This window comes from Herpailurus yagouaroundi, unplaced genomic scaffold (genome assembly GCF_014898765.1).
Source record: "Herpailurus yagouaroundi ecotype Mexico unplaced genomic scaffold, PumYag 139, whole genome shotgun sequence".
NCBI lineage: Eukaryota > Metazoa > Chordata > Mammalia > Carnivora > Felidae > Herpailurus > Herpailurus yagouaroundi.
Window position 1 is genome coordinate 45,702,688 of NW_024412394.1, and position 72,089 is coordinate 45,774,776.

At 38.3% G+C, this 72,089-nt stretch overlaps 1 long non-coding RNA gene and 2 other non-coding genes across 8 annotated transcripts; all 3 read right to left on the reverse strand.

Annotated features, from left to right (window-relative positions):
* Positions 1-6,506: 6,506 nt before the first annotated feature.
* Positions 6,507-13,505, reverse strand: LOC121029747 (uncharacterized). 6 transcript variants are annotated; one of them, XR_005789873.1, is made up of 6 exons: positions 13,426-13,501; positions 12,836-12,885; positions 12,662-12,740; positions 12,497-12,562; positions 12,120-12,189; positions 10,980-11,904 (listed from the first exon to the last, which is right to left on the reverse strand). It is a non-coding gene; the product is annotated as an uncharacterized LOC121029747 (long non-coding RNA). The 6 variants fall into 6 exon arrangements; XR_005789874.1 differs by lacking the exon at positions 13,426-13,501 and adding an exon at positions 13,372-13,386; XR_005789870.1 differs by lacking the exon at positions 13,426-13,501 and adding an exon at positions 6,507-6,918 and having other exon boundaries at positions 10,841-11,904; positions 12,662-13,351.
* Positions 11,997-12,066, reverse strand: LOC121030130 (small nucleolar RNA SNORD50). Its single transcript, XR_005790073.1, has one exon. It is a non-coding gene; the product is annotated as a small nucleolar RNA SNORD50 (small nucleolar RNA).
* LOC121030131 (small nucleolar RNA SNORD50) lies at positions 12,313-12,380 on the reverse strand. The gene has a single exon (XR_005790074.1). It is a non-coding gene; the product is annotated as a small nucleolar RNA SNORD50 (small nucleolar RNA).
* Positions 13,506-72,089: the final 58,584 nt, after the last annotated feature.

A 72,089-nucleotide genomic window follows, 5' to 3' on the forward strand; every position in this document is an offset into this window, starting at 1 on the left:
TGAGTAGAAGAATTTTTAGAGGCACTGAAAATTGTCACTATAGGGGCGCCTGGGTGGCTCAGTCGGTTAAGCGTCCGACTTCGGCTCAGGTCACGATCTCACTGTCCTTGAGTTTGAGCCCCGCGTCGGGCTCTGTGCTGACTGCTCAGAGCCTGGAGCCTGTTTCAGATTCTGTGTCTTCCTCTCTCTCTGACCCTCCCCTGTTCATGCTCTGTCTCTCTCTGTCTCAAAAATAAATAAAACGTTAAAAAAAAAAAGAAAAAAAAAGAAAATTGTCACTATAGAATATTAAGTAAAAAAAAAAATTAGGGGGACCCCTGGGTGGCTCAGTCTGTTGAGCGTCCGACTTCGGCTCAGGTCATGATGTCATGGCTTGTGAGTTCAAGCCCCGTGTCAGGCTCTGTGCTGACAGCTCAGAGCCTGGAGCTTCTTCAGATTCTGTGTCTTTCTCTCTCTCTCTCTGCCCCTTCCCCACTCACACTCTGTCTCTCTCTGTCTCTCAAAAACAAACAAACATTAAAAAATTTTTTTTAAATTAGGATAACAAACCATATACAGCATAATTCAAATTTTATTAAAATTTATATCTGCATACAGAAATAAATAAAACATTTTTTACAGTGGTTATCTCGGATTTGTGGAATTATTAGTTATTTTCATTTTACTCTTAATACCTTCCTTCTTTTTACATTTTTATATATTTTATAATTTTTTCTTTTTATAATTTCTTAATAGGTAAAAAAGAAAAAAATATAACTTTTAGGAAATTAGATACATTTAAATACTCCAGAACCTGTGCCTAAAGTTGAAAATGTATATTTTACTTACTCTGGAAGTTCGTGTTCTGTACATCATTCTTTTTTTTTCTTCTTCTTTTTTTAGAGAGAGCAAGTGGCATGAGAGCACATACAGGGGAGAAGGGGGAGAGAGGACAGAGAGGGAGAGAGAGAGAGAGAGAGAGAGAGAGAGAAAGAAAGAACCCCAAGGAGGGTCCTCGCTCAGTGCAGAGCCCAATGTGGTGCTTGATCTCACGACCCTGGGATCATGACCTGAGCCAAAATCCAGAGTCAGACGCTCAACCAACTGAGCCACCCAGGCACCTCCATTCTTCATTCAAGTTAAAAATTGGTAAGTAATTTAAATTTCTAGTAAATGGCAAACAGAAAATTGCATAGGAGACAGTTTATTTTTTTTCATTTTTAGATATTTATTTATTTTAATTTTTGAAAGAGAGAATCTTAAGCAGGTTCCATGCTCAGTGCAGAGCCCAATGTGGGGCTCAGTTCCATGACTCCAGGATCATGAACTGAGCTGAAATCAAGTGTCAGATGCTCAAGTGACTGAGCCACCCAGGTGCCCCAGGAGATGGTTTCTTATATTTGGATTTCACTGGATCTAAATTTAAGAGGTTGTATTTATTCTATATTAAGAAGAATGTTCAAAGAAATTTGGGGTACTATAATATGAATCATCTATGAAACATTTATCTAGAGTAAACATTACCATGATATTGAGCATATTTCCCTTCCTGAGATATGGCTGTTTATTGAGGTAGACAATGATACTATAGTCAGGACTGTTATCACTAGTTGACAGAAGAGTTTAAAGTGTATGAAACAAACTCATCTCCCCAAGATGCAACTGAAGCTGAAGTGATAAATCTCATGCTATTTTATTCATGTTAATAACTAGTTTTCTAGAGTTTTGTTAGACTCATTCAAGGAACTCTTTTTGGGGAGACTGGTGAGACATCTTGCAGATGTGTGACATTATTGCAAAGAATGGAGAGTGCTAATATCTTAGGGTAAATATATCACTTTTAATGGAAAAAAATATTTAAAGCATATTTCCTGTGGAAAGTGGCTCTTTAAGTATCAGTATATCATTGACATGCCTCAAAACATCCAATCAACTACTTATATTCAGTTTGCTTCTCTTTTTCTTGATGTTAGCAGCCATTGACGATCATCGCTTAGATACATTAACTCATTAGATGTTTGCAAAGTGGTGACATTCTAACTATGTCAATCTTTTTCATTTATTAACTAGAAGACATCAATAAAGAGAAACTTTCTTACCTTCTATTTGATTATCTGTTACTAGAGTTGGTGTTGGAAAGTCTCTTGATTTGCCAGTTCTGAAATTGATAAATTGGTTTACCAACATCCTCTAACAGCATCAAAATCAGTTTTGTTTTGTTTTGGTATCATTATGAATTCATAGATTTGAACATATTTTATGTGTTTCTATCTATTGTAGTTATTATCCTTTGTAATAGTCTACATTACATCTTCGGATGGTAGGAGATACTCCAGGTTGGCTCCTTAGTTCTTTTAATACAATCTTAGCAGTCTTTGACAGCTTTCATGCTCTCTGCTATAGCAAAGGTGTACCAGGTTCATCTTGTACATTTCTTGCCTCAGATCTGCAATCAGTCATTTCTCCAATGCGCCTTGTTTCCTTTTAATGGTAAATGATAGAGACTACAATCTGGGCCCTAGGGGGTAGGGTTCACATGTTTTGATGCTATGAATCACCCTTTGAGTTTCTGTTTCCTTTTTTTTTTTTTCTTCTTTATTTTAGAGAGAGAGAGTGTGGGGGGGAGGGGAAGGGGTGGAGGGAGAGAGAGAATCTCAAGCAGGCTGCAGGCTCCATGCTCATCACAGGGCTTGATCCCACAACCCTGGATCATAATCTGAGCTGAAATCAAGAGTCAGATGCTTAATTGACTGAGCCACCCAGGCACCCCTCTGTTTTCTTTTGCAGTCGTTCCCAATTTACTCAGAGTAAAATCTTTTCTTTTTTTTTTTTTTTTCTGAAATTTTTAACGTTTATTTATTATTGAGAGACAGAGCATGAGCATGGGAGGGGCAGAGAGAGGAGGAGATACAGAATCCGAAGCAGGCTCCAGGCTCTGAGCTGTCAGCACAGAGCCTGATGCGGGGCTCGAACTCACAAACTGCGAGATCGTGACCTGAGTCAAAGTCAGACACTTAACCGACTGAGCCACCCAGGCACCCCTAGAGTAAAATCTTTTCAATGATCCATAAGATTCTCCATGAGAGGCAGGTCCATTGATTTCAAAACTAGCCTAACATTTCTGGGTATATGATCAGACTCTGAGCAATGTTATTGCATTCATTTTTGAAAAAGAAATGTAATATAAGCTGAAAGTCTTCATCAGTGATGAAACTAAAAGATGAGAATTGAGATGTACCAAAGAATATAGCTTACTATTGCCTCAGAGAAGTTTAGTGAGCTTAATGTCTATGTTCTAATGTAATTAAATTGATCAACTATTGGCAACATTTTTGTAAAAATGGTTTATTAAAGTGACTTGGGGGTGCCTGGATGGCTCAGTTGGTGGAGCATGTCTCTTGATCTCAGGGTCTTAAGTTTGAGCCCGACAATGGGTATAGAGTTTACTTCAAAAGTAAATAAAATCTTTAAAAAAATATGGATTTCAAGGGCGCCTGGGTGGCTCAGTTGTTTAAGTATCTGACTTCAGTGCAGGTCATGATCATGTGGTTTGTGGGTTCGAGCTCCGCATCAGGCTCTGTGCTGACAGCTCACAGCCTGGAGCCTGCTTCGGATTCTGTATCTCCCCCTCTCTGCCTCTCACACTCTTTCTCTTTCTTTCTTTCTCAAAACTAAATTAACATTAAATTTAAAAAAAAAACAATATGGATTTCAGGCTACTATTGATATAGCAGGGTTAAGCTTAATCTGAGATTCAGATTTGTCTGGACTCATGAGGCTGAACCTACCAGATTCTTAGGATGAATTGCAGGGTGAGAGTCTGCTAAGAAGAGATTAGAGATGTGGCAGAGAAAGATAGGGAAGTTCTAAACCCAAGCCTGACTACAGGCACCAGGTCTTAGTGCCATGGAAAAACATCTAGGATACATTTTTATTTTTTATTTTGTTTTTTAAAGTAGGCTCTACTACCAATGTGGGGCTTAAACTCATGACCTCGTGACCAAGAGTTGCATGCTCTACAGACTGAGCCAGCCAGGTGCCCCTCATGGAAAAACATCTATGAAAAAATGCTGAAGGGACTGTTTTTTGAGGGGCTTTGTGAGAGAGAAGGAACAAGAAGAACTGCAGAGATTTCTCTTTTATGAGGCATAGCAGTAGGAGAAGGATATGAGAATACAACACCTCTCTGGACCATGATAGTGTCAGCAAGAAAGGAGACTTTGATGCTTAGTGGGAGGCACTGGATGTATGGGTACCCAATAAAGGGGCCATAGTAATAGGCAGAATATCAGGAAGAGCATTGGGAGACTTATTTGTGAATACATGTGAGATACTCTAATGGGCCTCTCTGAAGGAATTTTATACGGGCTAGAGGTCCTGTGTTAACAGATGGGCAGTGAGCCAGTACAACATAATGTGATTTTACCCACTCTCATGGATTAATGAATTTTGAGGAAATTTATATTACCACTGGAAAAAACTGGGACATTACACTTATTGGACTGAATACTGGACTGAAAAAGGGATAGAAGATATTGGTTGTCATTTTGGACATTAAGTAGCTGGGTTACCTTGGGCAAATCAAAAATCTGAACTTAGACTTAGAAGGGTCTTCAAAGTTGATTAGGGCCAGCCTCCTTCCTCCAACTCACACTGACAAGAGACTATGATATGGAGGCTGCACATTCTCATATTGGGAACTCATTTTTAGGCTCATTTGTGGATGGTCTCTTTTTATTTATTTCATTGATCTCCTTTATGCCTTCTAGAGAAACATTTAACTACTCCTTTGGGGAAGGAATTTAGTGGGGGTAAGAACACCATCTCTAGACTTACAGTGCCAGATTTTAAATTCCAATTCCTTCACTTCCTATGCGACCTTCATTAGGTTACCTTTCTAAGTTTCAATTTCCTCATCTGTAAAATGTGCATACTAATAGTACCTACTGATGCCTGGATGGCTCAGTTGGTTAAGCGTCCGACCCTTCATTTCAGCTCAGGTCACAATCTCACAGTTTGTGAGTCTGAGCCCCATATTGGGCTCTGTGCTGATGGCATGGAGCCTGCTTAGGATTCTTTCTCTTCTCTCTCTGCCCCAACTCTGCTCATGTTCTTGTGTGCTCTCCCTCAAAATAAGTAAATAAACTTAAAAAAATTAATAGTACCTATCACATCGGATTATTATTATTACTATTACCCCATCTGATACACTTTCAAATATCTAAAACTAGTCACTGTGTTTTTCATTTTTTTGATGTTTAATTATTTGGGGGGGGGTGCAGAGCTCAAGCAGTGGAGAGGCAGAGAGAGATGGACACAGAATCTGAAGCAGGCTTCAGGCTCTGAGCTGTCTGCACAGAGCCTGATGCAGGGCTCAAACCCACAAGCCATGAGATCATGATCTGAGCCAAAGTCAGATTCTTAACTGACTGAGTCACCCAGGCACCCCTAAAATAGTTATCATGTTTTCCCTTGACTTTCATTTCTTCAGGTTAAATATTTCCAAGATCTTAAAAGATCACCCAAAATGACATGGTTTCTAGAACCTTTGTCTTCTTTTTTTTGATACTTCCTAGTTTGTCACTGTTTTCTTAAATGTGGCACCAAAACTAAAAAACAATACAAAATACATTAGATGATGAAATCATTCCTTCCACTGACCTGGAACTCAACCAGCTTATATTTTAAATATCTCAATCTTAGTTTATCACATATAAAATAAATGAATACTAAATAATGCCTACCTTATCTACCTTCCAGGGTTTCTCTGGGGGAGAACCCAAGATAATATATGTCAAAGTATTGTGAAAAATAAAAAGAGCTATGAAAGTGTAATTATTTTATATTAAGCATCTTTCATTAAATAGGGAACAATATCATGATAGGTGTGACCTATCAGTTATAAAAAATGTTAAGTTAAAACTTATTGTAATCTTTTTTTTTAAGTTTATTTCATTTATTTTGAGAGCGGGAGGGGAAGGGAGAGACAGCGTGAGCAGGGAGGTGCAGAGAGAGGGAGAGAAAATCCTAAGTAGGCTCTGCTCTGTCAGCACAGAGACCTACATGGGGCTTGATCCCACAAACTATGAATCATTGCCTGAGCCAAAACCAAGAGTCAGATGCTTAGCCAACTGAGCCACCCAGGTACCCCAAAACTTACTGCAATCTTAATGTTTCTATAGAAAAAGGAAATTTTAGACTGAAATATTTAGTAAGCCTAAATAATTTGTTATATGAGGTGATTATGAAAGAAGTAATTTCATTTATATTAAAAAGTTTTTCCTGTGAAGCATAAGACCTCAGACAACATTCACTTTCTATCCAAGATAGTTTCATTTCAATTTCTGGTTTCTTTACTGATTTATTTTTATTTTTATTTTTTAAGTAAGCTCTATGCCCAACATGGGGCTTGAACTCATGACCCCATGATCAAGGGTCACATGCTCTACTGACTGAGCCAGCCAGGTGTCCCTCTTCTCTAGTATTTTTTATTGAGAAATTACCTATTTCTCAAATAATTGAACTTGATGATGAAACAAGTGGAGAGAGGAAGCTTTGTGACTAGCAGCTGTGTTTGCTAATATTCAATAAGAAAGTACATTGTAGATTTAGTTCCAGTGTAATAAATAGAAACCTAAAGGGAAAATGTATAAAGCCAGAGAGATTACATTGCATGGGCTTTTTTCATAGTTATTACTCATAATTCTTTAGCTAAATATAAACTCCCAAAATTATAGCAGTGGCCATTTATCCTCTGCTTCTTAGTCTGTTAGAGCTGCCATAACAAAATATCACAGACTGGGTGGCTTAAACAATAGAAATGAATTTTCTCTCACAGTTCTGGAGGCTGGAAGTTCAACATTCTGAGGCCTCTTGTCTTGGCTTGTGGGTGGTCACCATCACACTGTGTGCTCATGTGACCTCTTCTTTGTGGGTGTGCTAGGGGAGAGGGAGAGAGTGAGTTCTCTGGTGTCTTTTTTTATAAGGACACTCCTCCTCCCAGATCAGAGCCTTACCCTTATGAGCTTATTTAAACTCCGTTAACTTCTTTTGAGCTCTGTCTACAAATATAGCCACACTAGGGTTAGGGCTTCAACATATGGATTTGGGGGAACACAAGTATTTGTCCAAAACACCTTCCAACTTTTATTTCTTTTACCCCTTTTGGAGAGGTTAAATCACATCATTGTTGCCCACCTTAGATACACAAATTGAATTCCATTTAGACAATTTCTTATGGGAGTCATTACATTGTTCTAGGCAAAATTTGAGATTAAATGGCACAGTTTATTTTTGTAAAGGATTCACATTCTAGGGCCAGAGAGAGAGAAACCAACAATCAGAATACAACACACTATGGGTCATTTTATGGTATAACTGGAGAGGGCCTTATTTTACCTAATTTTCAACAGTAAGTTTTCATGGTACATATGATCTTTGTCTCACTTGTGACCCTCACTTGTTTTGTGTTTTTCCCTAATCAGACTGGATCTCAAGGTTAATAATTTTAACACTTTTACCAAATCAATTCTCTTGGCGTGTTATTGTTTTGCTCTTCCTGGCCACTTTATTCCTAATTTTGGATGAATCCACTGATCTGCTTCCTGCTCCCAGGCAGATAAGTCCCATAGAACAGTGAATAATTATGCTGATTAACTATTAAAATCGGTAGTTTTTAGCCTCAGCAGGCACTTTGGCTCTGTAAGACAAACCTCTAACTTGTCTGTAGCTAACTCCACTTCTCTAAGTCTGCAGTGTCTGATGAAAACCCTTATCATACTTCCTAAATTCCTTATCTTATTCTTTCCTGAAGACTACTTTGCCCGATAATTTACAAAGTCTTTCTCAGATATTAACTCCTTCAATTTCTATGCTAAGGCTCTGCATTAAATCAAGGCTATCTTCAGCCCTATAGCCCAATTATTTGCTTAGTTTTCACCCTTGCTTTTATTCCAAAACTCCTTGATTTTCCATCTAGTTCCTTTTCTTGATATAGCAGTTGGACTTGACAATAGATTTCTGCTTCTCAATTTTTGTCCCAGGCACAAAATAATCTCCAGGATTTTAACTAAACCCAGAATCCCCTACTCTTAGAATGTTCCAGGACTCAACTCTTGGACCACTCCTTTTATCTATATTCATTCCTTTGGTGATCTCATGTAATCTTATGGCTTTAAATACACCATCCACATGTGGATGATTCCCAATTTTATTTTTCCAGCTCAGATCTCTCAACTCTGTACTTCTCTAAAACTTATGTTTTCACGGGTGTGTATCAAAGGAAAAACTCATCAAACTGTACATTTAAAAATGTACATGGGGTGCCTGGGTGGTGCAGTCGGTTAAACGTCCGACTTCAGCCAGGTCACGATCTCGCGGTCCGTGAGTTCAAGCCCCGCGTCAGGCTCTGGGCTGATGGCTCAGAGCCTGGAGCCTGTTTCCGATTCTGTGTCTCCCTCTCTCTCTGCCCCTCCCCCATTCATGCTCTGTCTCTCTCTGTCCCAAAAATAAATAAACGTTGAAAAAAAAAATTAAAAAAATGTACAATTATGCTTTATATAGTTAGGAGGCAAGGATATGTCAAAAGTTTACTGACCTAAGTAACACATTATATGTGTAAATGTTATTTTCCTCAAATGCTAATTTCTGAATATTCTTAAATGCTTTTTACATTATTACTATTTTGAAAAGAATTAGAATCAACTGAATGGGCATAATTAAGTTCCCAAAAAGGTTCGATTATAGTGTACTCAGGCGTCTCACTTAAATGACATTAACTCATTTTGTTGTAACTCAGCCACATGGCATGACAGGACTCTAGCAGTGGACTAGTAATAAGGGGAAGAGGCCAGGTCTTGTAAGAATGAGACCAAGGAGTTCGATTGTCATTTTGAAAAGATACCCTCTCCTCCACCCCAAGATGGTCCATAAACCTTCCAGCACCTCATGGCAAACTTGTGCTTTGATCTGATCTTCATACATATCCAAATAAGTAGAATCAGTGAGGTGCAGCAAGGCCAGAGGCAGTGGCAATATTCAGTCAGGCAATTGTAATTACTATACTATGCTGTGAGTGCTACTTGGATCCAGAACCAAGCTTTTGGGAGGAAAGATAAGAGAGTCCCCACCTAAAGGGAGGAAGCACCAGCAAAAGATAAGCAGACTATCCTAGAAGACTGGAATTCAAATAAATATTCTAACTGGGAAATTGGGTGTTAAAAACCTGAGCACAACCAAGATTCCACACAGGATGGGTAAACAGTTAAGGATTTATGAAGTGTATTATCAATTCAGAGAGCACTTGATTGGGAAGTGCAGTTGATACTAGATTTCTGGCAACAGAATTTTAGAAAGCACCAAATGGTAGGTTTGAGCCTACTGTATTTGAAGATAACCTGGAAGCGTGATGGAAGGCATAAAGCATTCCTATTGGTTAAAGCCACTAAAGCCAGACACATGTAGGTTTTGCTTTCAACTTCTGGTATCAGTCCTAATGAAGCAGATCCCAGTCTATTATAGCCGTAGTCGTTTATTCCTCAGGTCTTGAAGGCTTTGTCTCCATTAAGTTCTCTATTAAATTGCACATATGCTCAGAGGGTTAAGTCCCTTAGCCAGGGACTTGAAAGGAATACCTGGTATGTTAACATTCATAAAACAGAAGGCTAGTAGAATGACAGTCCACACCACGTTGTATGAATGAAAAATACCATTTAGGTATATTACAGGTTTGAAACAATTAGTAATTTTAATGGCAGCTGACGTCAATTATAACACGTTGAGCTTTCAAGCTTAATTCCACTAAAGCGTACCTTTTTGGACCTGACTTACTTGTTCAAGTGTACACTGTATAGAGTCAAAGGGACTAAATGTGATTTTCTGCTATGTGCCTTCCCCCTGAAAAAAATGTTTTAGGGAATTCAAATAGCCATAGGTTTTTACTGTCACCCCAAAACATTTCAGCCTATCTTCTACCTTGTTTGTCCTACATCTAACCACACAATTGATACCTGAATTTCAAATTCATTATTCTGAGGTCCTGGAGCATATAATCTTTGCTCCAAGTGTTTATGCCAAAAATGTTCTTTCTCACATCTCATCTGAGATGGTTTTGACTCAAATCCACTTGTTCAATCTCAAGACATTTTTTTCTCACTTTCTTTATAGCCTGCCTTTGGTTTTCTTGGCATTTCATGTCACTATTAACAAAATGAGGACATAGTAAGTGTTTTACTTCTAACCTCCTTAGCAGAGCCCAGTAACACTGCAATCCATAAAATGCACATTATAATTAAGACATGTGACATATTACCAGATCAATTGAGAGGGTAAGGAGCAACAATAGAAATTGCAGGAAGAGGTCAGAGTGCTTCAAAGCAAATTTTATCTATTTCACAACTTGTTTTGAAGTGAGGTGCCAGCTTTGTCAAAAAGGGTAGACAGTTTCTTGAAAAGGCTGTACAGACCCCAATCACTTTTCTTTTGTTAATATAGCAAAATCTCATTACATATGTAATCTGTTATACCAAGTGGCTTTTCCCTTTGCTGGATTTTAGCAAGCCTTAAGGCCTTTGCATTAAGGGGAGCACACCTTGGTGTCTCAGTTTAGGGAGCTCTTGCTTCCTATGAATAATCCATGTAAAGCATGGTTATTTCCTGCAGACTTACAGTAGTTCATTCTACACGTTCTCATGACTTATGGCCACTGTGGAATTCCTTGCACCTACCATATAAGTGTGTGGAGACCCAGATTATTTGAAGTCTGACAGCATTAATACCTATTTTAATATGGCTTCAATATACATTTTCCAAGGTGCATTTTGTATACCATTGCAATACGTGAGCAAATCTACTATGTACCTACCCACTAAATGGCAAGGTTGTCACTGAGCCTCTTAAACTACATGGGTCCAACGTTGCATTTTCACTAAGAAAACATTTTAGGAAAAAAGGTAGTTCATAATCATAAGCTGACAAGAATATTCTTTTGACTAACACTGAAGTATAGGCTTAGCAACAATTTATTCATGTAGCTATTTAGGGAAAATGATCATGCATGGGGCCAAACCATCTTGGTTAGATCAGATGCTATTACTGTCTACACTAAATCCATTCTATGCAATGTTTGGTTTTATCAGTGAACTTCCCCCATGACCCGTTGTCATGCTGTGCTCTTCATTTTCAGCATTCCACATTTTCCCATCTTTTTTTTTTAAAGTAGGTTTCATGCCCAGCATGGAGGAGCTGAGATGTTTTACTGAGCCACCAAGGTGTCCCTCACATTTTCCATCTTAAGCATCCTTTCAAACTATAATTTATTAGGACCAAACATTCCAGAATTCAGTAATTAGAACCAGTAATACCTGGTATTTTCCCCTCTCCCAGTAATAGACTCAGTCTTTCTGTTTTGCTCACCACTAATCCAGTAATATTCAGTACGCTACAAAACCCAGCATGATCTGTACCGTGTGTTACTGCCAAAATGAATCATCTCTCCATAAAAATCTAAGGACTTTTCTACAATATTCAGTGTAAATTTTCACTCAGCTTTAATTACAATCGTAGATTTTAAATTCAAACAGGTGGCCAAAGGTGAAACATTCACAATAAGCTGATTACAAGTCTGGTTAACTGAAATCAAAGACTTCTCCATTAAAAATATGTACCTTCCTTTGCATGCCTGTATTTAAAATAGAAATAGATCTACAAAGTAATCTGCTTAACAGGTTAGGATTCTCTAGGGCAGTATGACATAAAAAGTAATGGCTTAAATCTTACAAATACATTAATCTGAATCTGATGCGGTTTCATAACCTGTTTACAGAAATAAAAAAATATTGTCTTGATTTGTAGATTTTCTTCCCATGTCAGCTAAATGAAGAGCTTTTCCTTATCGATTTTTCACAAGTAAATCTGGTGGTATTAACCCTAGAAAAGGAAAAACATTTGAGATTTACAAGACTACCAACATCAAAAAAGCCAAAGAATTTTTAAAAATATCATTGTCCTTATAATGGTCTATCTCAGAAGCCAGATCCGTATAAGTTTTCTCAACAGATATTCAGGTTCGGGATAAGATCATCATGGATTAAGACCAAGGACAAAGTACTGATGAACTGTTAAGGGAAAAAATCTCTACTCACAGAAACGGGTTACATCTTAGGAAGGTCACAGCAAACTGGCCTCTTTCAATGGAAAGACAGCGACCCCTCACTGTTGGCAGAGAAAAAAAAAAACCCACAACACATTTTGAAGTAGCAGTTCTCCCCCTACAAGATTTATAACCTAACAGAACCTTCTCAGTTATAAAATCCAGACTATAAAAACTTCAGTCTTATCTCAGAAGCCGAATCCGTATGTTTTTCTTCAGGTGGTCAGCTTCGGGATAGATTTCATCATTGATAAGACCATAATCCACTAAATTATGTTACGGTGAAATTTACCGTAAGCCAAAGCAACTTTAAGAGGTAAGCACTATATTAGAAACACTACAGTTGATCTTGTAAGTCACACAACTTACTTTAAAAATTACATTGCTAGCCAGTGACATTTGTAGGTCTGTTAGTATTCATCAACTCCCAGGATGCTGTTCAAGGACAAAAAAAATTTTCATTTTAATCTACATATGGACTAATCGCACTGAATCAAAGTAGCCCAACAATCAAATTATTAGCCCAACACATACCTGGGTAAAATGGTCAGGTTCCAACCAAATAATTTCCCAGGAAATATTCCCTCACGTATTTTCTAGTTTTCCTTTGTATCTAGTAGGAAGCAAATTTCAAATGATGCACCATCTTTTCCTGTAAATCAACAGGTTTACTTCTTCAGTTTAAAAACTAAGCTCAACAGTACTTACGTGAACATCTCCAGGTAACAGCTCCGTTATGCCACTGAGAGCCATTGTTCCTGAAGGGGACCAAAATATTTAAAACTAAGCATTCTTACAGAATGACAGTTGAAGGTTTTCAGTACTAAAATCTTCCCAATCACTAATCTGGTTTGCACACAGCGCCACCTGGGCACAATACAACTCAATCTCAGGCAACGTCAGGGCTGCCCATTTTCAAATGACCTTTTGATGCGCGACAAAACGACACTCTCCTTATTAAAGGCCTCTTGCTCAACGTAAAACTCCCTGCCCCAAATACCGGGAATATGGTTTTCCCGCCGCCGCTCAGGCTTGGCCAGCCGGATGTCGGCGTTTAGCAAGCAGGCCGCGCACAGCGCTCGTGGCCATGAGCACCAGCCTCCACACGCCTAAGCTCGAAGCCTGCCGCCACCACTACCACTCAGGACACGTGGCGGCCCGGCTGCGTGTTTTCCACGTGCAAGTTTTCTACACACAGCACTCTAAACTCAAATCTCTAATCTTCCCACAATACTGCAGCGAACCTCAGTCTATTCCAATACGGCCCGCGCGGGTCCTCGCCCACAGCGCCCACTCACCGAAAACGACACAACGCCTCCCAAATCCAGTCGTAAAAGACCGAGCTGAGCTGCCAGCAGTTCCCTTTATAGCCTCCCCTGAGTCAGACCGAGGCCGCCCCACCCTCTCGCTTCTATTGGACTCGGGAGATGACGGGGGCGTGGCCATTTCCTGAGGGGAGAGAGCGGGAGCGCGCGCGGCGGCTCTTTTCTTTCGGGGGCTGCTTCCGGGGCGTGGTGCGCGCGTCGCCCGCCCGCTGCACGCCCGCCCAGTCCCCGGTGCGCGCCCGCTGCGCTCGAAGATCCGTCGCTTCCGAGTATAGCTCTACGTGGCGTGGGAGTGGCGCCAGAATTCAAACTAACAGCCGCAGTTGGAGGCGAGTCTACCGCCTGCCCCGGGCCAAATGTGCCCTGAACAGATTGGCCGGCTTGGGGCCGGGAGTGGGCTTGAGTTTTGTAGCGCAGGACGGCCTCAGCATTTGAGCATCTCGAAAAGTCGGGCTGACTCGGCGCGGCGGGAGTTGACGCCCAGCGGGCGCCGCAGGAGCTGGCGGGCACTGGTCTCCGCACTCACAGAAAGATAAATTGGCGTGCAGAAGTGCTTAGATGAAAAAAGTATGTGAAAGCACCGCCTTTCTCCTGCGGTCCATGGCGAGAATACCGCGCCTCTGCGGGACAGCCGGCCCGCCGCGCCGCGCGCGGCCCAGTTGCGCCCCAGTGCGGGCGTCCGCGCCCTACCCGCCCCACCCCATCCCTGTTCTTCATTGTGCCAGGCGCTGCTGTTGCGTTACGTGGTCTGCGCTTAGAGTTCTCCCCGACGCAGCCAACCCGAGAGGTAAATACCCCGTTTGGTGGAGGAGAAAATTGAGTCCTAAAGCAGCTAAGTAATTTGTCTAAATTGACACAACTGAAAAGCTTTGCTATTTTTAATTTGTTTGGCCGAGTTCGTTATAATGAATGCAAGAGAAAATTTAGTTTGAGAAATATCCCAGAATACTATATACAAACGACTCTTAAAAAATTCAGTAGCCAAGATTGTATTAATATGTGTAAGTGAATACATGTGTATACACACACAAGCACACATGACATTTGAACATTCTGGCATTTGAAAACTCAGGCCTTCATGGCACTCATTACTAATTATTATTTATGTCTGGGTTTGTTTATTGTCCTCCCCATGTCTAAGGAATACATGGTTTTGTGTCCACTTTGTATTATTCGGCCTTAGAACAGTGTTCTGTCCAGCATAAAGTAGGTTGTCTGTAACTATTGGTTGAATGAATAAATGAATATATGTGGTGGCCTTTTAGAAAATTAAAATGAAGACCAAATTGCAGCTTAAAGGATAATAGTGTAAATCAAATTTCTGTAACAGGAACCTAAGTGATGAAATATTTACTTGGCTAGGTATTACATAGATATTTTAACAGTATTTTGTAATGTAAATGTAAATTTACATGTTGGTCATAGTAAAAAAAACTAAAACAGTACAAAAGGATATAAAAAGCAAAAAGATCCTTTCCATATCACTGGGAATCTCCTCACTGTTAGCAGTAACCACTATTAACAGTTTTTGAAACTTTTGAATTGTATATGCATATACAAATATTTCTATGCAAATAAAAATACATATTTTTTAATATTTTATATGTACAGGTAAGATCTGCATACTTCTCTGCAACTTTCTTGCCCCCTCATAAATCTAAACATTTTTTCATACCAGTACTTATAAATGAACTTATTCTTGTTTATAGCCTGCATAGTATTCAGTTGGATATATCATAATTTATTTCCTCAGTTTCCGGTTTTTCACTATTTCAAATTGTGCTGAAGCGAATTACAGATATATTATAAGGATCTTGTTGGAAGATCTGCAAGATCAATTTCTAAAGGTGAGTCAAAGGTTATGTGCACTTAAGTTTGTGATAGACACTGCTTAATTGTTTGTACCATCCTTCCACTACCACAAAACAGTCATGTTGTGATGATATATTGAAGAGTTTTGCTAATTGAAAAACATGCATATTACTTTATGGGATGGCAGTTATTACACAATCAAAATTGAAAACTATTTCTCCGTGTTATCTTTGAATCACTGCTGTGTTGAAGACCATCAAAAGCAGTACAAAACAATAATTCCCTACCATGACTTATCAATTGAATTACTTGGAGAGCTAAAAAATATCAGATTTTTGGGCCCTAATGTGCAACAACCAAAGCAGAATCTCTAAAAATGGGACCGAGGGAACTTTTTTTTTTTTAATGAGAGAGACCACGGACAAGTGGGGGAGAGGGAGAGAAGAGGGAGAATCTTAAGCAGTCTCCATGCGGAGCATGAGCTTGATGTGGGGCTGAGTGCAGGGTCTCCATCCCGTCCCTGGAATCATGACCTGAGCCAAAATCAAGAGTTGGATGCTCAACTGACTGAGCCACCCAAGCACCCCAACCCAGGAAACATTTTTAAACAACCATATGAGCCAATGCTGTTCAACAGGAATATAACATGAACCACAAATGAGAATTGCATATGTAACTTTGAATATTATAGTAGCCACATTGTAAAAAATAAAAAGATTTGGATATAATTAATTCTAATGCATTTTATTTAACCCAATATAACTAAAATATTTTCATTTCAACATCTGATCAACACAAGTTATTGAGACATTTTCCATTCCTTTTTTGTACTCAGTCCTTGCAATCCAGTGTGTATTTTACAGTCACAGCATATCTCGGTTTGACTGTCCACATTTCAAGTACCCCATTGCCATATGGTTAGTGGGTACTTTATTGGATGGCACAGGTCAATGGTGATTCATATACATATAGAAGTTTGAGAATCACTGTTTTAGGGTAAGTGTGGTACAGCATACCTGAAACATATTCCAGTCTTTAAAGAAAAAAAATTTTTTTCCATATTAGCTTTTGACTCCAACTAATAACTAACACATGCAATGCAAAATAAAATGAATCCAGAACTTGCTTATTGACAGCACTGCCCTCCAGTGAACATGAGCGATGACTGAAGCTGTTACACAACTCCTTCAAGGTGTTTATCTCTTCAAGAAACAGAAAAACAGTGAGGGATGAAGCCATCAGTCATTGCTCCTACACCTAAAACAGTCAAGAAAATTGCTACCAAATATTTGAAATGATTAAAGAAAGACCATATAAAGGTCAGAACTGAAATTTAAGTGTCCTTGAAGAAGGGATACAGGTGTGCTCTTTCAAAGGGGCACATGTACCCCAATGTTTATAGCAGTACTATCATCAATAGCCAAAGTATGGAAAGAGCCCAAATGTCCATCGATGGATGAATGGATAAAGAAGATGTGGTATATATATACAATGGAGTATTACTCAACAGTCATAAAGAATGAAATCTTGCCATTTGCAACTACATGGATGGAACTAGAGGGTATTATGCTAAGTGAAATTAGTCAGAGAAAGACAAATATATGACTTCACTCATGAGGACTTTCAGATACAAAACAGATGAACATAAAGGAAGGGTAGCAAAAATAATATAAAAACAAGGAGGGGGACAAAACATGAGACTCTTAAATACAGAGAACAAACTGAGGGTTGCTGGATGGATTGTGGGTCGGGGGATTGGCTAAATGGGTAAGAGGCATTAAGGAAGACACTTGTTGGGATGAGCACTGGGTGTTATACAAAGGGGATGAATCACTGGAATCTACTGAAATCATTACTGCATTATATGCTAACTAACTTGGATATAAATTTAAAAATTAAATAAATAAATAAATAAAAGTATCCTTGAAGAACTTAACATGCTAAAAATAGTTCTCATATTCTTAACATACTTTTAGATGAGATCATCATTTTAATAATTTTTTGGAGGAAATATTCATTGAGCTTCTGGTGCATGCCGTGTGCTTCAAGGAAAGCTAATACAAATACACAGAAGTCCTTGTCCTTCCTGAAAGAGTTTATAGTTTAATAAGAAGTCTGTAAACTTAATTTTAGATATCTCTGCTTTAAAAATTAAAATCATTAAAGTCTTTTTGATGAGATCATAATGTGAACCAAATAGTGTTTTAGGAAGTGTTTGGAGGAAAGATTAAAAGCACAGTTTAGAAATTAGTGCAGTCATTTAGATGAGATATTGTGAAGGACACCACTATAATGTTGGCAATGGAAATGGAAGGCAGGGAAGAGAAGAACACAGAACTTATGTGGTGTCAAGTTCTTATGTGTATTAGATCATGTAATCTTCAAAACAATCCTGGTATGTATTTTTAACCTTGTATTAGAGGTAAAAAAAAAAAAAAAAAAAGGCATAGAGATCTCAGTGAACTCACATTCTCAAGTCTTTCCCCGAATTCATAATGTCATGAGGGCATGATATTGCTGTGTTAAAGGAAGAAAAAGTAGGATGTGATGATGAAATGTGGGAGAAGAGAGAAAACAATGGAGCCCAGGCAGCCAAGAGAATGACAGCTCCATTGAGAGGAAGAGGTGAGTCAGAAGTTACTGATTTGGGAGAAGTGAAAAGAAGATTCATTTTTGCTTGTGCTAAATATGGGGTAGAACATTGAGTTCCATTTGTCCAGTGGATAATCAGAAATGTAGAAATGAAGCCCAAGAGAAAAGTCAGGGCTGGAGAAGGCTCATTGAGCAAATGAATGTAAAGAGGATGATTGAAGTTTTGTGCACAGACAAGTGTGGGAAGAAAAGAAAAAAAACACCAACAACAGTAGCCTAGAACTAGTACCATAGTGTAATCAGATATACTGCAGTAGACAGCTTTTGAAAACATTTCAATACACACAAAGATCTGGGTAGATAATTCATGAGAATAAAGTTCACTATTATAACTTTTTCTTAAATCATGGTAGAAGTATATATACCATATTAAATAGCGTAAGCATAATTATTCCAAAGCAGAAAAAAAAAATCAGACTTCCAATATTAGAATTAAAGAATCTTCTCTTAGTACAATGTTCTTTTGTTTTCCTAGTTTCTAAACTGAACTCGTCAGTAAATTCTAGGTTTGGTGGCAGAACAGACAAATGTAATTTGAAGAAAATCTTGTGAAAACTCTGAAATAGTAAAGTGTTAAGTTCATGGAATAAAATTAAAGAACTTAAATTAGAGGAAAAGCCTTGTATATGTGGCAACATCAAGGACAGTTTGATACTTGAGTCCGAAGTTCAGAGTAGAGGTCAAGGCTTGAGTGTCTTTGGCATGAGTAAGATATTTAAAACATGACACTGAGGTCATCAGGGAAAGAGTATAAATAAAGAGGAGAAAGCCCAGGACAGAGCAGAGCCTTGGTGCCCTGCTAACTTTAGGGTTTTAGTAGAGAAGGAAGTGACAGCAAAGGAAACCTGCCTAAGGGGAAAACGAAAGTGTGATATCTCTGAAAGAGGTAAACAGGGAGAGAGATTCATTTATTCATTTGGGATGCTCCTGAAAGGACAAGTACGATAACAGAAATAACCTTTGGGTTTGGCAACATGAAGATTAGTGGTGATCTTGTAAACATGGTCTCAGTGAAATAGTGATGATGAAGAGATGAAGATGAAGATAATGCCTTGGGCCTGGAACATTTGCTTTCACAAAGATAAGGAGTCCTGATAGCCTGCTGGGCATATGGACTTATCTGGGATTATCTTTCCTGATTCAGGATTTCATATGTCCCTCTTTGTTCTGCTTAAAGCATGTGCATCATAAGGCACCACACCAGCCCTACTGCAATATCTGTTTCTGGTGGGAAGGGAAGAGTGTTCTTCACCTGCTACATAAGAGGATTGAGTAGAGACTATCTCCCTGTGCCAACTTTGGGGCAAGATGCGCTGGCCATGATGGACTGATACTCAGTATTGAAGCTGATCTTGCTCTATCTCTGTGAATAAAGTATTATTCCATCCAGTGCCTGTGTGAGTCTTGTCTTTCTTGGCAGTGCCAATACCTGAAAACTCTTGTAGTAGGTTGACATCTTGCCACTGCTTTTCCTGGTGTTTGGTAACAGGTGTCAATTGCTCAACAGTTTAGTGCAGTGATCAAGGTCACCAACCATGTTAGTACATGATGCAGATGCATGGCGTTCCTCAGTCCAGCCATCCTAGAGTGATGTCAGCTTCCTGGGGGGAGGAGGGCCTGACTGAGATACTGTGCTGTCTCTGGATGAGTGGGAATAAGTGAAACGTAGGCAGTCTCCCTGTCATCAAGGATAAACTGGTGTGATGGATGAGGGCAGAAATGCAAGAGGTGGGCCCTAAAAATATTGGGAAGTTAACCTGGCTTCTGGCCATCTTCATACTTCTACACTGTCCTCTAACTTCCACATGCCAGGAGCTGCAGATGACACCCAAGGGGGGGTCAAAGGCCCCTGTGTAGGAAGCTCTGTTTGATCCGAGTTGCTTAAGAGCCCCAAGTAAGACTTGTTTTCACTAAATGCAAACCACCAATGATGTTGCTGAACATGAAACTGATCAAATGAGATCCTTTTTGGAGAGTGAAATACAAAAACTGAAAGATAGATTTGGGCAGAGGCCAGGGAATTCTCATGCAGCTTGGTTGGTGCCCCTGTTTGACGAGAAGGCCTTGCAGACCCAAATGTCCCAGGCTGGTGCAGTCGAAGCTAACCACTGACCTTTTGCTGCAATGCATTTTAAAAATCTACATTGAGTAGGGCAACCAACAGGACGAAGTGTGCATGTCACTCTTTTTTTTTTTTTAATGTTTATTATTTTTGAGAGAGAGAGAGAGAGAGAGCGAGTAGGAGAGGGTGAGAGAGAGAGAGGGAGGCAGGATCTAAAGCGGGCCCTGTGCTGACAGCAGAGAGCTCAATGCAGGGCTTGATCTCACAAACTGTGAGATCATGACCTGAGCTGAAGTTGGACATTCAACTGGCTGAACCACCTAGGTTCCCTTCAGTCCATGTCACTCTTGATCTAGATTGCAAGGAGTATGAGAACAATATTCTTAACTGTGAGGACTTCCCTAGGACTAAGACCCCCTGGAAAGCCATTCATAAAGCCACAACTGCATTTCAGGTAAAAGCCATACCTGATTATGTGACCCTGTGGCTGGGTACATGGATGATGTATTGGAGGCCTTCATGCAACAGGACCATTCCCAGTGGAAGACCCTGCTATCACTGCTGTTGACCCTGAAATGACTGTGAGGGAAGCAATGGAAAAGCTCCACTGAAAAGTCTTGCTTGGGATAAAAACAAAATGATTTCAATGGTTTCCAACAACTTGGGCTGAACAGATAGAAAACAAACAAGGGGAAGCCATGCCCAGAGGGCCAAAAGGTGAATTCAAGAGATTACAAAGGGGGAAAAAGGAGAATAGGGTTGATCCGCAGAGCAATATGGCTTTGATTGGTAAAACTGGATAGATAAACGAAAGTAATGAGATTCCTACAGAAGAATTCCACCCATGCTATGTGGTAGAGAGAAGTCCCTCTAAATTGGGGGTTAAGGCCCTACTCCCATATTCCCATGTGATAGCCTGAGTGGTACAGGTCTCACTCAGACTTCCAAGCCATCCAAAACCAACAAGACTCAACAAACTCACTAGCTAAGGTGGTGATGAATAATTGAATAGCCTTGATTATCTGTTGGCAGAACAGTGAGGCATTTGTATTATTGCCAACTGTTGTAGACTCTGGGTCTGGAGTTCTGTCTTGTCCAGCAAGAAAATGGGATGCAGGATTTAAAAATGCGAGAGGCTAATGTCTGGGAGGAGACAAGAGCCCAGAGTAAGGGTCCTTGCTCCATTTTTATTAGGATAAGAGGGCTTAGACACATGGTAATGGATGTGCACAAAGAGACAATGAAATCGTGAACATTAATTAACTCATGGGCATGAGGCAAAGGGGGTTTTGAAGATGTGTGGTGTTAGGGGTTTGGGTCAGTACAAAACAAAATCCTGGTTCCTGGTGAAGGTTGTTTACAGAGGACGTGAGGCCCCATGTCTGTTTACCTAAACTGGCCTAGGGGACAAGAAAGACAGCATGCTACCTCAGGGTCAACAAGGCTCCGCTCTGGGCAACCTCCCCCACCGCCCTATTTACGTGTTTACCTAATTTGGTCCTTCCTTCCTGTGAAACCAGCTTTCTGCTGTTGTACTAAGTTGGGGGGCATTTCTGCCCTGAATACCTAATCTTGTTTACCTCATTTTGGATGTTTTCATCCTGAGATACCCTATTCTTATACATTTGTCCTATACTGGGGGTCTTTGCACCATTTACCTAATCTTATTTACCTAGTCTTGTTTACCCAAACTTGGGGGTGTACATCCTGTGGCTTTCTAATTCTTTATGCCTTGTTACCCCATCTGGTGCAAGCTCAGGGAATTCCTAAGCTTATTCCCCACAGCCAACAACTCTTGTGTATATATCAAGAGTTCAGATAAGGCAAAAACTAAAGAACATCCATGCTCAGATGGGATGATTATTGACTATCTACCTGCAGTACCCCACCAGACTCCTTAGTTGGTTTATTCTAAGCCCTTGGGTCTCCTAATTAGAGACTGTCCTCAAGCGTAGGTTTGATCATCATCCTGGGTCTGGTTCTCCTAATGATCCTGATGAAGTGCTATCTCAAAATGATAGGTCTCTGCAGGCAAACTGCATCTATATACATTGTTCAAGGGCCCCATTAGACCCAGCTCTATCTCTAAATTTGGGGCAAACAGTGGTCCTACCAGATTTTATGCACTTTATCTGCTATTTAAGCAGCTGAACAACGGTTGGTGGACTGTTGAACAATGGTGGACTGTTGGGAAAGGCAGTCATGCACAGTCTGTTGACCCTTGTGTGGCTGCATAACAGTTCTTTGGACCTGGTTCATTTCCTCACATGGAGATAAGGAGCCATCATACCCTGTGTTGGCATATAAAATTGTTTGGAAGTATCTTTCCTTATTCCAGATTTGATATGTACTTCTTTCCTGTGCTTAAAATGTGTGCATCATAGGGCACCTGGATAACCCCACTATTATATCTGTTCCTGGCAGGGAGAGATGGGGATCCTGCACTTGTATCACAGGAGGGGTATAGGTAGATCATCTCCTGGCTATAGTGATTGGTCTGCAGGTAGAAACAATCCAATTTGAGCTAGTGAGAGTCAGATTTGTCTCATCCAATTGTGGAGAAAAAGTCCTATTACATTTGAACATAGAGGATGTGAAATCTGGGAGTGCTACAACCATCTCTCTTATTTTTTAAAAAGTTTATATATTTATTTTTTTTGAGATAGAGAACCAGCATGGGAGGGAAAGGGAGAGGGGTTGCAGAAGATCAGAAATGGACTCTGTGTTGACAGCAGTCTGATGTGGGGCTCAAATCCACGAGCCATGAGATCATGACCTGAGTCTAAGTCTGACACTTAACTGAATGAGCCACCCAGGAGCCCTGATGATCTCTCTTAAAAAAAAAAAAAAAATTGAAGTATAGCTGACACACAATGTTACATTAATTTGTGTGTACAACATAGTGATTCAACAAGTCTATACATTATACTATGCTCACTACAAATGTAGCTACCATCTGTCATCATACACTATTATAGTAACATTGACTGTAGCCCCTGTGCTGTTACCTTTCATCCTCATGACTTATTCATTCCATAACTGGAAGCCTGTACTTCCCATTCCACCCATTTGCCCGTCTCCCAACTTCCTCCCCTCTGGCAACTGTCACTTTATTCTCTGTATTTATGGTTCTGTTTCTGCTTTTTGTTTGTTCATTTATTTTGTTTTTTAGATTCCATATTATGAGTGAAATTGTGTGGTATTTGTCTTTCTCTGTCTGACTTATTTTCCTTAACATAATACCCTGTAGGTCCATCCGTGTTGTCACAAATAGGAAGACCTTATTCTTTTTAACGGTTGAGTAATATTCCATTGTGTGTGTGTGTGTGTGTGTGTGTGTGTGTGTGTGTGTGTATCATATTTTCTTTATCCATTCATCTATTGATGGACACTTGGTTTGCTTCCATATCTTGACTATTGTAAATAATGCTGCAATAAACTGGAGTGCATATATTTTTTTTGATTTAGAGTTTTTGTTTTCTTTGGGTAAATACCTAGTAGTGGAATTACAGGACCGTATAGTATTTCTATTTTTAATTTTTTGAGGATCCGCCACACTGTTTTCCACAGTGGCTGCACCAATTTACATTCTCACTAACAGTGCATGAGTGCTCATTTTTCTCCACATCCTGCCGCAACCATCTTTTTGACCACAAGAGGAGAACCTCTCTGAGAATTAAGTCAACACACAGAAGGGAAAAGAGTAGAGCTGAATTGAGAGGCAGAGAGAATTGGGTTGTAGGAATATCATTTGAACGTGATTGATTTCTGTAGCACTGGAGGTTAGCCATTCCTCAGTCAAATCAGGTTGTGTTCATTTATCTATTGCTGCATAATAAACCACCCCAAACTCAGTGCTTACAACAAAAACAATTACTATTTCTCATGATTCTGTGGGTTGACTGGGGAGTTTTTCTGAATGGGCTTACTCATGCTGAGGTGATCTGCTGAGGGCAAGGCTCAGCTGGGACATCCAAGACAGCTGGGCATCTCTTCCCACATGGTATTTCATTCTGGGCATCTTCATGGCCTAGACATATCAGGGCAGTATTCCAAGAATTTGCCTATTAACTTTTTGCTTGTATTATGTATGCTGATGTTTCTCTTGTTCATATCAAGTCATATGGCCAAGCCCAAGGTCAATATGGAAGGGGTGGTGAACAAGCATGTGGATACTGAGAGATGTGAATACTGAGAGGTGTGATTTGCCGGGGCCATTACTGTAACAATCCATGACAACCTACTTCTAATTCTTAAATTCCTTGAAGCTCCTTCATGGACCAAAGAAGATTTTTTTTTATCTCATTAAAAAAAAAAAAATCTGGGGGCGCCTGGGTGGCTCAGTCGGTTGAGCGTCCGACTTCGGCTCAGGTCGTGATGTCACAGTCCGTGAGTTTGAGCCCCGCGTCGGGCTCTGTGCTGACAGCTCAGAGCCTGGAGCCTATTTCAGATTCTGTGTCTCCCTCTCTCTGACCCTCCCCGTTCATGCTCTGTCTCTCTCTGTCCCAAAAATAAACTTAAAAAAAAAAAATCTGCCAAAAAAATTTTTTTTTGTTATGCAAACTATCTTACATTTCTCACTCTAGAGCCACGCTTCAACCTTCTCCACCTACTTTATGCTCTGGGAAGCTGACCTAAATTGATTGCATCAATGAATCCCGTGTCCTCTGGTTTCCTATTGGTTTGGGCCAATAGGGAACGTGAGCAGGAGATCAGAGGGAAGAGAGAGTAGCTGTTAGCCTCCACTAAAGGGATAGCTTCTTTTAAAGTGTCCCACTTCACCATTCTCTTTCTTCCCTTGTCCCTTCAGACCTAAGGGTAATAAAGCTCAACTAGGCCCAGGATACTGTTCTTTTTGGTTTTCCTACATCTTGCCATCTTGTTAAACTTACTGAACTTTTCTTAGATTTTCCATATGTTTTCTGTTGGGACCCTGAATAATATTTACGTGTAAAATCTTGGTTTAATTAAGTAGGATTAAGTATATTTAAATGTATACATGTACTCATGTGTATAATAAAAGATATTCTAGTCTTGTCAACTTTGCCAGAGTGAATTAATATTTTGGTTTCTGCATACTAGCTTGACTTGGTGGCTAGTCTCTCTCTCTCTCTCTCTCTCTCTCTCTCTCTCTCTCTCTCTTTTACCTTATTCTCCGAGATAATGTAACACTGTTTAAATGAAAGCTGTCTGACAATGCATCTGTGAGAAGCACATTACAACTGCCATTCTACTATAGTTCCTCACAAATACATTATAGTTAGTATTAAATAAGATGTTCAGATAATTCTTAAGCCCTGTTTATAATGGCTGCAAACAAATGATTGCCTGGAAACTGATTGGAAAATCTTATAATAACTGAATTTCATACCTTGTCAGTAAATGTATACAATTGCTCTTAGTTATCATTTTAGGATAACTTCAGGGACATAAAGTCCTAGAATCATAAATTTTCTAAGTCAGGTTTGTAAGATGTTATATCAACCCTTTTACCCTTTAGTTTTATAATCATAACATGTGTTATGTATTTTAAACTCTGGTTTTAGAGAATTTAATGATTCTTTAAATGATAAATAGCTAGGTGGCAAAAAACTAGTATAGATTTCTTAAAGATATATCAAAAGGATGTAATCATAGCTGTGTTTTGTATCCTGTTAAAGTAATTTCTCAGCACATTACTAAGTTTTGCCAATTGTCTTTTATCATATAACCAATGTGATGATTGACTATATTTTGTAAGTACTTAAACTATTAAATATTAAATATCATGAATATCATAAATGGTTGAGCAATTAGAGTTGGGAATTGGTTACATCATGTGATGTACATGTTTACTTTGCTATCCTCACACTGTTACTTTCCTGTGATGTTCTGAATGTTCTGTGATCTGTATTTCAGGTGTATGGAGGAACATGAAATGCATGTACTATTGCAGGGCAAGGCCATGGATCAAAAACCTTTATCTTAAAAACCTTATTTTTTATTTTATTTTTTCATTTAAAAATTTTTAAAAATGTTTTATTTGTTTTTGAGAGAGGGGGGGGGAATGGATGAGGGAGGGGCAGAGAGAGAAGGAGACAGAATCTGAAGCAGGCGCCAAGCTCTAGCTGTCAGCACAGAACCTGACACAGAGCTCAATCAAACTCAGGAACCGAGATATCATGACCTGAGCTTAACCATTGAGCCACCCAGGTGCCCCTCGGAAATCTTATTTAATGGACTGTCAGAGAAGGAATTTTCCTAACTCATATTGTGTAGGTAATTAGAACTTGTCAACTTTGTAAAATGATTATACAATGAGGGTATTGAATTGGAAGGATACTCAGAGTTTATTTCTGAGAGATATTTATGTATAAGAATGGAAAATGAAAGATAACCTTTGGGAAAGACACTTTGAAAATCAACTTGAAAGAGTTCGATTAAATTCAAAGATTCATTAACCATGATATACATTATGAATAGACTATGTATATATTGCATGCTCTGAAGATAAAGATCTTCAACGCATACCTATCATTCTGATTAAGAATTAGCAGATATGCTTGAGCAATCTGAAATCTGGATTGAAAAACTGAAGAACAATAATATAAGCTATAACTTTTTGGCAGTTCAAGGAAGCCATGTGGAGACAAATCTGATGGAGATATTTCTTAGAGTATTTCACACAATAAGAGCCAGTTTACTGGCTCAGTCTACAGTCATTCAGTAGAACAAAGATGTGTGATAATGCCAGTGAAGGTCACACTATATTTTTTAATATGTCAAATTTTTGCCATATTTCAAGACCTGCACTTGTTGGGGACTTAGTTGAGAGTACTTTGGCTCATGATACCCAACAGAGAATATTTCTAAGGCCCTTGTCAAATATCAGTTGGGGGGCCGCCTTGGTAAAGTACAATGAATTAGTTTCATTTCCTCTGACTCTTAGATTCTAGATGCTGAGAAGGAGAAGAGAGGGCCAAGTTAGCTTTTGGTGAAAGAGTGAGTTGGGAGAGAAATACCTCTATTGTGCTGGTCCCTTGACTCCATTCTTGCCCCTTGTTCTCAGTTTTAGGAAGAATTGAATAATTCACACAAGCTCTTTATATGATACATCCTTTTAAAATCAGCTTTCAGATTTTTCCACTATTTGAAAGTTTTTCATTTTTCATCCTTTAAATTTTTGCATTAGAAACTTAAGTATAGATGTATCTATTGCTTCAAAATATTTGCAATAATCTAACATCTTCTCTTCTGTTTTACATAGCAAGTGATCTCTAAAGTAGATTCTCAAGTATTTACAACTGAAGGTCTCTTACACAGATAAATGGAAATTGCCCTGGCATTCAGGGGATATAATGGTTAATTTTATGTGTCAACTTGGCTGGGCCATAGTGGCGATATGTTTCATCAAACATTCTTCTGGATGTTTCTTTGAAAGTGTTTTTTGGATGAGATTAACATTTACATCAGTGGACTTTGAGTAAAGCAGATTACACTCTATAATGTGGATAAATCTTACCCAATCAGTTGAATGCCTTAATAGAACAAAAACTGACCTCTTCAGAACAAGAATGAATTCTGCTAATTCTGCCAGAAGAACTGCCTTTGGGCTAGAACTACCACTCCCCTGAGTCTCCAACCTATTCGCCCACTCTATAGATCTCTCTCTCCCTCTGTGTGTGTGTGTGTGTGTGTGTGTGTGTGTGTGTGTGTGTGTGTGTAGATAGATATACATATAGATATAGATATAGACATAGATATCTATCTATCTAATCTATCTATATCCTATATTTCATATCTATCCATCTAATCTATCTATATCCTATATTTCCTATTGGTTTGGTTTTTCTGGAGGACCCTAATGCATATGATTTGTCTTATTTCTATTTGTTATTCTTTCTTTTCCATTGCTACTAGTATATTTGCCTTTTATTCTTCTTCTTTCAAAACTATCTCTTGTGCTGTGTTCATAGGAATTCCTCCAGCTTCTTTATTTTTTATTAAAGTTTATTTATTTTGAAAGAGAAGAAGAGCATGAGCGGGGGGGGGGGGCGCAGAGAGAGAGGAGAGAGAGAGAATCCCAAGCAGGCTCTGTGCTGTCAGTGCAGAACCCGACATGGGGCTCAGTCCCACAAACCGTGAGATCATGACCTGAGCTGAAATCAAGAGTCATTTACTTACCAACTGAGCCACCCAGGCATTCCTAACTTCTTTTTATCTAAATGTGTGTGATGCTTATGAATTTTAGTCCAAAATATTGGCACACAAAGAATGTCACATTCCATAATTTCTCTAAAACTCAAATCTGCTTTAAGCCTCCACCTGTAGCATGGCACTCACCTCTGGGATCTTCTTCCCATTCCTTTAGGTTAGACAATGATGCCAGTCTTATCATCACACTAGGGGATTGATTGATTAATCCAAAGTGGTTGGCAGTGTCACTGGAATTTCTTCTACTCAATGAAGCTTTTCTTTTTTCTTTTTTCTTTTTAAATTTTTTAAATGTTTATTTTTTTTGAGAGAGAGAGAGCGAGACAGAGTGCAAGCTGGGGAGGGGCAGAGAGAGAGGGAGACACAGAATTTGAAGTAGGATCCAGGCTCTGAGCTGTCAGCACAGAGCCCGATGTGGGGCTCAAACCCATGAGCTGGGAGATCATGACCTGAGCCGAAGTTGGACGCTCAACCGACTGAGCCACCCAGGCGCCCCTCAATGAAGCTTTTCTAAAGGTGGTCCTCTAATTTAAGTCAAGCATTTTTTGAGATGCATCTCTCAAAAAATGAGAGTCACCTCTCAAAAAGTGAGAGTCACCTCTCACAGTGACCATAGAGCTTCTTGAAAAGAACTTTACGTTTGCTCTCAACTTTGTGGTGTTTGGTGTTTATTTTCTTCTGTAAGTGTATCATTGGAACAATTTCACATGCAGTCTTTTATCCTTCATCCTTGTGGGACTGACTCTCTTCCATGTTTAATCCTACTTCCAAACCTTATCCCTCCCCTTTGTCTTAGAGAATCTCCTCCAGGCCTTTGGTTTGCCTAATATTGCTTCACTCATTTAAAGGATTTGTCTCCATGTCTCACTCTTAGAGATGACTTAGCTTTTTGGAAAAGTTGGAGTTGAGATGGTTTCCTAGAGGCAAACGCCATAGTTTTTATGGCTACCTGACTAGAATAGAGGAGAGAAAAATACTTTCAGCTGAGAGAGCAAATTAATATACCAATAGATTATGTTGTTATGTGTCTGAACAATATTATGTTTCCTCATCGTTTCTGTTTTTGCTTTTGTATAGATCTCTTTGTCATTATTTTCCATGATTTCTTCCTTAGAATCCTATTTCTTCCCTATTGAAGTACATATTTTTGTTAAGTATGAAATTTGACAACTATGACAGTTTGAGGACATGATGCTTCTGATCTTATCTATTACTCATTTCAGTTTCTGTTTGATACTTAGCATTTCTAATTCTTCAGCAAACTTAAATTGTCACTTCCAATTTCTTCTTTGAGTTCTTTCTATGTGTGCAATACTTTTTCCAACTCTTATCTTTGGTCTTTCCCCTTGGTGATAATAATTATGGAGACATCTGAGAAATTGTTTCTGTGTCATTTACCATACAATTTGATTGTATTTAGTCCATATTCCTGAGGTGCCTCTGGCAGGAATTCCAGGCTCAGAGGGTTGGGTTGGATGAGCTTTTCCTAGAGCAGTTGGGAGCTTCTCAATTCAAGAGGTAAATGGAGCAAGGGGAGACCTAAAGTCAGTACCAGCTGAAGAATATCAAGCCATCAGGTCCAAGGAGCAAGTTCTAAACTATAAGCAGTAAATGATGTAAGGATTCAAGAACCAAATTGACCAGGACACTTTCCTGTCTGGCTTCTGGGACACTTCTTTTCCTTTGTTCAGAAGATTTCTTCACTGCTTTCTCTTTCCCTACTTGTTTCTTAAATGTAGGTGCTCCCCATGGTTTTGTCTTTGGTTTTCTTCTCTTCTCATACTATTTATTCATTCTTTCTAAGTGATTTAATTTATTGAGTATCTGCTATGTGCCAGGCACCATTCTAGGAGCAGGGGCTGTGGCAGTCACCAAGTCAGACAAGTTCTTCCTCTCAAAGAGCTTTTGTTCTAATGGAAGACACAGTCAGAAAAAGGAAATTAAGCAAGGTAATTTCAGATAATGGTAATTACTATAAAGAATATAAAACAAGATGATTTTTGTTTTATGGATTCTACAGAGCAGAAGCACCCTTCATTCAAAATGTAGGGGGAAATTGCTCTAAACAAAGGAAACAGTTGGTGTGAAGTCCCAAGACAGAGGGAAGAGTTAATGTAAAATTGCATTCTCCACACCCAGCATAGAGCACAATGCAGTGCTTGATCTCATGACCAAGAGATCATGACCTTAGCTGAAATCAAGAATTGGACACTCAGCCGACTGAGCCACCCAGGTGCTCCTATAATTATAGTCACCATGCTGTACATTAGATCGCCAGAACTTATTCATCCTGTAACTGGAAATTTGTATTCTTTGACTATCATCTTCCTATGGTCCCCCACTCCCCAGATCCTGGTAACCACTGTTCTAGTCTTTGTTATACGAATTCATTTTTTTTTTCAGATTACACATATAAATGCTATCATACAGTGCTTGTCATTCTCTGCCATATTTTACCTAGCTTAATGCCCCCAAGGTCAACTCATATTGTCTCAAATGGCAGGATTTCCTTTTTTATCATTGCTGAATAATAGTCTATTGCATATATATACCACATCTTTATCCATTTATCTGTTGATGAACACTTAGGTTGTTTCCACATGTTGGCTTTTGTGGGTAATGCTGCAATGAACATGGAAATGCAGAATATCCTGTTTTCATTTCCTTTGAATATGTACCCAGGAATATATAAATATTTTTGGATCATATGGCATGGTTCCCTTTTCTCCACATCCATGCCAACACTTGTTATATCTTGTCTTTTGATTATATCCTGTCAGAATGTCATCATTCTGACAAATGGGAAGTAATATGGTTTTGATTTGCATCTCTCTGATAATTAGTGATGCTGAGCTGTTTGCCACGTGTATATCTTCTTTGGAAAAATATCTATTCAGATTCTCTGCCCATTTTTTCATCAGATTTTTTTGTTGCTGAGTGGTTCCAGTTCTTTATATTATTATTAGATATATGATTTGCAAATATTTTCTCCCATCAAGCTGCCTTTTCATTTTTCTGGTGGTTTCCTTTGCTATACAAAATCTTTTTAGTTTGATGTGGTTGCACTTTTCATTTTTGCTTTTGTTACCTTTGTTTTTGGTGTCAAATCCCAAAAGTCACTGTCAAGATGAATGTCAAGGAGCTTACCCACTATGTTTTCTTCTAGGAGTTTTACAGTCTCAGGTCTTATGTTCAAATATTTAATCCAATTTGAGCTGGTTTGTGTGTATGATGTGAGATAATGGTCCAGTTTCATTCTTTTGCATGTGTCTATCCAGTTTTCTCAGCATCATTAATGAAGGGACTGTCTTTTCCTATTGTATATTCATGTAACCTTCATTATAAGTTAATTGACCATACGTGTGTAGTTTATTTTTGGGCTCTCTGTTCAATTCCATTTATCTATATGTCTGTTTTTATGCCAATACTGTACTATTTTGATTATTGTAGCTTTGTAATATAGCTGGAAATCAGGAAGTGTGATACTTCATCTTTGTTCTTATTTTTCAAGATTTCTTTGGCTATTCAGTGTCTTTTGGTTCTATACAAATTTTAGGATTGTTTATTTTGATTTCTGTGAATAATACCATTGGAATTTTGATAGGCATCGCATTGAATCTCCATAGGTGCACATTTTAACAACATTAGTTCTTCCAATCTATGAGCATAGAGTATCTTTCTATTTATTTGGGTCTTCTTCAATTTCTTTCATTAACATATTACAGTTTTCAGTATACAGATCTTTTACCTCCTTGGTTAAATTTGTTATGAAATATTTTATTCTTTTTTGATATAGTTGTAAATGGAGTTATTTTATTGATTTCTCTTTCTGATATTTTGTTGTTAATGCATAGAAATGCAACTGATTTTTACATATTATTTTATATTCTGAAACTTTACTGAATTCTTTTATTAGTTCTAAGTTTTCTTTGCAGAGTCTTTATGGTTTTTTATATGTAATATCATTACAAATAGAGACAATTCTACTTTTTCTTTTCTAATTTAGATGGCTTTTATTTGTTGTTCTTGACTAATTGCTGTGGCTAGGACTTCCAGTACTGTGTTAAATAGAAGTGGCAAGAGTGGGCATACTTGTCTTGTTCCCATTCCCAGAGGAAAAGCTTTAGCTTTTCAACCCTGAGTTCAGTGATGTTAGCTGTGGGCTTGTCATATATGCCCTTTATTATGTTGAGGTACATTCCCTCTATACCCAGTTTGTTGAGAGTTTTTTTTTTTTTTAAATCATGAGTGCATGTTGAATGTTGTCAAAAGCTTTTCTGCATTTATTGAGATCATATAATTTTTAATTTTCATTTTGTGTGTGTATCACATCGATTGATTTGTGGATGTTGAAACATACTTGGATCTCTGTAATAAATCCCACTTGGTCATGGTGTATGATTCTTTCAATGTATTGCCAAATTTGGTTTGCTAACTTTTTTTTTTTTAATTTTTTTTTCAACTTTTATTTATTTTTGGGACAGAGAGAGACAGAGCATGAACGGGGGAGGGGCAGAGAGAGAGGGAGACACAGAATCGGAAATAGGCTCCAGGCTCTGAGCCATCAGCCCAGAGCCTGACGTGGGGCTCGAACCCACGGACCGCGAGATCGTGACCTGGCTGAAGTCGGACGCTTAACTGACTGCGCCACCCAGGCGCCCCAATGGTTTGCTAACTTTTTAAATAATCTCTGTGCCCAGTGTGGGGTTTGAACTCACAACCCCAAGATTAAGAGTGGCATATTCTACTGACTGAGCCAGCCAAGTGCCCCTGGTTTGCTAATATTTTGTTGAGAATTTTTGCATCTGTTTTCATCAAGGATATTGGTCTGTAATTATCTTTTCTGGTAGTGTCCTCATCTTGCTTTGGTATCAGGATTATGCTGGCTTCATAAAGTGAGTTTGGAAGTATTCCTTTTTCTCCCATTTTTTGGAAGAGTTTGAGAAGGATTAGTAGAATCCTTAAATGCGGTAGAATTCACTAATGAAGCCATCTGGTCCTGGGCTTTTTTAGGAGGTTTTTGATTACTGATTCAGACTCCCTACTAATAATAAGCCTGTTCAAATTTCCTGTTTCTTCCTGATTTAGTCTTGGTAGGTTGTTTGTTTCTAGGAATTCATCCACTTTTTTCCTAGGTAGTCATATTTGTTGACCTTTAATTGTTCATGGTAGTCTCTTATGATCATTTGTATTTCTGTGGTATCAATTATAATGTCTCTATTTTCAGTTTTACTTGTTTGAATCCTCTTTTTTTTTGCCCCCTGGTATGTCCAATTAAATGTTTATTTTTTATTTTTTTAATCTTTTCAGAAAAACTAGCTCTTAGTTCCATTGATTGTCTATTGTCTTTTTTAGTCACGATTTTAATTATTTCTGCTCTGATTTTTTTTTGTTGTTGTTATTTCCTTTCTTCCTCTTTAACTTAATTGTTCTTTTTCTAGTTCCTCTAGGTATAACTTTAGGTTGTTTATTTGAAGTCTATATTTTTTTCTTAATGTAGTTTTAGTGCTATAAACTTTCCTATTAGAAATAATTTTGTCGCATCCCTTAAGTTTTGGTATGTAGTAATTTCATCTTCATTTTTCATTTTTAGATATTTTTAAATGTTTATTTATTTTTGAGAGAGAGAGAGCATGAGCAGGGGTGGGTGGGGAAGAGAGGGACAGAGAGAGAATCCAAAGCAGGCTCCCCACTGCAGAGCCAGATGTGGAGCTTGAACCCACGAACCATGAGATCATGACCTGAGTTGAAATCAAGAGTTGGATGCTTAACAGACTGAATCACCCAGGCACCCCATATTTTCATTTTTATTTCTCTTAAAACATTTTCTGATTTCTCTTTTGATTTATTTTTTGACTCATTGGTTGTTCAGGGGACTGCTTTTTAATCTTCACATATTTGTGAATGTTTTACTTTTCTTCTTGTAATTAATTTTTAGTTGCAAAACATTTAAGTTGGAAAAGATGCTTGATATGATTCCAGCCTTTTTAAATTTATTATGGCTTGTTTTGTATCCTAACATATGATCTATCCTAGAGGATGTTCTGTGGGCTCTTGAGTAGAATTCTGCTGCTTTTGGATTGAATGTTTTGTAAATGTCTGTTAAGTCCATCTGGTCTAATGTGTAGTTTTCTTGTTGATATTCTGTATTATCTATCCATTTTTGAAAATGTGGTATTGCAGTCCCATACTATTGTTGTGTTGCTGTCTATTTTTCCCTTCAGATCTGTCAGCATTTGCTTTATATATTTGGATAAATTCATGTTGGGTGCATAAACACTTACCATTATTATATCCCTCTTGTTGGATTGACCCCTTTATCATTATATAATGAACTTCTTTGTGTCTTCTTACAGTCTTTGGCTTGAAGTGTATTTTATCTGATATAAGTATCGTCAATCCTGCTTTCTTTTGGTTTCCATTAGAATATCTTTTCCATCCCTTTAACTTTGGTCTAAGTGTGTCTTTAAAATTGAAGTGAGTGTCTTATAGGCAGCCTATAGTTGGGTCTTTTTTTTTTTTTTTTTCTTCAACCATATCTTTTGATTGGAGAATTCAATCCATTTACATGGAAAGTAATTATTATTATTAATTTTATTTTACTTTAAAGAGAGAGAGAGCACGCAAGTGGAGGAGAGGGGGAGAGGGAAAGAGCGAGAAAGAGAATCCCAAGCAGACTCCACATGCAGTGTGGAGCCTGACGTGAGGCTTGTTTCCACAACCCTGGGATCATGACTTGAGTGAAAATCAAAAGCTGGGCACTCAACCGAATGAGCCACCCAGGTTCCCTAAAAGTAATTATTGATAGTTATAGACTTACTATTGTTATTTTATTAATTGATTTCTAGGGTTTTTTTTTTGTTTGTGTTTTATTTTTATTTTTTTAAATTAATTAATTTTTTTTTTTTTTTTTTTACTAATTCCTTTGGTCCCTTCTTCCTCTTGCACTACTTTTTTGTGATTTGATGATTTTCAGTAGTGATGTGATTTGATTCCTTTCTTTTCATCTTCTGTGTTTCTATTGTAGGTGTTTGCTTTTTGGTTACCATGGAGCTTACATAAAACATCTTAAATTTACAGGAACTTATTTTAAACTGATAACAAGTTAACTTTGAGCTACACTAAAGTTCTCTATTTTTACATTCCTGCCCCCCCACTCATTTTATGCTTTTTGTGTCACAATTTACATCTTTTACACTATATATTCATTAACAAACTGTTGTAGTCATAGTTATTTTTAATTAATTAATTTAATTAAAAATGTCTATTTATTTATTTTGAGATAGAGAGAGAGTTTGAGTGGGAGAGGGGCAGAGAGAGAGATCTCTGACCTGAGCTGAGATCAAGAGTCGGATGCTTAACTGACTGAACCACCCAAGCGCCCCATTTCTTTTTCTTTTAACCTTCATACTGGGGTTATAAATGATTTACCTATCACGATTACAACATTAGGGTATTCTAAATTTAAAGTATATATTTACCTTTACCTGTGAATTTTATAGTTTAACATGTTTTCTTGCTACTTATTACCATCCTTTTGTTTCAGTTTGACAAAGTCCCTTTAACATTTCACTTAAGGCTGATCTAATGGTTGGGGCACTTGTGTGGCTCAGCTGGATAAGTGTCTGACTTCAGCTCAGGTCATGATCTCATGGCTCATGAGATCAAGCCCCACACTGGGCTCTGTGCTGACAGCTTGGAGCCTGCTTGGGATTCTCTCTCTTCCTCTCTTTTCCCCTCTCCCACTCTTTCTTTCTCTTTCTCAAAATAAATAAATAAAAACTTAAAGAAAAAGACTGATCTAATGGTGATGAACTCCTTTAGCCTTTGTCTGGAAACTCTATCTCTTCTTGAATTTTGAAGGACCCCTGGTTGGGTAGAGTAATTTTGATTGGCAGGTTTTTTCAACTCCTTGAGTATTTCATCTTACTCACTTCTGTGAAGTTTCTGTTGAAAAATATGCTGATAGTCTTACAGGGGTTGCCTTGTATGTAACAAGTTGTTTTGCTCTTGCTACTTCTAAGATTTTCTTCTCATCTTAAACTTTTGACAACTTAATTACAATGTGGCTTACTATGGGTCTCTTTAGATTATTTTATTTGATACTGTCTGGACTTCCTGGATCTGGATATCTGTTTTTCCTCCCAGGTTTCACCATTATTTCACCATTGTTTTCACCAATAAGCTTTCTACCCTTTTCTCTCTCTTCTCCCGGAACCCCTATAATGTATACATTGGCTTGATTAATGGTATCCCATAAATCCCTTAAACTGTCCTCACTCATTAACATTCTTTTTTCTTTTTGCCCCTCTCATTGGATGAATTTCACTTCCACTTGCTATAGTTTGTTGTTGAAACTTTATATTGAATTTTTCAAATCAGTTATAATTTTCAGCTCTTTGAATTCTGTTTGATAATTTTTTCTTCAAGATTTTATTTAAATTATAATTAACATACAATATAATATTAGTTTCAGGTATAGAATTTAGGGATTCATCACTTACATACAACACCCAGTGATCATCACAAGTATACTACTTAATACCCATCATGTATTTAACCCATCCCCCTGCCTGCCTCCCTACAGGAACTCTCAGTTTGTTCTCTATAGTTTATTTATTTATTTATTTATTTTTAATATATGAAATTTATTGTCAAATTGGTTTCCATACAACACCCAGTGCTCATCCCAAAAGGTGCCCTCCTCAATACCCATCACCCACCCTCTCCTCCCTCCCACCTCCCATCAACCCTCAGTTTTTTCTCAGTTTTCAACAGTCTCTTATGTTTTGGCTCTCTCCCACTCTAACCTCTTTTTTTTTTTTTCCTTCCCTTCCCCCATGGGTTTCTGTTAAGTTTCTTAGGATCCACATAAGAGTGAAACCATATGGTATCTGTCTTTCTCTGTATGGCTTATTTCACTTAGGATCACACTCTCCAGTTCCATCCACGTTGCTACAAAAGGCCATATTTCATTCTTTCTCATTGCCACATAGTATTCCATTGTGTATATAAACCACAATTTCTTTATCCATTCATCAGGTGATGGACATTTAGGCTCTTTCCATAATTTGGCGATTGTTGAGAGTGCTGCTATAAACATTGGGGTACAAGTGCCCCTATGCATCAGCACTCCTGTATCCCTTGGGTAAATTCCTAGCAGTGCTATTGCTGGGTCATAGGGTAGGTCTATTTTTAGTTTTCTGAGGAACCTCCACACTGCTTTCCAGAGCGGCTGCACCAGTTTGCATTCCCACCAACAGTGCAAGAGGGTTCCCGTTTCTCCACATCCTCTCCAGCATTTATAGTCTCCTGATTTGTTCATTTTGGCCACTCTGACTGGCGTGAGGTGATACCTGAGTGTGGTTTTGATTTGTATTTCCCTGATAAGGAGCGACGCTGAACATCTTTTCATGTGCCTGTTGGCCATCCGGATGTCTTCTTTAGAGAAGTGTCTATTCATGTTTTCTGCCCATTTCTTCACTGGCTTATTTGTTTTTCAGGTGTGGAGTTTGGTGAGCTCTTTATAGATTTTGGATACTAGTCCTTTGTCCGATATGTCATTTGCAAATATCTTTTCCCATTCCATTGGTTGCCTTTTAGTTTTGTTGGTTGTTTCCTTTGCTGTGCAGAAGCTTTTTATCTTCATGAGGTCCCAGTAATTCACTTTTGCTTTTAATTCCCTTGCCTTTGGGGATGTGTCGAGTAAGAGATTGCTACGGCTGAGGTCAGAGAGGTCTTTTCCTGCTTTCTCCTCTAAGGTTTTGATGGTTTCCTGTCTCACATTCAGGTCCTTTATCCATTTTGAGTTTATTTTTGTGAATGGTGTGAGAAAGTGGTCTAGTTTCAACCTTCTGCATGTTGCTGTCCAGTTCTCCCAGCACCATTTGTTAAAGAGACTGTCTTTTTTCCATTGGATGTTCTTTCCTGCTTTGTCAAAGATGAGTTGGCCATACGTTTGTGGGTCTAGTTCTGGGGTTTCTATTCTCTTCCATTGGTCTATGTGTCTGTTTTGGTGCCAATACCATGCTGTCTTGAGCATGGTAGTAGAGGCTAAAGTCTGGGATTGTGATGCCTCCTGCTTTGGTCTTCTTCTTCAACATTACTTTGGCTATTCGGGGCCTTTTGTGGTTCCATATGAATTTTAGGATTGCTTGTTCTAGTTTCGAGAAGAATGCTGGTGCAATTTTGATTGGGATTGCATTGAATGTGTAGATAGCTTTGGGTAGTATTGACATTTTGACAATATTTATTCTTCCAATCCATGAGCAGGGAATGTCTTTCCATTTCTTTATATCTTCTTCAATTACCTTCATAAGCTTTCTATAGTTTTCAGCATACAGATCTTTTACATCTTTGGTTAGATTTATTCCTAGGTATTTTATACTTCTTGGTGCAATTATGAATGGTATCAGTTTCTTTATTTGTCTTTCTGTTGCTTCATTGTTAGTGTATAAGAATGCAACTGATTTCTGTACATTGATTTTGTATCCTGCAACTTTGCTGAATTCATGTATCAGTTCTAGCAGACTTTTGGTGGAGTCTGTCGGATTTTCCATGTATAATATCATGTCATCTGCAAAAAGCGAAAGCTTGACTTCATCTTTGCCAATTTGGATGCCTTTGATTTCCTTTTGTTGTCTGATTGCTGATGCTAGAACTTCCAGCACTATGTTAAACAACAGCGGTGAGAGTGGGCATCCCTGTCGTGTTCCTGATCTCAGGGAAAAAAGCTCTCAGTTTTTCCCCGTTGAGGATGATGTTAGCTGTGGGCTTTTCATAAATGGCTTTTATGATCTTTAAGTATGTTCCTTCTATCCCGACTTTCTCAAGGGTTTTTATTAAGAAAGGGTGCTGGATTTTGTCAAAGGCCTTTTCTGCATCGATTGACACGATCATATGGTTCTTCTCTTGTTTTTTGTTAATGTGATGTATCACGTTGATTGATTTGCGAATGTTGAACCAGCCATGCATCCCAGGAATGAATCCCACTTGATCATGGTGAATAATTCTTTTTATATGCCATTGAATTCGATTTGCTAGTATCTTATTGAGAATTTTTGCATCCATATTCATCAGGGATATTGGCCTGTAGTTCTCTTTTTTTACTGGGTCTCTGTCTGGTTTAGGAATCAAAGTAATACTGGCTTCATAGAATGAGTCTGGAAGTTTTCCTTCCCTTTCTATTTCTTGGAATAGCTTGAGAAGGATAGGTATTATCTCTGCTTTAAACGTCTGGTAGAACTCCCCTGGGAAGCCATCTGGTCCTGGACTCTTATTTGTTGGGAGATTTTTGATAACCGATTCAATTTCTTTGCTGGTTATGGGTCTGTTCAAGCTTTCTATTTCCTCCTGATTGAGTTTTGGAAGAGTGTGGGTGTTTAGGAATTTTTCCATTTCTTCCAGGTTGTCCAATTTGTTGGCATACAATTTTTCATAATATTCCCTGATAATTGTTTGTATCTCTGAGGGATTGGTTGTAATAATTCCATTTTCATTCATGATTTTATCTATTTGGGTCATCTCCCTTTTTTTTTTTTTTTTTGAGAAGCCTGGCTAGAGGTTTGTCAATTTTGTTTATTTTTTCAAAAAACCAACTCTTGGTTTCGTTGATCCGCTCTACAGTTGTTTTAGATTCTATATTGTTTATTTCTGCTCTGATCTTTATTATTTCTCTTCTTCTGCTGGGTTTAGGCTGCCTTTGCTGTTCTGCTTCTATTTCCTTTAGGTGTGCTGTTAGATTTTGTATTTGGGATTTTTCTTGTTTCTTGAGATAAGCCTGGATTGCAATGTATTTTCTTCTCGGGACTGCCTTCGCTGCGTCCCAAAGCGTTTGGATTGTTGTATTTTCATTTTCGTTTGTTTCCATATATTTTTTAATTTCTTCTCTAATTGCCTGTTGACCCACTCATTCTTTAGTAGGGTGTTCTTTAACCTCCATGCTTTTGGAGGTTTTCCAGACTTTTTCCTGTGGTTGATTTCAAGCTTCATAGCATTGTGGTCTGAAAGTATGCATGGTATAATTTCAATTCTTGTAAACTTATGAAGGGCTGTTTTGTGACCCAGTATATGATCTATCTTGGAGAATGTTCCATGTGCACTCGAGAAGAAAGTATATTCTGTTGCTTTGGGATGCAGAGTTCTAAATATATCTGTCAAGTCCATCTGATCCAATGTCTCATTCAGGGCCCTTGTTTCTTTATTGACTGTGTGTCTAGATGATCTATCCATTTCTGTAAGTGGGGTGTTAAAGTCCCCTGCAATTACCACATTGTTATCAAATAGGTTGCTTATGTTTGTGATTAATTGTTTTATATATTTGGGGGCTCCGGTAGTCGGCGCATAGACATTTATAATTGTTAGCTCTCCCTGATGGATAGAGCCTGTAACTATTATATAATGTCCTTCTTCATCTCTTGTTGCAGCCTTTAATTTAAAGTCTAGTTTCTCTGATATAAGTATGGCTACTCCAGCTTTCTTTTGGCTTCCAGTAGCATGATAAATAGTTCTCCATCCCCTCACTCTCAATCTGAAGGTGTCCTCAGGTCTAAAATGAGTCTCTTGTAGACAGCAAATAGATGGGTCTTGTTTTTTTATCCATTCTGATACCCTCTGTCTTTTGGTTGGCGCATTTAATCCATTTACATTCAGTGTTATTATAGAAAGATATGGGTTTAGAGTCATTGTGATGTCTGTATGTTTTATGCTTGTAGTGATGTCTCTGGTACTTTGTCTCACAGGGTCCCCCTTAGGATCTCTTGTAGGGCTGGCTTAGTGGTGACAAATTCCTTCAGTTTTTGTTTGTTTGGGAAGACCTTTATCTCTCCTTCTATTCTAAATGACAGACTTGCTGGATAAAGGATTCTCTGCTCATATTTTTCCTGTTTAGCACACTGAAAATATCGTGCCAATTCTTTCTGGACTGCCAAGTTTCAAAAGAGAGATCAGTCACGAGTCTTATAGGTCTCCCTTTATATGTGAGGGCACGTTTATCCCTTGCTGCTTTCAGAATTTTCTCTTTATCCTTGTATTGTGCCAGTTTCACTTTGATATGGCGTGCTGAAGATCAATTCAAGTTACGTCTGAAGGGAGTTCTCTGTGCCTTTTGGATTTCAATGCCTTTTTCCTTCCCCAGTTCAGGGAAGTTCTCAGCTATAATTTCTTCACGTACCCCTTCAGCACCTTTCCCTCTCTCTTCCTCCTCTGGGTTACCAATTATGCGTATATTATTTCTTTTTTTGTGTATCACTTAGTTCTCTAATTTTCCCCTCATACTCCTGGATTTTTTTAATGTCTCTTTCTCTCAGCTTCCTCTTTTTCCATAACTTTATCTTCTAGTTCACCTATTCTCTCCTCTGTCTCTTCATTCTGAGCTGTCGTCATTTCCATTTTGTTTTGCATTTTGTTTAAAGCGCTTTTCAGCTCCTCGTGACTGTTCCTTAGTCCCTTGATCTCTGTAGCAAGAGATTCTCTGCTGTCAGCTATACTGTTTTCAAGCCCAGCGATTAATTTTATGACTATTTTTCTAAATTCACTTTCTGTTATATTATTTAAATCCTTTTTGATCAGTTCATTAGCTGTAGTTATTTCCTGGAGATTCTTCTGAGGGGAATTCTTTCGCTTGGTCATTTTGGATAGTCCCTGGCTATCCTGCAGGGGTATCTGCAGGGCTATCCTGCAGAGGACCTGCAGGGCACTTCCCTGTGCTGTGGTGTATAACTGGAGTTGGTGGGCGGAGCCGCAGTCAGACCTGATGTCTGCCCCCAGCCCACCGCTGGGGCCACTGTCAGACTGGTGCGTGCCTTCTCTTCCCCTCTCCTAGGGGCGGGATTCACTGTGGGGTAGTGTGGCCCGTCTGGGCTACTTGCACACTGCCAGGCTTGTGATGCTGGGGATCTGGCGTATTAGCTGGGGTGGGTAGGCAAGGTGCACAGGGGCAGGAGGGGCAGGCTTAGCTCGCTTCTCCTTAGGTGATCCACTTCAGGAGGGGCCCTGTGGCAGCGGGAGGGAGTCATATCCACTGCCGGAGGTTTGGCTCCGCAGAAGCACAGAGTTGGGTGTTTGTGCGGAGCGAGCAAGTTCTCTGGCAGGAACTGGTTCCCTTTGGGATTTTGGCTGGGGGATGGGCGGGGGAGATGGCGCTGGTGAGCGCCTTTGTTCCCCACCAAACTGAGCTCTGTCGTCCGGGGGTGCTCAGCAGCTCTCCTCCCTTTGTCCTCCAGCTTTCCCGCTTTCTGAGCAGAGCTGTTAACTTATGACCTCTCAGACGCTAAGTCGCGCTTACTGTCGGAACACACTCCGTCCATCCGGCCCCTCCGCTTTTGCAAGCCAGACTCAGGGGCTCTGCTTGGCCGGCGGGCCGCCCCTCCGCCCCAGCTCCCTCCCGTCAGTCCGTGGAGCGCGCACCGCCTCGCCGCCCGTCCGCGCTTGGCTCCGGAGACTCTGTTCTGCTAATCCTCTGGCGGTTTTCTGGGTTATTTAGGCAGGTGTAGGTGGAATCTAAGTGATCAGCAGGACGCGCGGTGAGCCCAGCGTCCTCCTACACTGCCATATTCTTCCCTCCTTCTCTATAGTTTAGAGTCCGTTTTGTTGTTTGCCTCTCTCTCCACCCCCATCATGTTAATTTGTTTTGTTTCTTAAATTTAACATATGAATGAAATCATATGGTATTTGTCTTTCTCTGACTGACTTATTTTGCTTAGCATATAATACATTTTAGCTCCATCCACATCATTGTAAATGGCAAGATTTCATTGTTTTTGCTGGCATATATATGTATGTACATATATATATGTATGTACATATACATATATGTATGTATATATATGTACATATATACATATATATGTGTGTGTATATATATATATATATATATATATATATATATATATATACATATGCCACATCTTTTTTATCCATTCAATAGTCAATGGACATTTGGCCTCTTTCCATAGTGTGGTTCTCATTGATAATGCTGCTGTAAACATTGAAGTGCATGTATCCCTTTGAATCAGTGTATTTGTATCTACTACTTTGGATAAATACCTAGTAGTGCAACTGCTGTGTTGTAGGATAGTTCTATTTTCAACTTTTTGAGAAGCCTCTGTACTGTTTTCCAGAGTGGCTGCACCAGTTTGCATTCCCACCAACACTGTAAGAGTATTCCTATTTATCTGCATCCTTGCCAACCTTTATTGTTTCCTGTGTTGTTAATTTTAGACATTCTGACAGGTGTGAGGTGGTGTCATTGTAGTTTTGATTTGTAGTTTCCTGATAATGACTGTTGTTGAGAATCTTTTCATGTGTCTGTTAGCCATCTGGATGTCTTCTTTGGCAAATTGTCTACTCATGTCTTCTGCCCATTTTTAAACTGGGTTATTTGTTTTTTGGGTGTTTAGTTTGATAAGTTCTTTTTAGATTTTGGATGTTAACTCCTATTATAATATATGTCATTTGCAAATATCTTCTCCCATTCTGAAGGTTGTCTTTTGTTTTTGTTGATTGTTTCCTTTGTTGTACAGCAGTTTTATCTTGATGAAGTCCCAATAGTTCATGCTTTTGTTTCACTTGCCCAAGGAGATATATCTAGTAATTGCTGCAGCTGATATCAAAGAGGTTATTACTTGTGTTCTTCTGTTGGATTTTGATAGTTTCCTGTCTCACACTAAGGTCTTTAATTCATTTGCAATTTATTTTTGTGTATGGTGTAAGACACTGGTCCAGTTTCATTTTTCTGATGTTCAGTTTTCCCAAAAGCATTTGTTGAAGAGACTGTCTTTTTTGTTATTCTTTCCTGCTTTGTAGAAAATTTAGTTGACCATATAGTTGTGGGTCCATTTCTCAGTTTCCTTTTCTATTCCATTGATCTATGTATCTATTTTTGTGCCAGTAACATAATGTCTTGCTAACTACAGCTTTGTAATATAGCTTGAAGCCCAGAATTGTGATGCCTCTAGCTTTTTTTTCTTTTTCAGGATTGCTTTGGCTATTTGGGTGCCATACAAATTTTAGGATTATTCTAGCTCTGTGGAGAATGCTGGTGTTATTTTGAAAGGGATTGCATTAAACGTGTAGATTGCTTTGCGTAATAGAGACATTTTAACAATATCTGTTCTTCCAATCCATGAGCATGGAATGTTTTCCCATTTCTTTGTGTCCACTTTAATTTATTTTCATAAGTGTTCTATGCTTTTCAGAGTACAGATCTTTTACATCTTTGGTTAGGTTTATTCCTAGGTATCTTATGGCTTTTGGTGCAATTGTAAATGGGATCAGTTCCTTGATTACTCTTTCGGCTGCTTCGTTAATGGTGTATAGAAATGCAATCGATATCTGTAGATTCATTTTTGTATCCTGCAACTTTGCTGTATTCATGTATTAGTTCTAGCAGTTTTTGGTGGAGTCTTTGGGTTTTCTACATAGAGTATCATGTTATTTGAAAATAGGGAAAGTTTGACTTTTTTTTTCCATTTTGGATGCCTTTTATTTATTTTTGTTGTCTGATTGCCAAGGCTATGAATTCCAGTATTATGTTAAATAACAGTGGTAAGAGTGGACACCCCTGTCTTGTTCTGACTGTGGAAGATAAGCTCTCAGTTTTTCCCCATTAAGGCTAACGTTAGCTGTGGGTCTTTCATATATCACCTTTATGATGTTGAGGTTGTTACATCTATCTTACTTTGTTGAGGACTTTCATCAAGAATAGATGCTGTATTTTGTCAAATGCTTTTTCTGCATCTATTGAGAGGATCAGATGTTTATCCTTTCATTTATTGATGTGGTATATCACATTGATTGATTTGCAAATAGCAAACCAGCTCTGCAGCCCAGGAATAAATCCCACTTGATCATGGTTTAATCTAGTGTTGGATTTGAGGCTAATATATCTTGTTGAGAATTTTGCATCCATGTTTATCAGGGATACTGGCTTGTAATTCTCTTTTTTAGTGGTGTCTTTGTCTAGTTTTGGAATCAAGGTAATGCTGGCTTCATAGAATGAGTTTGGAAGTTTTCCTTCCATTTTTATCTTTTAGAACAGTTTGAGAAGAATAGTATTAACTCCCCTTTAATTTTTTTTTTTTTTTTACATTTCATTTATTTTGGATAGAGACAGAGCACAATTGGGGTAGGGGCAGAAAGAGAGGGAGACACAGAATCCGAAGCAGGCTCCAGGCTCTGAGCTGTCAGCACAGAGCCTGACGCGGGGCTCAACCTCAGAAACCACAAGATCACGACCTGAGCCGAAGTCGGACGCTTAACCGACTGAGCCACCCAGGCACCCTTAACTCCCCTTTAAATGTCTAGTAGAATTTCCCTGGGAAGCCATCTGGCCTGGACTTTTGTTTGTTGGGAGATTTTTGATTAGTGACTCAATTTCTTTATTGGTTATGGTTCTGTTCAAATTTTCTATTTCTTCCTGTATGAGTTTTGGTATTTTGTGTATTTCTAAGAATTTATCCATTTATTCCATATTGCCCAGTTTGTTGGCATATAATTTTTCATAATATTCTTTTATAATTGTTTGTATTTCTGTGGTGTTGGTTGTGATCTCTCTTCATTCATTCATGATTTTATTCATGTGGGTCCTTTCTCTTTCCCTTTGATTAGTCTGGCTAGGGATTTATCAATTTTATTAAGTCTTTCAATGAACAAACTCTTAGTTTTGTTGATCTGTTCTGCTGGTTTTCTATCTGTTTGTTTCTATAGCATTTATTTCTGTTCTAATATTTATTATTTCCCCTTTGTCCTGCCTTTAGGCTTTATTTGCTGTTCCTTTTCTAGTTCCTCTAGGTGTAAAGTTAGGTAGTGTATTGGAGACTTTTCTTGCTTCTTGAGGGAAGGTTGTGTTGTATATACTCCCTCTGAGGACTGCCTTTGCTGTATCCCTAAAGTTTTAGACTGTCATGTTTTCATTGTACTTTTTTTATTTCTTCTTTAATTTCCTGCCCATTCATTCTTTAGTAGGATGTTCCTTAACCTCCATGAATTTGTGGTCTTTCCAAAATTTTTCTTGTGGTTTATTTCAAGTTTCATAGCATTGTGGTCTGAAAATCTGCATTGTATGATATTGATCGTTTTGAACTTGTTAAGGCCTGATTTGTGACCCATTGTTTGATCTATTCTGGAGAATGCTCCATGTATACTTGAAAATAATGTGTATTCTGTTGCTTTAGAATGAAATGTTCTGTGTAGATGTGTTAAGTATATCTGGTCCAGTGTGTTATTCAAAGCCATTTTTTCCTTGTTGATTTTTGGCTTAGTTGATCTGGCCATTGGTGTAAGTTGGGTGTTAAAGTCACCTGCTGTTATTGTATTATTATCAATAGTTTCTTTATGTTTGTGATTAATTGGTTTTATATATTCTGGGTGCCTCCAAGTTGGAGGCATAAATATGTATAATTGTTAGATATTCTTGGTGGATAGACTCCTTAATTGGGATACAGTGGCCTTCTTCATCTTTTCTTATAGTCTTTGTTTTATGTGTTTTTTTTTTAAGTTTATGTATTTATTTTTGAGAGAGAGAGAGAGAGAGTGAGAGCACATAAATGGGGTTGGGGGTGCGGAGAGAGAGACAAAGAGAGGGAGAGAGAAACCCAATCAGTGCAGAGACCAATGCAGGGCTCGAACCCATGGTATGTGAGATCATGACCTGAGCTGAAGTCAGATGCTTAACCAACTGAACCACCCAGGTGCCCCTACAGTCTTTGTTTTAAAATCTAGTTTGTCTGATAAGAATATGGCTACTCTAACTTTCTTTCAACATCCATTAGCATGATAGATGGTTCTCTATTCCCTCACTTTCAATCGCAGGTGTCTTTAGGTCTAAAATGAGGGTCTTATAGGCAGCATATAGATGGGTCTTTTTTTTTTTTTAAATCCATTCCGAGATCCTGTGTCTTTTGATGGGAGCATTTAGTCCATTTACATTCAGAGTGATTTTTGATAGATATGAATTTAGTGCCATTGTGTTACCTGTAAACTTGGTTGGTGTGTTTGTGATGTTCTGTTCCTTTCTAGTCATTGTTGCTTTTGGTCTTTCTTTCCCATTCAAACAGTCATCTTTAATATTTCTTGCAGGGCTGTTTTAGTGGTCACAAACACCTTTTTGTCTGGGGAACTATCTCTCCTATTCTGATTGACAGCTGTTCTGGATAAAGGATTGTTGGCTGCATTTTTTTTTTTTTTTTCATTCAGCACGTTGACTATATCATGCCACTCCCTTCTGGCCCGCCAAGTTTCTGTGGACAAGTATGCTGCAAACCTGATTCTGTTTTCCTTTATAGGTTAGGGATTTTTTTCCCTTGCTGTTTTCAGAATTCTTTCTTTGTTTGTGTATTTTGCAAATTTTACTATATATATTGGTGTTGGCTGGCTTTTGTTCATTTTGACGGGCATTCTCTGTGCCTTTTGGATTTTGAAGTCTGTTTCGTTCCCCAGATTAGGGAAGTTTTCAGCTGTAGTTTGCTTAAATAAACCTTCTGCCCCCCCTTTCCCTCTCTTCCTCTGGGAATCCTATGATACAAATGTTATGCTTTATGGAATCACTGAATTCCTAAGTCTATATTTGTAATCCAAAACTTTTCTTTCCCTCTTCTTTTCACTTCATTTTTTCCCATAATTCTATCTTCTATATCACTGATTCTTTCCACTGCTTTATCCATCCTTGTCAGTGCATCCAGTCAGTTTTGAATCTCGATTATAGCATTTCTTATTTCAGCTTGAGTAGTTTTCAGTTCTCTTATCTCTGCAGTAAGGGGTGCTCTAGTGCCTTCTATTCTTTTTTTTTTAATTTTTAATTTTTTAAAATTTACATCGAAATTAGTTAGCATATAGTACAACAATGATTTCAGGAGTAGACTCCTTACCCATTTAGCCCATCCCCCCTCCCACAACCCTTCCAGTAACCCTCAGTTTGTTCTCTATTTATGAGTCTCGTCTGTTTTGTCCCCCTCCCTGTTTTAATATTATTTTTGTTTCCCTTCCTTTATGTTCATCCATTTTGTGTCTTAAAGTCCTCATATGAGTGAAGTCATATCATTTTTTTCTGGCTGACTAATTTCACTAAGCATAATACCCTCCAGTTCCATGCACGTAGTTGCAAATGGCAAGATTTCATTCTTTTTGATTGCCAAAGAATACTCCATTGTATATATATACCACATCTTCCTTATCCATTAATCCATCGATGGAAATTTGGGCTCTTTCCATACTTTAGCTATTGTTGATAGTGCTGCTATAAACATGGGGGTGCATGTTTGTACATGCACCTGTATCGAACTGCACACCTCTATCCCGTAGACAAATAACTAGTAGTGCAACTGCTGGGTCGTAGGGTAGTTCTATTTTTAGTTTTTTGAGGAACCTCCATACTGTTTCCAGAGTAGCTGCACCAGCTTGCATTCCACCAACAATGCAAAAGAGATCCTTTCTCCTCATCCCCGCCAGTATCTATTGTCGCCTGAGTTGTTAATGTTAGCCACTCTGACAGGTGTAAAGTGGTATCTCATTGTGGTTTTGATTTCTGTTTCCCTAATGATGAGTGATGTTGAGCATTTTTTCATGTGTCAGTTGGCCATCTGGATGTTTTCTTTGGAGAAGTGTCTATTCATGTCTTTTGCCCCTTTCTTCACTGATTATTTGTTTTTTTCGGTGTTGAGTTTGATAAGTTCCTTATAGATTTTGGATACTAACCCTTTTTCTGATATGTCATTTGAAAATATCTTCTCCCATTCTGTCGGTTGCCTTTTAGTTTTGCTGATTGTTTCCTTCACTGTGCAGAATATTTTTAGTTTGGTGAGGTCCCAGTAGTTCATTTTTGTTTTTTGTTTCCCTTGTCTCTTGAGTAAGAAGTTGCTGCAGTCAAGATAAAAGAGGTTTTTGCCTGCTTTTTCCTTGAGGATTTTGATGACTTCCTGTCTTACATCGAGGCCTTTCATCCATTTTGAGTTTATTTTTGTGTATGGTGTAAGAAAGTGGTCCAGGATCATTCTTATGCATGTCGTTGTCCAGTTTTCCCAACACCATTTGTTGAAGAGACTGTCTTTATTCCATTGGATATTCGTTCCTGCTTTGTCAAAGATTAGTTGGCCATACATTTGTGGGTCCATTTCTGGGCTCTCTATTCTGTTCCATTGATCTGAGTGTCTGTTCTTGTGCCAGTACCATACAGTCTTGAAGATTACAGCTTTTTAATATAGCTTGAAGTCTGGGATTGTGATGACTCCTGCTTCGGTTTTCTTTTTCAAGATCGCTTTGGCTATTTGGGGTCTTTTCTGGTTCCAAACAAATTTTAGGATTATGTGTTCTAGCTCTGTGAAGAATGCTGGTGTTATTTTGATAGGGATTGCATTAAATATGTAGATTGCTTTAGGTAGTATTGACATTTTAACAATATTTGTTCTTTCTATCGAGGAGCATGGAATCTTTTTCCATTTTTTTGTGTCTTCTTCAATTTCATTCATCAGCTTTCTATAGTTTTCAGTGTATAGATTTTCACCTCTTTGGTTAGATTTATTCCTAGGTATTTTATAGTTTTTGGTGCAATTGTAAATGGGATTGATTCCTTGATTTCTCTTTCTGTTGCTTCATTGTTCATGTATAGAAATGCAACTGATTTCTGTGCATTGATTTTATATCCTGCAACTTTGCTGAATTCATGAATCAATTCTAGCAGTTTTTTGGTGGAATCTTTTGGGTTTTCCATATAGAGTATCATATTATCTACAAAGAGTGAAAGTTTGACCTCATCCTGGCTGATTTGGATGCCTTTTATTTCTTTGTGTTGTCTGATTGCAGAGGCTAGGACTTCCAATACTACGTTGAGTAACAGTGGTGAGAGTGGACATCCCTGCCTTGTTCCTGACCTTAGGGGGAAAGCTGTCAGTTTTCCCCATTGAGGATAATATTAGCATTGGGTCGCTCATATATGGCTTTTATCATCTTATGGTATGATCCTTCTATCTCTACTTCCTTGAGGGTTTGTATCAAGAAAGGATGCTGTATTTTGTCAAATGCTTTCTCTGCATCTGTTGAGAGGATCATATGGTTTTTGTTCTTTCTTTTAATGATGTGATGAATCATGTTAATTGTTTTATGGATATTGGACCAGCCCTGCATCCCAGGTATAAATCCCACTTGGTCGTGATGAATAATTTTTTTAATGTATTGTTGGAGCCGTTTGGCTAGTAACTTGTTGAGGATTTTTGCATCCATGTTCATCAGGGAAATTGGTCTATAGTTCTCATTTTTAGTGGGGTCTCTGGCTGGTTTTGGAATCAAGGTAATGCTGCTTCATAGAAAGAGTTTGGAAGTTTTTGTTCCATTTCTATTTTTTGGAAAGTTTGAAGAGAATAGGGGTTAAATCTTCCTTAAATGTTTGGTAGAATTCGCCTGGAAAGCGATCTGGCCCTGGACTCTTGCTTTTTGGCAGATTTTTGATTACTAATTTGATTTCCTTACTGGTTATTGGTCTGTTCAAATTTTCTATTTCTTCCTGTTTCAGTTTTGGTAATGTATATGTTTCTAGGAATTTGTCTGTTTCTTCCAGATTGCCCATTTTATTGGCATATAATTGCTCATAATATTCTCTTATTATTGTTTTTATTTCTGCTGTGTTGGTTGTGATTTCTCCTCTTTCATTCTTGATTTTATTTATTTGGGTCCTTTCCTTTTTTCATCAAACTGGCTAGTGGTTTATCAATTTTGTTAATTCTTCCAAAGAACGAGCTTTTGGTTTCATTGATCTGTTCTACTGTTTTGTTTTGTTTTTTCATTTCAATAGTATTAATTTGTGCTCTAATCTTTATTATTTCCTGTCTTCTGCTGGTTTGGGTTTTGTTTTTTGTTTTGTTTTGTTTTTTGTTTTTGTTGTCATTGTTTTTTCCAGCTCCTTAAAGTATAAGGTTAGGTTGTGTATCTGAGATCTTTTGTCCTTCTTTAGGAAGGCCTGGATTGCCATATACTTTCCTCTTATGACCACCTTTGCTGTGTCCCAGAGGTTTTGGATTGTGGTGTTATCATTTTCATTGACTTCCATACACTTTTTAATTTCCTCTTTAACTGCTGGGTTCGCTCATTCATTCTTTAGTAGGATGTGCTTCAGTCTCCAAGTACTTGTTACCTTTCCAAATTTTTTCATGTGGTTGATTTTGAGTTTCATAGCGATGTGGTCTGAAAATATGCACAGGATGATCTCTATCTTTTTGTACTTACTTAGGGCTGATTTGTGTCCCAGTATATGGTCTATTCTGGAGAGCATTCCATGTGCACTGGAGAAGAATGTATATTCTGCTGCTTTAAGATGAAATGTTCTGAATATAGCTGTTAAGTCCATCTGCTCCAGTGTGCCATTCAAAGCCATTGTTTCCTTGTTGATTTTTTGATTAGATGACCTTTCCATTGCTGCGAGTGGGGTGTTGAAGTCTCGTACTATTATGGTATTACTATGGATGAGTTTCTTTATGTTTGTGATTAATTGATTTATATATTTGGGTGCTTGCACATTTGGCGCATAAATGTTTACAAGTGTTAGGTCTTCTTGGTCTATAGACCCCTTGATTATGATATAATGCCCTTCTGCATCTCTTGTTACAGTCTTTATATTAAAGTGTAGATTGTGTGATATAAGTATGGCTACTCGGGCTTTCTTTTGTTGACCATTAGTATGATAGATGGTTTTCCATCCCCTTATTTTCAATCTGAAGGTGTCTTTAGGTCTAAAGTGGGTCTCTTGTAAACAGCATATAGATGGGTCTTGTTTTCTTATCCATTCTGTTACCCTATGTTTTTTGATTGGAGCATTGATTCCATTGACGTTTAGAGTGAGTCCTGAAAGATATGAATTTATTGCCATTATGCTGCTTGAAGAGTTGGAGTTTCTGGTGGTGTTCTCTGGTCCTTTCTAATCTTTTGTTGTTTTTTGTACTTATTTATTTATATATATGTATTTTCATCTTTTCTCCCCTCAGAAAGTCCCCCTTAAAATTTCTTGCAGGGCTGGTTTAGTGGTTACAAACTCCTTTAATTTTTGTTTGTCTGGGAAACTTTTGATGTCTCTTTCTATTTTGAATGACAGCTTTGCTGGATAAAGAATTCTTGGCTGCATATTTTTCTGATACAGCACACTGAATATATCCTGCCGCTCCTTTCTGGCCTGCCAAGTTTCTGTGGGTAGGTCTGCTGCAAACTTGATCTGTCTTCCCTTGTAGGTTAGGGGCTTTTTTTTCCCCTTGCTGCTTTGATGATTCTCTCCTTGCCTGAGTATTTTGTGAATTTGACTATGATATGCCTTGTTGATGGTCGGTTTTTGTTGAATGTAATGGGGGTCCTCTGTGCTTTTGGATTTTGATGTCTGTGTCTTTCCCCGGGTTAGAAAAATTTTCCACTTAGATTTGCTCACATAACCCTCCTACCTCTATTTCTCTCTTTTCCTGTTCTGGGACCCCTATGATTCTGGTGTTGTTCCTTTTTAATGAGTCACTGATTTCTCTAATTCTTAAAATCGTGCTCTTTTGCTTTAATCTCCCTCTTTTTTTCTGCTTCATTATTCTCCTATGTTTGTCCTCTAATCACTGATTCTCTGTTCTGCTTCATCCGTCTTTGTCACCGCGGCATCCATCCATGATTGCAGCTCAGTTATAGCATTTTTTATTTCATCCTGACTAGTTTTTACTTCTTTTATCTCTGCAGAAAGGGATTCTGACCTATTTTTGACTCCAGCTAGTATTCTTATTATTGTGATTCTAAATTCTGGTTCAGACATTTTGCTTGTATCTGTGTTGGTTACACCCCTGGCTGTTGTTTCTTCATCCTCCTTTTTTGGGGGTGAATTTCTTCGTTTTGTCATTTTGAAGGGAGAAAAGGAATTAATGAGGTAGAAAAATTGAAATTAAAAAAATTGAATTTAAAAAATGTTAAAATTTAAAAATTAAACACACACACACACACACACACACACACACACAAAATCGAATAAATGATGCTAGATCCTAGGTGTGTTTTGGTCTGTGTGTTGAAAGTGGTTTGAAATTTTAGAGAAAAAAGTGGGGGGGGGGAAGAAATTGTTTGAAAATTTGAGAAAGTAATACACTGTAGTAGACTAAAATAAAATGATGGAAGTAAAATAGAATGGAAAAATTTACATAAAAATAAAAAATATAGGGGTGCCTGGGTGGCTCAGTCAGTTAAGAGGCCAATTCAACTCAGGTCATGATTTCGCAGTCCGTGAGTTCGAGCCATGCGTTGGGCTCTGTGTTGATAGCTCAGAGCCTGGAGCCTGTTTCAGATTCTGACCCTCTCTCTGACCCTCCCCCATTCATGCTCTGTCTTTCTCTGTCTCGAAAATAAATAAACGTTAATTTTTTTTAATGTAAAAAACATAGTAAAAAAAGTAAAGAAAAAATATTTTTAGTAGAAATTGAAAATAAAAATATATTTTTTCTTCTGTATTCAAGAAAAAGAAAAGATACAAAAATGAGACAAAAGAGAAAAAGGAAATTGAGTATTTGAAAAAGCGAATACACTGAATTATAGTAAAATAAAATGATGGAAGTAAAATAGAATTTGATAAAATTTACGCAAAAGTAAAAAATATAGGAAAAATATTAAAATATTTTTTAAGAAAAATGAATTTGTTCTCTTTTTGTATTCAAGATAAAGAAAAGAAGTGAAAAAGGAAAAAAAAAAAAGAAAATTGAATAGATGGACCTGGACCTGCTAAGAGATTGAAATAGGACTGAAATTACTTCATTTTCCCCTAGAAGTAAGACTATGAAGCGCTTTACAGTCCATAAACTAAGCAGGTGGGGAGACTTGTGTTTTTGAAGAGTGAGATTGGCCCAGTTGGGCAGGGCTTAGTGTAATGGCTCTGTTTTCCACTAGATGGCGCTGCTAGCCTACTGGGGTGGAGTGTTGTGGCGCTCATAGGTGCCTATGTGCATGCGTGGGAGTGGTGAAAAAGGCCTCACCTAGTTACCCAGTCTCTAGTATCGGAACTCTGTTGTCCCCGATCAGCAATTGTGCACCCATCCTCTGTCTTCAGCTCTCGTCCACTCCCTGCTTTTTCACTGTCCACGACCAAACCCCAGGCAGTACCTCTCTCCCTAGGTTTGTCTCAGATGAGGCTCTTTTCCCCAGTCCCTTATGTCTGAAGGGCTATGGCTTTGACTTGTTCTGCCCCTCTATGGGAGGGTCTCACTGAACAATGGCCAAATGTCGGCTGCAACCAGGAACACTTGCTGGCCCTGCTGTTGCCGGTGCCCCGAGACTGTGGCCAGGTGCCAGCCTGCCCTGGAAAAAATTTGCGAGATAGTGTAGCAGCAGCGTTTCAGGGATTATGGAAAATCACAACACACATCTGGCACCGGGCCTCACCCTTAATGACCTTCTTGCAGCACCAGCAAATCTGGCCATTCTCTGGGGTCTGCTGGGACCAGGTGGCTTCAACAGTCTCTACCAAATGTCCTTCTAGCAGTGGAACCGCTTTTCCCCATGGGGCCTGAAAACCTCCCAGACCCCACTCTCTTCCTGGGGATTTGCCCTTCCCACCAGAGCACCGCCAGGTATCGAGCTGCAGAGTTGCAGACTTTGCGCTTCCCTTGTTTACAGTCTTAATGGAATTTAAACCCTCTCCTTTCTCCTTTCTCCCTTTTTAGTTTAGTCCCTGCAGCTGTTTTCAATTTTCACTTTCTCTCTAGCTGCTTTTGGGGATGAGTGCTTTTCCTGTATTCTTCCCCCAGTCTCTGTCCTCTGTCCAGCCACAAAAGTGGCTCCCTGCCTGCTGCAGCTTCTTTCTCCCCATGTTCACGTCTCCGAGCCGTGTACCTGCTGAATTCTGTGGTTGAGGTTGTGCAGATTGTTTTGTTAATCCTCAAATCAGTTTTCTAGGTGTGCAGGATGGTTTACTGTTGGTCTGGCTGTATTTCATGGATGGGAAACACACAAAAAACTTCTATGCTATTTCCCCATCTTGGCTCCTCCCCTAGTGCCTTCTATTCTTTTCGCAAACCTAGCTAGTATCCTATGATTGTTCTTTTAAATTCTGTTTCAGACATATTATTTATATCTGTTTTGAATAAATTCCTAGCCATCACCTTTTTTTGTTCTTTCTTTTGGGCTGAATTCCTTGTGTGTGTGTTAGGAAAGCCTGTTATAGTTCTTGCTCCTGAGAGTAATGGCTAGCTTAAGGAGAGGTCCTATACTGTCTATGTCCTAGTGCTTCAGGAAGTCTTTCAGAGTGTGCACTCTGCTTTATGTTTTGGCTGCTCTTTCCCTTAGGTCAGTCCTCCGAGAATTTCTCCTTGCCAGCAGTGGGTAGTGTTTGGATCTTATCCTGTGTGTGGCATTTTAACTAGGTGTGCTTTGGTCTGCTTGTTAAAATAAGCCTGATTCTATTGTCACTAGAGCTGAAGCTTTGCAGCACTGCTTTGGTCTGCTTGTTAAAATAAGCCTGATTCTATTGTCACTAGAGCTGAAGCTTTGCAGCACTGTATGATCAGTAGACTTGGTGCATGCCAGGGCTTTGTGCTGGTCTTCTGGGATATGGGCCTGCTGTGCTGGTTCTCAAGCTGACTTGCCCTGGTAAAGATGCACTAGCAGTGCACAGGAGGCGGGGCTTGGTGTAAGTGGCTTCAGTCTGGGAGCTCTGTGTTGCTCATTGAGGTCTGTAAGTGCCCAGGGGCAGGGAGATAATGGCATTGCCCAGAACTCTTGATCCCAAAATGGTGAGTTCCTACCTGCCACTGTTTAGCTGTGTTACAAAATTCCACATTTTAGGGACCTGGCACATGTGGACCCAAGCTGATCCTTTAGGGGAGTGTCTCACCATGCTGCGGCTGGTCCTGGTTTGTCCCAGAAAAGCAGTTGCACAATTCTACAGGCGCTCAAAGTTTATGGTAAAGCAGAGCAAAAAGCCAACAACAAGGTTTGTTGCCCTCAGCAGGTGTCTCTGTTCTTATACTAATGAACGGGACAGCATTGATGCTGCCAGCTCTTTTTTCCCCTGGGAGGCCATACCACCTCTCCCAAGTGCACTCCAAGAAAGGGATCTGTCTCTTCCAGTGCATTCCAGGGGACCCTCAAACAATGCTGTCTGCTCCTGGACCTCTGGCTCCTTTCCTACAGGAGCACCACTATGTTCACCAGGGTCCACTTGGTGGTGGCAGAGACTTCTAAAACTTAAGACTTTGAGCTCCACGGCTTGTAAAAACTTAGGATAATTAGCCACTCTAGTTTTCCTAGTCACTGGTTTTGGGGACATGTTTGTCTTATGTAGTTCCTTGTGTGGTGCTTTCTCTCTGTTTCTCTCTCTACTCTCTCTGAGATCAAGGCTCCCTCTCCTCCACAGCACCTGTGATTCTTTTCTCCCCAGAATGATGTCTCCACAACTCCTACCTTCCATGATGTGGCTTCTTTTCTTCCTCTAGTTCTGCAATTTGTTCTTTCAGCATTCAGATCTACTTCTTGGGTGTTCAAAATGATTTGATATTTATCTAACTGGGTTTGAGGGATGAAGCAAGCATAGGGTCCTAATACTTCTCCACCATCTTAACTTCTCCTAGAATGCTCTGTTATATTTAAATATGCAGTCCTTTCTACTCATTTCTCTGAAGTCACTATCTTATTTTTATTCAGTCTTATATTTGAGTTTAGTATTAATTTCTGAAATTCCTTCATTTTTAATTCTTTTCTGAGTTTATGAGTTTTTCTAACCCTATGCTTTTCTTTCACACTTTAACATATTTAAGCTTATTTTGAAATAGTAGACCATAGTTTTCATCTGTTTTGTGTGCTTTCAACATTTATAGGCATGGTATTCTACTCCTTATCTTCCTTTTTGCTTATAGTATCTTTGTACGTATAAAATTTGGCCTTGCTTTCTGTTGTTTATTTTTATGAAAAAATAATCTACCTGACTTTCTTAAAGTAGACTGTTGCAGATGGGTTTTCTAACTTCTTTGTTCTAGAGTTTCCTTCTCTGTTATGCTAGTGAAGTGTTAAAAAATATGATGGCTTCTTTTTTGAGCTATATTGTATTCCCCTCCCCAGTTTTTACCTGAATATTCTCTTTTCTTTATCTCTACTGTCACTATACTACTCAATTTGATTCTTATCTCAGATGTTTCTCCTCATTGTGGGGCTATACTTGAGAGATCCTTTACATGATTAGCTTTGAGAGATATATGGTCAAGACTGCTTCATCCTCTTCAGACCGTAATACGGACCCCTGATGTTAGAGTGTGCAAAATCCTTCCTAGTTTTAGCTGCTATTCTTAAGTTCACCCCTTGAACTTTTCAGTGAACACCTGTTGGGTTTTTTTTTTTTTCCAGTTCAATCAGCTGTTTCTTGCTTCTCTTTTCTTCTCTCTGTTATTGGTACTGTGCAGCTCTTGTAGTTGTTTTTTTTTTTATGCCTACATTTTGTGTTTTGTAGCACTACCTTTACCCTAGTTTGTTTTAAATATTGTTCCTGGGCTTTTTATATTGCTACCATAATTGCTTTATTTGTTTCTATGGTGAGACTTAGGTAGATTCCAAAACTATGTTGCTTCTGTTGCTATTTCCTAGAATCCTCTATGATTTGTATTAAAAAAAATAAAAGCTATGCTTATGTCTTCTTTTGCCTACAATTTTTATATTAGTTTGTTATTGGTTTGTCAGGGCTGCCATCACAAAGTACCACAGACTGGATGGCTTAACAACAGAAATTTATTTTCTCATTGTGAGAAGTCAAAGGTCAAGGTGTTGGCAGCATTGGCATTTTCTTGAGGACTATGAAAGAAGGTTCTGTTCCAGGTGTGGATGGCTGTCTTATCCCCATGTCTATATATTATCTCCTCTCTTTTTCTGTGTCCAAATTTCTTCTTCTAAAAAGGACACCAATCATATTGGATTAGAGCCCACTCTAGACCTTATTTTAATTTAGTATCTCTTTTAAAATCTTATCTCTAAATGCAGTCACGTTGTGAAGTACTAGAGGTTAGGGCTTCAACATACAAATTTGGGGGGACACAATTCAGCCCATGTCAACTATGTATGTTTTAACGGCTTGAATATCTGTAGCAATATCTCTGGTCAAAATTCTTTTTTTGAGCTTCAGATCATATAGCCCAATACCACTTGGACAGGTACACTTTCATACCATGTATATGCTCTCAGAGGTTAGCACAGTTGATTGGATGAATAAGTTACCTAGTAGGCAGTTGGATATGTGGTCCTGCAATGCTTCAGACATAATATGTCCACAGTTGTGCTCATTTTATTTTCCTTAAACTTGTTATTCTTTTTGCCTTCATTATCTTGGTAAGTGGAATTAATATGGTCACTTTGTTTCTTAGTTATTATAACCAGGGTTATTATAAACTCTTCTCTCTCACGTGCTATCTCTGAAGAGTTATAAAAGTCTTTAGTTCCTATTTCCTTAACATTTTTTCTCTATTCCGTTTTCTCCACCTGTGACAACTGATATCTTGATTCAGAGCCCCCTTTATATCTTACTAGAATCACCCCTTTAAATTAACATTGATTTTATTTATTTAGGAATTGGCAATACACTCACATGGTTCCAGGTTAAGAAGTTCTAGTGAAATGTCTGTTCCCACTCCTATTTCTCCACCTGGTTCACCTCTCCAGAGGTAATTAATGTTATCAGTTTCTAGTGTTTCTTTCCAGAGATATTTTATGCATATGCTGTTTTTCATGTACTGTGTGTATATTAAAATCATAAAATTCTTTTGTCTTTTTTACTTAAATGATGGCATACACTACGTGTTGTTCTACAATTTTTGTTTTTGAAATTTAATAATAACCTTTTGAGATCATTTTATATCAATACATAAAATGTTTTTTTAGCATTAAATTATTTCATGTTCTGGATGACTATTAAGCATTTAAGTGCCATAAATAATCTTGTATATAACCTTCTATGCATGTGCAAATGTAGCCATAGGATGAATTCCTCCAAGTGGAATTAGTGAGTCAAAAGGTATATAGATTTTCAATGCTGACAGATGTTGCCAAATTGCCCTTAAATTTGTCTTTTGCAATAGTTATTTTGACTGATCTCTCTGCTTTGAATTCACCCTCTTTGATGCTGCCAGAGGCAATTGCTAAAATGAAACTCTAATCATGTTACTCTGTTTCTTAAAACTCTTCAGTGACTCACAGTTACTTACCAGAAAAACACGAACTCCTTGGTTTGGAAACCATAACCCTCCTTTTTGGGTATTTGCTTATATGGTCAGACTCACTTTTCATCATTTCTCTTGGTACATTTTACACTCTGGTTAAACTAGTTCATGTTTCTCATACAAGCTGTGCTTGTTTCCTCTGCTTGGAATACCTGATAATCCTTCAAAACTCAGTTTTGTTGCCTCCTATGAAATGGAGTAGAACACATGTTGATTCTTGGTATCACAGTGCCAGGGACGTACCTCTAAGATTGCCCTATTTCACTGAAGAGTAATTACCTGTTCATATCTGTCTTTCCTAGCCTGTCAGTTAAATAGCTATAGAATTGATACCACACAAAGAAAATATAAAAGGAATATATAGAATCTAGTCAGGCAATAAGGAGATTCATTGAATCCAAGGAAATGAAGGAAATCATCTGTAGCCCCAGGTGGGTAAAGCAAACCATTTGCCCAAATGAGATGATAAAAAAAAAAATAGAAGTTTTGATCAAAATTGGGTAAACGTGAAATGTATAGGACACCCATGGGAAGCATAATGCCAATATGCACAGCTATCTTTCCGGTCTCCTCCCTCTCACTTTATCTCCAGTAATATCAGACTACAGTATATAATTGTTCCTTAGACTAACCATACTGTTTTTACAGGTCATGCATTCTGCTTAGAACTTCCTTACTTATTTTAGCAGCTCTTCCCTCAAAACTCAGATCACACGTTAACTCCTCTGGAAAACTGTCCCTAGAACTGAATCATTTCTTCCATTCTAATACTTCTGAAACTTGAACTTCTTTTTTTCATTATTCAATCATACAATATTGTAATTCAGTTATTTGCATACCTATTGGCTTTGCCTAGCAAGACAAGAGCTCTTTGAAGGCAGAAATATGTCCTGTTCAGTACCTCCAGGGCAGTGTTTTAGACATAGTAGTTGCTCATAGTAGTTAACTGACTGTGTACTCTGTCATCTGTAGTATAATCTAGCGGCCAAAACATGGGCTCTGCAATCAGACTGCTAGTTATTTTATTTTATTTTTTTTGGGGGGAAGTGAGTTTCTGATTTACTTATTATCCTAACAAAGGAACCACAGTAAAATAGTAGATGCTAAATAGTTGTTGAATTAAATCAAACTTCTGGTTAAAAGTTCCCAAATTAGAAGGAAATTTTTTTTAATTTTATTTTTTTTAATTTACATCCAAATTGGTTAGCATATAGTGCAACAATGATTTCAGAAGTAGATTCCTTAATGCCCCTTATCCATTTAGCCCATCCCCCCTCCCACAACCTCTCCAGTAGCCCTCTGTTTGTTCTCTATATTTATGAGTCTTTTATGTTTTGTCCCCTTCCCTGTTTCTATATTATTCTTATTTCCCTTCCCTTATGTTCATCTGTTTTGTCTCTTAAAGTCCTCATATGAGTGAATTCATATGATATTTGTCTTTCTCTGACTAATTTCACTTAGCATAATACCCTCTAGTTCCATCCACATAGTTGCAAGTGGCAAGATTTCATTCTTTTTGATTGCCAAGTAATACTCCATTGTGTGTGTGTGTGTGTGTGTGTGTGTGTGTGTGTGTGTGTCACATTTTCGATGGACATTTGGGCTTTTTCCATACTTTGGCTATTGTTGATAGTGCTGCTATAAACATGGGGGTGCATGTGTCCTTTCGAAACAGCATACCTGTATCCCTTGGATAAATACCTAGTAGTGCAATTGCTGGGTCATAGGGCAGACTGCTAGTTATTAAAACAGGATCTATCACTTGCTAGTTGTGTGAACTTGGAGAAGCTACTGATCCTCTTCAGTGCCTCAATTTCCTTATGTCTACACTAGAGATATTAGTATTTACCTCATAGGATTGCAGTGAGAAGTGAAATAACCATGTGATTAGCATATAGTATATACTCATTTAAATATATAGCTGGCTATGTCAAATAATTTCTTTGGTCAATTTTGTTAAAAGCAGTGCCCAGATTCCAAAAGTCACACTTCAAGTCCTTGATATTAATGTCAATTCCACATTCCATGTTCTGGACTCTTTAGATGCTTCCTACCTGCCTCCCCCCACCAACCTGCTGTTGATCTCTGGCAACATTTTTTTTTAATGTTTATTTTTGACAGAGAGAGAGGGAGAGAGAGAAAGAGAATGAACTTGAGCAGGGAAGGGGCAGAGAGAGAGGAAGACACAGAATCTGAAGCAGGCTCCAGGCTCTGGACTGTCAACGCAGAGCCTGGCATGGGGCTCTGACCCATGAACCGTGAGATCATGACCTGAGCTGAAGCTGGGTGCTTAACTGACTGAGCCACCCAGGGACCCCTCTGGCAACATTCTTGAGTAGATCATTACTTAGTTGGCATACAACCACTTAGGAAAGAAAGCAGTGTTAATCGAGATTGAAGAGGATTCATTAAGAACTAGTGATGGCAAATTACTCTTAATCTCACTTTTGAAGAGAGCATTATTAGACTCATATCTAAGGGTATGGATTCCAAAGTGGGTCTGAGGTAACTACTTAAGCACACACAGAAAAGAAAAATAAATAAAATATCCTAGGAGAAGAAAAATTAGGATTGAATACTCAAATTAAGGGGAGATGTTAGATAATACATGATGTATTAGTTACTAGGACTGCCATAGCAAGATATCACAGATTGGGTGGCTTAAACAACAAATATATATTTATATTTATATTTATATTTATATTTATATTTATATTTATATATTTATTTATTTATTTAACAATTCTGGAGGCTTGAGACTGGACATCAAGGTACCAGCAGAGTTGATTTCTTCTGAGGCCTCTCTCCTTGGCTTGTATATGGTCATCTTCTCCTTATGTATTCACATGTTCTCTTATGTTTGTGTTTTAACCTCCTCTTCTTGTAAGGACACCAATCAGATTGGACTAGGATCCATCCTGATGACCTTTTAACTTAATTATCTATTGTGAGATCTTATCTTAAATACATTAATGTATTTTGTAATGGGGTACTGGGGCTTAGGACTTCAATATGTGAATTTTGAGGAGACATATTCAGTGCATAACACACAGTACTATATAGCATACAGTTCTGTCCAACTGCAAGAAGGGGACCATATGTTTGGTTCTGTAATTCCTTTTTAAAAAAATTTTTTTAGATGTTTATATATTTATTTTGAGAAAGAGACAGAGAGTGTGAGTGGAGGAGGGACAGAGAGAGAGACATAGAATCCAAAGTAGGCTCCAGACTCTGAGTTGTCAGCACAGAGCCTGACATAGGGCTCAAACCCGTGAACCATGAGGTCATGACGTAGGCCAAAGTTGGAGGCTTAATCAACTGAGCCACCCAGGTGCCCCCAGGTTCTGTAATTCCTAAAAGTGAAAAAAAAAAAAAAAGCTGTGGGGATAAAATCACTTACAATATCCGCCATACCACCATTCATTTGAGCTAAGACCTAAATGATGACACTGATATAGAAGCTGAGAATTCCAGGAAGAGGGCCCAAAGGCCCAAAGATGGGAAAGAATTTGGCTGTAGTATTTGGCCAGGTCTGGCAAATTCAGTAAGGGATTTTAGATTTTATTCTTTTGGCATGGGAAGGCTTTGGAAAGTTTTAAGTTGGGGGTAACATGATACAATTAATGGTTTAAAAATAATAATTGGCTTCTAAAGAAAGAAGGGGTGTGTGTACAAATGGGCAAGAGTAGCAGCAGTGAGACCAGCAACAATGCTACTCAAAGGGCTAGTCCTCAAAAAGATAAAGATGCATCCCTTCTATCACTAAGAAAGTCTTCCAATGGAAAAAAGACAGTCTCTGCAGCAAATGGTGTTGGGAAAACTGGACAGCGATAAGCAAAAGAATGAAACTGGACCATTTTGTTACACCATACACTAAAATAAAATCAAAATGGATAAAAGACCTAAATTTATGACAGGAAAATCCTAGAGGAGAAAACAGGCAGGAACTTCTTTGACCTCAGTCACAGCAACTTCTTACTAGACACGTGTCCGGAGGCAAGGGAAATAAATGCAAAAATGAACTACTGAGACCTCCTCAAGATAAAAACCTTCTGCACAGCAAAGGAAGCAATCAACAAAATTAAAAGGTAGCCTACAGAATGGAAGAAGATATTTGCAAATGACTTATTGCATAAAGGGTTAGTATCCAAAATCTTTAAAGAACTTACCACACTCAACACCCAAAAAACAAATAATCTAGTGAAGAAATGGGCAGAAGACATAAATAGATACTTTCCCAAAGAAGACATCCAGATGGCCAGCAGACACATGAAAAGATGCTCAGCACTGCTCACCATCAGGGAAATACAAATCAAAACCACAATGAAATAACACTGCACACCTGTCAGAATGGCTAAAATGAACAACTCAGGAAACAACAGATGTTGGCAAGGATGTGGAGAAAGGGGAACACTTTTGCACTTGGTGGGAATGCAAATTGGTGCAGCCACTCTGGAAAACAGTATGAAGTTCCCTCAAAAAATTAAAAATAGGGGCACCTGGGTGGCTCAGTCGGTTAAGCAGCTGACTTCGGATCAGGTCATGATCTCTCGGTCCCTGAGTTCAAGCCCCGCGTCGGGCTCTGTGTGACAGCTCAGAGCCTGGAGCCTGTTTCAGATTCTGTGTCTCCCTCTCTCTGACCCTCCCCTGTTCATGGTCTGTCTCTCTCTCAAAAATAAATAAAACGTTAAAAAATTTTTTAAAAAATTAAAAATAGAATTATCCTATAACTCAGCAATTGCACTACTAAATACTTATCCAAAGGATACAAAAATACTGATTTGAAGGGGCACATGCACCCCAATGTTTGTAGCAGCACTATCAATAATACCCAAATTATGGAAAGAACCCAAATGTCCATCGACTGATGAATGGATAAAGAAGATGTGGTATCTGTATACAATGGAATACTACTCGTCGATGAAAAAGAATGAAATCTTGCCATTTGCAACAATGTGGCTGGAAGTAGAATGTATTATGCTAAGTGAAATAAGTTAGAGAAAGAAAAATATCATATGATTTCACTTATATGTGGAACTTAAGAAACAAAACAGATGGACATTGGAGAAGGGGAGGAAAAATAAGATTACAAAGAGAGAGTGAGAGGCAAACCATAAGAGACTCTTAAATACAGAAAACTGAGGATTGCTGGAGGGGTCTTGGGTAGGGGGATGGGCTAAATGGGTAATGGGCATTAAGGAGGGCACTTATTAGGATGAGCACTGGGTGGTATATGTAAGTGACAAATCACTAAATTCTACTCCTGAAACCATTATTACAGTATATGTTAACTAGCTTGGATTTAAGTTAAAAATAATAAAATAAAATAAAATAAAATAATAAATAAAATAATAAAATAAAATAAAATAAAATAAAATAAAATAAAATAAAATACAACCATTATGAAAAAGAATTCCAGAAATTAAAACAAAGGAAAACAATCCACTGTATTACTACCTTAACGAAGCAGCTCTTTCCCCTATATTCTTTCTCAGGCCTTTATATAAATGCAACCATAATTTTTGTATAGTTGTAAGCACATCATGGACACAATTTTATATTGGGTATTTGACATTATACACTAAGCATTTCTGTGATGCTGCATGGTAATTATAAATTATTATAAATGCATGTTGTAAAAATTTTAGCAACTTCTTTTTTTTTTAATGTTTATTTATTTTTGAGACAGAGAGAGACAGAGCATGAACGGGGGAGGGTCAGAGAGAGAGGAAGACACAGAATCCGAAGCAGGCTCCAAGCTCTGAGCTGTCAGCACAGAGCCCAACGCGGGGCTCCAACTCAGTGACGGCAAGATCATGACCTGAGCCGAAGTCGGACGCTTAACCGACTGAGCCACCCAGGTGCCCCGAGCAACTTCGTGTGTGTGTGTGTGTGTGTGTGTGTGTGTGTGTGTGTGTGAGAGAGAGAGAGAGAGAGAGAGAGAGAGCGCACAAGAGTGAGGAAGAGGAGGGGAGAGAGAGAGAGAGAGAAAGAAGTGGGGCTCACCCGAATCAGGGCTCATGTTTTACCTGAAGCAGGGCTGGTGTTCACCCAAAGTGGGGCTCATGCTCACCTGATGTGGGACTCAAACTCGCTGTGAGATCATGACCTGCTCCAAAGCCAGATACTTAATGACTGAGCCACCCTGGCGTCCTTTAGCAACTTCTTATACAATTAAGTCTTTATTGATCACATACATACACACAAAAAAGAAAGTCTTCCTATGGGGAAAAAACTGTTAGCTGAACTAAACATACACTTAGTGAAGTAGTTGATTTTCATTTTGGTGCAAGTTTTTTATATTATTGTGGATTAGAAACAAACAGTTCTTGTCTGTGGATCTCACTTTGAGTTATACTTCTAAGGCTATTACAGTAGTCAAAGTTAGAGATAACAGTTGCTTGGACTAGCATGATAATGGTAGAGGTGGTAAGAAGTGGCACATTAGGGCTCTATCACAGTGGAAGAAATGATGCGACTTATTTAATTCCATTGGGGTGGGAGTAAGAGGAATGCAGAATAGCTCTCAGATTTGGAGCTTGAGTAAGAGGGTGAATGGTAGTATTATTTACTGAGTTAGAGAAGAGTGGGAGAGGAGCAGGTTCGATGGGAGAAAATCAAACGTTGTTTTAAACATGTCATATTTGAGAAGCCTGTTAGACATTTCAGAAATGTTGGGCAAAGAGTCTTTAGTTCCAGAGAGAGGTCAGGACTTTACATTTAAAAAATTTTTTTGAAAAGTCAATTTGTTCACATAGTTCAAAAATCTAAATGTAAACTGTAATGAAGTGCAAATTCTTTCTTCCATTCTTGTCCTCCATCTGTCTAGTTCCTTCCTTACTTTAGATTCTTATGTATACTCAAACATATTTTTTTATGTTTATACAATTATATACAAATACACATTCTTGTTTGTTCTCTCTTTTTATAAGGGACTATATTGTTTTGCACTTTGCTTATTTCTCTAAATAGATCTCTTAATAGATCTCTCTTGAGATCTTTCTATAACACCATATAGCTTCTTCATTCTTTATTTAACAGCTGCATAATACTTGGTCATATGGTTATTTATTTGACCATAACTTATTTAACCAGTCTTCTATTAAAGGACATTATAATTGTCTTAGTCAGCTTGGGCTGCTTAAACAAAATACCATAGTCTGAATGGCTTAAGTAACAGCCATTTAATTTTCACAGTTCTGGTGGCTAGGAATTTCAAGATCAAGGTGCTGGTAAATTCAGTCCTTGAGGACTCTTTTCCTGGCTAGCAGATGGCTACCTTCTTACATTCTTACGTTGTCAAGAGAGGAAGTTCTGTTTTCTCTTCCTTTCTTATAAGGGTACTAATCTCCTCATGGGGTTCCACTATCATGGCCTTATCTAAACCTGAGTTTAAACTTCAACATATGAATTCTAGGTGGACACAGACATTCAGTCCATAACAATGATAGTTTCCAACTTGATTATTTCCAAGATCCCTTTTCAGTTTTAAGATTCATGATACTCATTATCAAGTGATTATTCTCAGTACTATCTCTTTCTTCTGTCTTCTCCAAAAAGGATGTATAAATTGTGATCTGGTACTTTTATTTTTTTTTTTCAACGTTTATTTATTTTTTGGGGACAGAGAGAGACAGAGCATGAACGGGGGAAGGGCAGAGAGAGAGGGAGACACAGAATCAGAAACAGGCTCCAGGCTCTGAGCCATCAGCCCAGAGCCCGACGCGGGGCTCGAACTCACGCACCATGAGATCGTGACCTGGCTGAAGTCGGGCGCTTAACCGACTGCGCCACCCAGGCGCCCCATGATCTGGTACTTTTAATTATTTTTAACAAGTTATCTTTATGATGAGCTAACAAACTCTTCAACATTTATTATAACAAATATTTGATGAGTATCAGCTAACAATATGTGCCCATCACTCTTCTAGGTATTAGAGATATAGCAATGAACAAAGATCTCTGTCATGAGCTTACAAGGGCAAGACTAAAGGTAAATAAAATATGTAATAGACACCTATAAGAACTAAGAAGAAAAACAAGAGAGCTAGGGAAGAAGATGAATGTGTGTGCGTGTGTGTGTGTGTGTGTGTGTGAGGCAAGATATCACTGTTCAAAGTATTTTTCAATGATTCCAGTATTTGGGTTATTGGAGATCTCTGGGTACCTGTTTGTTTGGGTCTGTCTTCTATCACTTCTCACTCATCCTCTAACTTCCTCAATTAGCTCACTAGCTTCCTTCTCTGGATTCTAGGAGTAACCTACACTTTTAAGCCTTTATTTCCATCTCTTTTCCCAGGCTACTATCCTTTTGTTTGGTTTGGCCTCTCTGCAGCCCTGCCATCTTGGTCCCTGATTATTGCTGATATGCCTTACCTAGCCTCTGTAACAACTTTAATCCAAGACTGAGCCCATAAGATCAAAGCTTGTTCAAAATGAAGCTGAGTCTGGTGACCAAATTAATCTCTCTTTATTAAGTGAAACTAAAAGATTGCAGACATTTCAACTATATAAATAAATAAAAGGGAAAGCAGGAAAATCAAAGCCAAAATCCAGGTCAGTTACTGATACTCAAAAATACCCTCAAGCTTTAAGTTTCTTTGTTGGGCCCAGCATTACTCCCTAGGGTGAGTACCTTTTAAATTCAACAGTGTGGCCTCAGGACAAAGATATCCCATTGATTCAATTAACTCCACTTTCTCAGCTCTGATCTTTTATTCCAACTTTTGTGTACTATACTTTTTTCTCTGTTTAGGTCCTTACTCAATCCCTGGTGTCTGATATAATACTCTAACTTTTTAGAAAGAGCCTATCTACATTTCTTCTCTCTCTGGTTTACACTGCTTTCCAACATCTGGATTACTGTTTTTTGTTTGTTTTGTTTGTTTTTTTTCCATCTATTGCTTTGCTATAACATCCCTGTGAATCAAAGTCCCTAGTTGTGAATTCCTATCCCTGAGAGGGCAATGTGGCATCATCATATTCGCTGCTCTTCTCTAATAAAAGCCTGTACAGTTCTGTTTTTCCATTTGGGTTATCTGTTGAGAGGCCATTTTATAGTGATATCAGGATATATAGAATGGTGCTAAATTAAAAACATTAATTCAAGGAAGTAAGGATGGTGTAGGAGTTGGAAAAAATCCAACAGACTCAGAGAGTTATGATAAAGAAGGCTTCTTAAAAATTTTAGTTAGTGTAAGTTTTGTTTCAAATTTTCTGCAAGGGCAAATATCCCTTGTAAGTCAATTCAAAGAATTTTACTCCCATTAGGAACATTTTATAGGAAAAGAGAATGGTTATATAATCCTTAGACTAGCCATGTTAAAAAAAATCTAGTTCAATAGAGATCAATAGACTTTTCACTGGCAATTGCCTGGGTTAGAAGAATGGAGTTTCTACAAGTTTTACTTTATTATTATTATTACTTACTTTATTATTTGTCATTGTGTTTCTTTTTTTAAGTTTTTTTTCTTCTAAGTTTTTATTTAAATTCAAGTTAGTTAACATATAGTGTGGTATCAACAAGGCTTATTTTTGAAAGTAAAGATACTAAATATAGGTTGAACATTTATGTGTACCAGGCACTTTACATGTATTATCTCATTTCATCTATACAACTACTAACAGAATTAGAGTAACTCATACAAAGCCATACAGTGAGTGATGGAACGGGTATGAACCCAGGTATTTCTGAGCCTGTGCTTTTGAGTGTTATACCATCTTCCCCCTAACCTTGCTTGCTCATAAGAACATATTTAAAACTGCAGGTTTCCAGGCCTTTCTCTTAGACATTTTGGTTCATTGGGTCTGGAACAGAACCCTGGAATCTCTATTTTTATTAAGATCCTTGTGTGAGTCTAGTAGGCAGATGAATTTAGGATACCTTGCCCTTTTACTCTTTAATGCTAAGTAATAAAAATAAACTTTTCTTCATCTCTAAATACCTAGTGCTTACATATTCAAAGAAATGAAACCAAGCCAAGCACATTATCTTATTTGTAAAGAGAGTCAAGTTTTTATTAAGACACAAAAAGTCACATCTGGTTATAATACTCCTTTCCTTAACATGTAAACACGATCAAGTGTTCACCATTCTTGAAAACTAGCTGCCATCTTGTCTTTTTCTTGCCTTCCTTCTTGCCTTGTCAAGCTTCTTTGAACAGTCACCCAAATTCATGGTCTACAATTCCTTATTTTTCCTTTATTCCTTATCTCACAATGGTTTGGTTTTTGCATTATGTTTCTATAGAAACTGTGCTTATCACCAATAACTTCCTGGTTGGATTCATACCACGTCTTACCTAACCTAACCTGACTTTCCTTGAAAAAGTCTTAATTCTATAAAGTTTTTATGAAAATTGCTTACATATTTTATCAGGAATGCTCATTTCTTCCAGAAAGAAGCTTTTGATTATATCAACTAAAAAGTGCCATCACAGACCAGGTTTGGAACAATTTTTCTCTTATAGTTGGCAGCTGATTTTGAAAAGCAAGGGATAATAAATAGTCCAAAAGAAATGATAAGCCAATAGCCAAAATGGATATATGAAAGGAAAGAGCATGGTTAGATGGAATGGAGTCCAGAAGGAAGAATGGATAATGGGCAGAAGGGACAATGGGAGCTATGGCTGATCAAACTCTTCTGGCCCCAGGAGAAGGACAGAGGCTTGGTATTTATAACATGGATGGAAGGAAGATAAGTCTTTGTAATGATTACCTATTGACCTTATTATACATTATTAGGAAGTTACAGCTAAGAAATTATTTTAATCTCATTTCATTTTACCTACGCACACCTGGACAAATTTGTAACAGATTAATTCATTCTTTCTTTTCTTTCTTCCTTCCCCTTCCTTCCTTCTTTTCTTCCATTCTTTCCTCCTTTTTTCTTAAAAAAATTTTTTTTTTAATTTTTTTTTTTCAACGTTTTTATTTATTTTTGGGACAGAGAGAGACAGAGCATGAACGGGGGAGGGGCAGAGAGAGAGGGAGACACAGAATTGGAAACAGGCTCCAGGCTCTGAGCCATCAGCCCAGAGCCCGACGCAGGGCTCGAACTCCCGGACCGCGAGATCGTGACCTGGCTGAAGTCGGACGCCTAACTGACTGCGCCACCCAGGCGCCCCAAGTTTCATAGCATTGTGTTCTGAAAATATGCACGGTATGATCTGAATCTTTTTGTATCTGTTGAGCGCTGATTTGTGATTTAATATGTGATCTATTCTGGAGAATGTTCCATGTATACTCGAGAAGAATGTGTATTCTGATGCTTTAGGATGAAATGTTCTTTATATATCTGTTAAGTCCATCTAATCCAATATGTCATTCAAAGCCATTGTTCTCTTGTTGATTTTCTGCTTAGTTGCTGTCCATTGTTGTAAGTGGGGTGTTAAAGTCTCCTACGATAATGATATAATTATCATGAGTTTCTTTATGTTTGTTATTAATTGACATATATTTGGGTACTTTCCATTTGGGGACATAAATATTTCTAATTGTTAGATCTTCTTGTTGGATAGGCTTCTTAATTATTATATAATGCTCTTCTTCTTCTCTTGTTACAATCTTTATTTTAAAATCTAGTTTGCCTGATAAAAGTATGGCTACTCTGGCTTTGTCCATCCCCTTACTTTCAGTATGTAGGTGTCCTTAGGTGTAAAATGAGTCTCTTGTAGGCAGCATATAGATGGATCTTGTTGGTTTTTTTTTTAATCAATTCTGACACCATATGTTTTTTGATTAGAGCATTTAGTTCATTTACATTCAGAGTGATTATTGAAAGATATTAATTTATTGCCATTGTATTGCCTTGTAGAGTTGGTGTTTCTGGTGATGTTCTCTGGTCTTCCATAGTCTTTGTTGCTTTTGTATTCTTTTTTTTTCTCTCCAGTCAGAGAGTCCCCTTAAAATTTTTTGCAGGGCTGGTTTTGTGGTCACAGACTCCTTTAGTTTTTGTTTTTCTGGGGAAGTCTTTATCTGTTCTATTCTGAATGAGCAGCCTTGCTGGATAAAGGATTCTTGGCTGCATATTTTTCCCATTCAGCACACTGACTATTTCCTGCCCCTCCCTTCAGGCCTGCCAAGTTTCAGTGGACAAGTCTGTTACTCACCTTATGTGTCTACCTTTGTAGACCAAGGACCTTTTGTCCCTAACTGCTCTCAGAATTCTCTATTTATCTTTGTATTTTTGCCAGTTTCACCATGATGTGTCATGGTGTTGATTTGTTTTTGTTGATTTTCAAGGGAGTTCTCTGCACCTCTTAGAGTTGAGAGCCTGTTTCCTTCCTCAGATTAGGGAAGATTAGGGAAGTTCTCAGCCATACCCCCCCCCCTTTTTTTAAATTCCCCCTAAAAAATGTAAGTTCTACAAGGCTAGGAATTTTTATCTGTTTTTTTTTTTCTTTCTTGTTTTGGCTAAGAATAGAGACTGGCACACAGCAGATGCTAAATAATGATTGATAAAATGTGTGAGTAAACGTATTATGGCACTTTGGCTATTATTTTGTCTCATGGAATCCAAAGTAGGACAATTGTATATCAAAATATGCTCATCGATGTGAAAATTACTGTGTGTAAACTTACTGTGTAAATTCAAGGAAAAAACGGAAGGAGCTCATAATACGTGTTTGAAAATTTTAGCATTAATGTCATAATTCAGAGAAACATAGGCCATTTATATTAGTTGGGCTAGTTATATTCACAATTTCCTGGATAATTTAAAAATAATTTAAAAA